The sequence below is a fragment of the Nicotiana sylvestris genome, chromosome 6 (genome assembly GCF_000393655.2).
Source record: "Nicotiana sylvestris chromosome 6, ASM39365v2, whole genome shotgun sequence".
NCBI classification, from domain to species: Eukaryota; Viridiplantae; Streptophyta; class Magnoliopsida; order Solanales; family Solanaceae; genus Nicotiana; species Nicotiana sylvestris.
The window spans coordinates 121,494,027-121,566,115 of NC_091062.1; the positions used below are offsets into that span (position 1 = coordinate 121,494,027).

Here is a 72,089-nt window from a genome sequence, read left to right on the forward strand (position 1 = left end):
TAGAAGAAGAATAAAGAATTTGACTCATGTGACGACCCGGTCAGTCGTCCCATGAGTTATCGCTCCGTTTCCCTCATTTCTGCTTCTTTATTCTTCGTTATCCGCGTTTTGTGGTATCGGGTTGGTCGGATCGAATCAGGAATGATTTTGGTAAGGTTTGAGACACTTAGTCTCTTTTAAGGAAGTTTGAGTTGGAAAAGTCAATCGGATGTTGACTTATGTGTTAGAGGGCTCGGATGCGAGTTCCGATGGTTCGGTTAGCTTCGAAAAGTGATTTGGGACTTAGGAGCGTGATCGAAATGGGTTTTGAAGTTTCGGAATAGAATTAGGCTTGAATTGGTGAAGTTGATATTTTTGGCGATTTTCGGTCGATAGGCGAGATTTTGATATAGGGGTCAGAATAGAATTCTGAGAGTTGCAGTAGTTTAGTTGTGCCATTTGGGATGTTTGTGTAAAAGTTGAAGTCATTCGGACGTGGTTTGGTTGGGTTTTTTATCAAAAGCGTAATTCGGAGGATTTTAAAAAGTTTAGCTTGAATCCGATGTGTTTTGGGTGATTTGATGTTGTTTGAGGTGTTTTGATGATTGGAACAAGTTTGAATAAGGTTTTAGGATATGTTAGTGCCTTTGGTTAAAGTCCCAAGGGTCTCGTGTGAGTTTCGGGTGGTCTATCGGATCATTTTTGGAGTTAGGAAATTGCAGAAAATTTGTTCAGCTGTTGCAGAGATTTTACCCTTCGCGTTCGCTAGTGAAGCCTCGCGTTCGCGAAGAGGCAGTTGAGGATGGCAAGGATTAAGCCTTCACATTCACGATAAGGGCTTCGCGTTCGCGGAGGGCTGGGAAGTGGTGCATCGCGTTCGCGAGAAGGTCTTTGCGATCGCGTAGAGGAATTTGGGCCAGATGAGTTCGAGGTCAAGTGTTCATCGCGTTCGCGATAGTCATGTCACGTTCGCATAGAGGAAAAGTTGGTCAAAGTATGTTTGTGCTTCGCGAACGCGAGGGTTTGATCGCGTTCGCGAAAAAGGAAATTAAGGCCTGGGCAGAATGTTTTTAACTCGTCTTGTCCGCAATTTTGGGGCTCATTTCCTCCATAGTTGGCCATTTTGGGAGATTTTTGAAGGAGATTGAAGAGGGATTCAAGGGGAATCGTTGGGAGGTAACTTTCTTGGACTTAAAACTCGATTATTATGTGAATTTCACCTAGAAAATCATAGAATCTAAGCCTAAAATTGAAGAACTATGGCTTGAAATTGGAGACCAAACATTTGGGATTTGAAGGGCCATTTCTGGATGGAATTTGATGTTCTTGGTATGTATGAACTCGTGGGGAGATAAGGAATCCGTTGATGTAAAAATTTTCGAATTTTGAGACGTGGGCCCGGGGGTTCAGGTTTTGGTAATTTCGGGATTTGTGCCCTTTGTTGATTGTTTTCGCTTGGGCTTTGTTCCCTTAGAATATGTTGACGTACTAATTCTGATTTTGGATAGATTCGACACGCGTGGAGGCCGATTCGAGGGGCAAAGGCATCGTGAGCTAGAGATTTAGCTGGTTCGAGGTAAGTAATGATTGTAAATGATGTCCTGAGGGTTTGAAACCCCGGATTTGTACATCGTAGTGCTATATTGAGGTAAGACACACGCTTGATGACGAGCGTGGGGTCCTGCACTATTGGGGATTGTGACTTGGTCCATCCCGATTGATGATTTTACCGCGTATTTGATTGAAAACAATTTGCTATCATCATTACTTGGGCTGAATGCCATATTTGGGCTTAGTGCCAACTATTTGAACCCTTCAGGGATTTTTATTGATATTTTTTCACTGTTTTGACTTTATACTTGAACTCAGTCATGTTATTTTCTACTGTTTTACTACTCAGCCATGTTTACTCAATTTTAATACTTAAATGATATTTTAAATGATGTTTGGGCTGAGAAATACCGTTTTTCTATTGCCCGAGAGGCTTGTGATGATTTTTGATTGAGTAAGGCCGAGGACCTATGTTGTGTGAAAACACTATACTGATATGAGGCCGAGGGCCTGAGATATGTACGCCATGAGGTAGCTTGGTTGATATGAGGCCAAGGGCCTAGTTTGATGCCACGAGATGGCTTGTTATTGCGCTTGGGCCGTAAGGGGCCCCTCCAGGAGTCTGCACACCCCCAGTGAGCGCGAGTACCCATTCTGATATGAGATTGAGCCCGAGGGGTTGGTATTGTTCTGAGATATTGCCCGAGGGGCGGATTTGTTGATACTATGCCCGAGGGGTGAACTTCTATTTGTTTACTTTACCTTAATTACTTGTCAATTACGTGTTTACTTGTTGAAGGAGGATTTACCGACTTTCCACTGTTGTACTGCTTTCAAATTGTTTTACTGCTTCATTATAGAATGCCTTGTGCCTTACGTGTTTTATTACTTTCAGTAGTTATTTACATTTGTTACTCACTGAGTTGGACTACTCACTTTACTCCCTGCACCCCTGTGTGCAGATTCAGGCATAGCTGGTACCGCTCCCGAGTGCTGATCCCTCTAGTTACAGGCGAGCGAGCGTAGACTACGAGGTAGTTGTTGACGTCTTCAGCCTCATGTTTGTACTCTTTTATCATTTCTATTTCCCTATAAACATTTGTACTAGTTTATGGATTTAGCAAACTTCTATTATGGACTATAGACGCTCATGACTTATGACACCTTGGTTAGGGCTGTGTTGGGTTGTATTTCCATACTTTATTGACATTATCCGCTACTTAGTATTGCTATATCATGTTTTAGAATGCTTTTATGTTATTTAATTGTTTAAAAAGTGAATTGAGTTTGATTGACTGGTCTTGTCTTCACGAGAGGCGTCATCACGACCGGGTTCGGGTTTGGGGTCGTAACAAGTTGGTATCAGAGCCTAGGTTACATAGGTCTCACGAGTCATGAGCAGGTTTAGTAGAGTCTCGCGGATCGGTACGGAGATGTTTGTATTTATCCTCGAGAGGCTGCAGAACCTTTAGGAAAAACTTCATATTCTTGAAATTCTTGTCATGCGAACTTGTTAATCCGAGTACTAAACTTCTGTTAATGTATTCTCTCACAGATGGTGAGGAAACACGCGACTGGTCGGTTTGGCCGACCCCCAGTACCACCAACTGTGGCCACTAGAGGTCGAGGACGCGGTCGTGGTCGTGGTAGAGGCAGAGCAGCGAGGGCAGCACCTCTAGATCCACTAGCTGCTCGAGTTCAGGTTAAGGTCCTAGTTATGGACGCTCCTGTAGCACCAGCTCAGGCACCAACTGTGCCCATCGTGATTCCGGATCTTCAGGAGGCCTTGGCTCAGATCTTATCAGTTTGCATTGGCCTAGCTCAGGCAGTTTCAGCCACTACAGCCGTAGCTACTTCTCAGGCCGGGGGAGGCAATCAGACTCCCGCCGCTCGCACACCTGAGCAGGTCGTGCAGGGACTTCAGACGCCGGGGGCGCATCCAGCCCAGTCGGTCGCAGCTGCTCAGGACTATGTGGTTCCTGTCATGTCAGAGGATGAGCAATGTAGGTTGGAGAGATTTGGTAGATTGCAGCCTCCAACCTTCAGTGGTGCAGAGGGCGAGGATGCCTAGGGCTTTTTGGATAAGTGTCAGAGGATGCTTTGTACAATAGGTATTCTAGAAACCAGCGGGGTCGCTCTCACTACTTATCAGTTTTTAGGATCTACTTTCACTTGGTGGGAGGATTTTGAGAGGCGTAGGACTGTTAGTGCAGTACCCCTTACCTAGCAGCAGTTCTCTGTTCTCTTTCTGGAAAAGTATGTGCTGCAGTCTCGCAGAGAGGAACTGCGCAGGAAGTTTGAGTGGTTGTATCAAGGGGAGATGACCGTGTCGCAGTATGAGTTGAGGTTCTCTGAGTTGGCTCGTAATTCCATCTGGTTGGTCCCGACAGATAGAACGAGGATTATAAGGTTTGTTGATGGTCTTACTTATCAGCTCTGTATTCTCATGACCAAGGAGAGGGTGACTGGTTCTACGTTCGAGGAGGTTGTTGATATCGCTCGTGAGATTGAGTTTGTTCGTCGTCAGGAGCGAGAGGAGAGGGAGGCCAAGAGGCCTCGAAGATCTGGCAGCTATAGTGGTACTCCTTCGAGGGGTCAGTTTCAGCACGATAGAGGCCGTTCATTCAGGCCTGCTCAGTCAACTCGCCCAGGTTCTTGTGGGGAATCTTCGGGTCATTGTTATCATGGTACTCAGCAGGGCCAGTCATCACTTAGTGCCCTTCCAGCTCAGAGTTCATCCCGTGCTCCATCAGTTGAGGGCTCTTCTATGCCGAGTGCATCTGCTTGTCACTCCGGTGCGAGGGGTTCCCTTCAGTTCCCTTCTCTAGCACCTGGGAGTTTTTATGAGTGTGGTGAGATGGGCCACATGTGGAGGCAGTGTCCTCGTCGTGTTGCTAGTTCGTCCCAGCAGAGGGGTCAGTCGTCGGCTTCAGTGCCAGTTTCTTCACCACTACCCGCTCAGCCAGCTAGGGTGGAGGTCAGTTAGCCAGGGGTCGCCCTAGAGGGGGAGGTTGATCAGGGGGCAGTCAGGCCCATTTTCTATGTACTCCCAAGCAGACCTAATGTTATTGCTTCAGATGCTGTCATTACAGGTATTGTTTCAATCTGTCATAGAGATGCCTCTGTATTATTTGATCCGAGTTCCACCTTTTCTTGTTTCATCATACTTTGCTCGTTATTTGGGTATGCCCCGTGAGATTCTTGATTTACTTATTCATATATATATCCCGGTGAGTGATACTATTATTGTAGACCGTGTGTACCGGTCATGTATGGTGACTATTGGGGGTCTCGAGACCCGAGTGGATCTGTTGTTATTGAGTATAGTGGATTTCAATGTTATTTTGGGCACGGATTGGTTATCTCCGTGTCGTGCTATTTTAGACTATCACGCTAAGACAATCACATTGGCTATGCCGGGTGTGCTACGGATTGAGTGGCGAGGTGTGAATGATTATGTTCCCAGTAGAGTGATCTAATTCTTAAAAGCCCAGCGTATGGCTGGGAAGGGTTGTCTTTCATATCTAGCATTTGTGAGGGATGTCGGAGCTGAGGCTCCCAGTATTGATTTTGTCCCAATTGTGAGGGATTTTCCCGATGTATTTCCTGCAGACCTGTCGGGCATTCCCCCAAATAGGGATATTGATTTTGGTATTGACCTTGTGCCGGGCACTCAGCCCATTTCTATTTTGCCGTATCGTATGGCACCAGCGGAGTTGAAAGAATTGAAGGAGCAGCTTTAGGAACTCCTAGATAAGGGGTTCATTCGGCCTAGTGTGTCACCTTGGGGTGCGCCGGTTCTATTTGTGAAAAAAGGATGGCACAATTAGAATGTGCATTGATTATAGGCAATTGAACAAGGTAACAATTAAGAACAAGTATATTTTGCCTCGCATTGATGATTTATTCGACCAGCTTCAGGGAGCGAGGGTGTTCTCTAAGATTGATCTCCATTCAGGTTATCACAAGTTGAAGATCAGGGACTCGAATATTCTTAAGATAGCTTTCAGGACCCGATATGGTCATTATGAGTTATTGGTGATGTCTTTTGGGTTGATCAATGCCCTAGTAGCGTTCATGCATTTGATGAACAGCGTGTTCCAGCCTTATCTCGATTCGTTTGTCATAGTCTTCATTGATGATATTCTGGTGTATTCGTGTAGTTAGGAGGAGCACGCGGGGCATTTGAGAGTTATGTTGCAGAGATTGAGGGAGCAGAAGCTTTATGCAAAATTCTTCAAGTGTGAGTTTTGGCTCGGTTTAGTGGTTTTCTTGGGGCACATGGTGTCCAGCGAGGGTATTCAGGTTGACCCAAAGAAGATCGAGGCGGTTCAGAGTTGGCCCAGATCGTCCTCAGCCACAGAGATTCGCAGCTTTCTTGGTTTGGCGGGTTATTATCGCCGGTTTGTTCAGAGATTCTCATCTATCGCATCGCCCTTGATCAAGTTGACTCAGAAAGGTGCTTCATTTGTATGGTCGGACGAGTGTGAGGAGAGCTTTCAGAAGCTCAAGACAGCTTTAACCACAGGTCTAGTGTTAGTTTTGCCATCAGCTTCAGGTTCATATATCGTGTATTGTGATGCTTCGAGAGTTGGGATTGGTTATGTATTGATGTAAGAGGGTAGAGTTATTGCTTATGCTTCTCGTCAGTTGAAGCCCCATGAGAAGAACTACCCCATTCATGATTTAGAGTTGGCTGCCATAGTTCACGCGTTGAAGATTTGGAGGCATTACTTGTATGGAGTATCTTGTGAGGTGTTCACTGATCATCACAGTATTTAGCATTTGTTCAAGCAAAACGATCTTAATTTGAGGCAGCGGAGATGGTTGGAGTTGCTTAAGGATTATGACATCACAATATTGTACCATCCGGGAAAGGCCAATGTGGTGGCCGATGCTTTGAGCCGAAAGGCAGTGAGTATGGGGAGTTTGGCATATATTCCAGTTGGGGAGAGACCTCTTGCGGTTGATGTTCAGGCCTTGGCCAATCGGTTCGTAAGGTTGGATATTTCGGAGCCTAGTCGGGTATTAGCTTGTGTGGTTTCTCGGTCTTCCTTATTTGAGCACATCAGAGAGCGCCAGTATGATGATCTGCATTTGGTTGTCCTTAAGGACAGAGTTCAGTATGATGATGCTAGAGATGTGACCATTGAAGATGAAGGGGTGTTGAGGATGCAGGGTCGAATTTGTGTGCCCAATATAGATGGGCTTTGGGAGTTGATTCTGGAGGAGGTCCATAGCTCGCGGTATTCCATTCATCTGAGTGCCGCGAAGATGTATCAGGATTTGAGGCAGCACTATTGGTGTAGAAGAATGAAGAAAGATATTGTAGGATTTGTAGCTCGGTGTCTCAATTGTCAGCAGGTGAAATATGAGCATCAGAGACCGGGTGGTTTGCTTCAACAGATGGTTATTCCTGAGTGGAAGTGGGAGAGGATCACTATGGACTTTGTTGTTGGACTTCCACGGACTTTGAAGAAGTTCGATGCTATTTGGGTGATTGTAGATCGGCTGAGCAAGTATGCGCACTTCATTCATGTGTGTACTACCTATTCTTTAGAGAGGTTGGCGGAGATCTATATCCGAAGATTGCTCGTTTGCATGGTGTTCCGATTTCCATCATTTCAGATAGAGGTACTCAGTTTACTTTGCAGTTTTGGAGAGCCGTGCAGAGAGAGTTGGGTACTCAGGTTGAGTTGAGCACAGCTTTTCACCCTCAGATGGACTGGCAGTCCGAGCGCACTATTCAGATATTGGAGGACATGTTGCGCGCTTGTGTCATTGATTTCGGAGGGTCATGGGATCAATTTCTACTGTTTGCAGAGTTTGCTTATAACAATAGCTACCAGTCGAGTATTCAGATGGCTCCATATAAGGCTTTGTATGGGAGGCGGTGTAGATCTTCAGTTGGTTGGTTCGAGCCCGGTAAGGCTAGGCTATTGGGTACAGACTTGGTGCAAGATGCTTTGGAGAAGGTGAAAGTGATTCAGGAGAGGCTTCGTACAGCGCAGTTAAGGCAAAAGAGTTATACTGATAGGAAGGTTCGAGATGTGTCCTACATGGTTGGCGAGAAGTTTATGTTGAAGGTTTCACCCATGAAGGGTGTTATGAGGTTTGGAAAGAAAGGAAAATTGAGTTCTCGGTTCATTGGGCCTTTTAAGGTGTTTCGGAGGATTGGGGAGGTGGCTTAGGAGCTTGCTTTGCCACCCAGCTTGTCGAGTGTGCATCCGGTATTTCATGTTTCTATGCTCCAGAAGTATATTGGGGATCCGTCTCATGTTCTGGATTTCAACACGATTCAGTTGGATGATGATTTGACTTATGATGTGGAGCCAGTAGCTATTTTGGGTCGGCAGGTTCGAAAGTTGAGGTCAAAGGATATAGCTTCAGTGAAAGTGCAGTGGAGAGGTCGGCCCGTGGAGGAGGCTACCTGGGAGACCGAGAGGGAGATGCGGAGCAGATATCCTCACTTATTTGAGGCTTCAGGTATATTTCTTGACTCGTTCAAGGACGAACGTTTGTTTAAGTTAGGGAGGATGTGGCGACCAAGCCAGTCGTCTCATGAGTTACCACTCTGTTTTCCCCATTTCTGCTTCTTTATGCTTCGTTATTCATGTTTTGTGGTATCGGGTTGGTCGGATCGAATCCGGAATGATTTTGGTAAGGTTTGAGACACTTAGTCTCTTTTAAGGAAGTTTGAGTTAGAAAAGTCAACCGGATGTTGACTTATGTGTTAGAGGGCTCGGATGCAGGTTCTGATGGTTCAGTTAGCTTCGGGAGGTGATTTGGGACTTAGGAGCGTGATCGGAATGGGTTTTGAAGGTTCGAAGTAGAATTAGGCTTGAATTGGCGAAGTTTATATTTTGGCGATTTCTGGTCGATAGGCGAGATTTTAATATAGGGGTCGGAATGGAATTCCGAGAGTTGCAGTAGTTCCGTTGTGTCATTTGGGATGTGTGTGTAAAATTCCAGGTCATTTGGATGTGGTTTGGTTGGGTTTTTTATCAAAAGCGTAATTCGGAAGATTTTAGAAAGTTTGGCTTGAATCCGATGTGTTTTGGGTGATTTGATGTTGTTTGAGGTGTTTTGATGATTGGAACAAGTTTGAATAAGGTTTTAGGATATGTTGGTGCCTTTGATTGAGGTCCCGGGGGCCTCGGGTGAGTTTCGGGTGGTCTATCGGATTCTTTTTTGAGTTAGGAAATTGCAGAAAATCTGTTCAGCTGTTGCAGAGATTTTACCCTTCGCGTTCGCGAGTGGAGCCTCACGTTCGCGAAGAGGCAGTTGAGGATGGAAAGGATTAAGCCTTCGCGTTTGCGATAAGGGCTTCGCGTTCGCGGAGGGCTGTGAAGTGGTGCATCGCATTCGCAAGAAGGTCTTCACGATCGCGTAGAGCAATTTGGGTCAGATGAGTTCGAGGTCAAGCGTTCATCGCGTTTGCGGAAGGGTGAGCGTGTTCGCGAAGGGAAAGGTAGACAAAGCATCGCGTTCGCGATGGTCATGTCACGTTTGCATAGAGGAAAAGTTGGTCAAAGTAAGTTTTTGCTTCGCGAACGCGAGGGTTTGACCGCGTTCGCGAAGAAGGAAATTAAGGTCTGGGCAGAATGTTTTTACCTCGTCTTGTCCACGATTTTGGGGCTCATTTCCTCCATAGTTGGCCATTTTGGGAGATTTTTGAAGGAGATTGAAGAGGGATTCAAGGGGAATCATAGGGAGGTAATTTTCTTGGACTTAAAACTCGATTATTATGTGAATTACACCTAGAAAATCATAGAATCTAAGCCTAAAATTGAAGAACTAGGGCTTGAAATTGGAGACCAAACATTTGGGATTTGTAGGGCCATTTGTGGATGGAATTTGATGTTCTTGGTATGTATGAACTCGTGGGGAGATAAGGGATCCATTGATGTAAAAATTTTAGAATTTCGAGACGTGGGCCAGGGGGTCGGGTTTTGATAATTTCGGGATTTGTGCCTTTTGTTGATTGTTTTCACTTGGTCTTTGTTCCCTTAGCATATGTTGACGTACTCGTTCTGATTTTGGATAGATTCGACGCGCGTGGAGGCCGATTCGAGGGGCAAAGGCGTCGTGAGCTAGAGATCTAGCCGGTTCGAGGTGAGTAATGATTGTAAATGATGTCCTGAGGGTTTGAAACCCCGGATTTGCACATCTTAGTGCTATATTGAGGTGAGGCACACGCTTGATGACGAGCGTGGAGTCCTTCACTATTGGGGATTGTGACTTGGTCCATCCTGATTTATGATTTTACCGCGTATTTGATTGAAAACTATTTGCTATTATCATTACTTGGGCTGAATGTCATATTTGGGCTTAGTGCCAATTGTTTGAACCCTTGTGGATTTTTATTGATATTTCCTCATTGTTTTGACTTTATACTTGAACTCAGACATGTTATTTTCCACTGTTTTACTACTCAGCCATCTTTACTCAGTTTTAATACTTAAATGAATTTTTATATTATGTTTGGGCTGAGAAACACCGTTTTACTATTTCCCGAGAGGTTTGTGATGATTTTTGACTAAGTAAGGCCGAGGGACTACGTTGTGTGGAAACACTGATACTGATATGAGGCCGAGGGCCTGAGATATATATGCCACGAGGTTGATTGATTGATATGAGGCCGAGGGCCTAGTTTGATGCCACGAGATGGCTTGTTAATACGCTTGGGCCGTAAGGGGCCCCTCCAGTAGTCTGCACACCCCCAGTGAGCGCGGGTACCCATTGTGATGTGAGATTGAGCCCGAGAGGCTGGTATTATTTTGAGATATTGCCCGAGGGGCGGATTTGTTGATACTGTGTTCGAGGGGCGAACTTCTATTTGTTTACTTTACCTTAATTACTTGTCAATTACTTGTTTACTTGTTGAAGGAGGATTTACTGACTTTCTACTGTTGTACTGCTTTCAAATGGTTTTACTGCTTCGTTATAGAATGCCTTGTGCCTTACGTGTTTTCTTACTTTCAGTCATTATTTACATTTGTTACTCACTGAGTTGGAGTATTCACTTTACTCCATGCATCCCTGTGTGCAGATTCAGGCGTAGCTGGTACTGCTCCCGAGTGCTGATCCCTCCAGTTTCAGGCAAGCGTTCGGAGACTAAGAGGTAGTTGTTGACGTCCGCAGCCCCGTGTCTCTACTTTTTTATCATTTATATTTCCCTTCAAACATTTGTACCAGTTTATGAATTTAGCAGACTTGTATTATGGCCTATAGACGCTCATGATTTGTGACACCCCGGTTAGGGCTGTGTTGGGTTGTATTTCCGTACTTTATTAACATTTTAGACTACTTTTATGTTATTTAACTATTTAAAAAGTGAATTGGGTTTGATTGGCTGGCCTTGTCTTCACGAGAGGCGCCATCAAGACCGAGTTCGGGTTTGGGGTCGTGACAACTCAAAGGCGACTTTTTTTAATCGACTTTGTAAGTATAGTTTAAATGGGGGGAAAAATCCAGTCTTAGGTGATTTACGATTATATCCTTAAATTATATAAATATTCAAGGTCATAAAAGTCGATCAACGTTTCAAGGATATTTTTATTGTTCAATATTTATCATAAATTATTCGTGTTTTTATAATAATATAAATAGATAGATAGATAGATATAGATTCTCTTTTGATACTCGGCCTTCTTAAGCACTTCAAGTCACAATCTTGGTCAAAGATCTAAGTTTGGGGGAGAAATGGAAAACTTGTGATGAGGAAGCTACATTGAAGAAGAAACAACAACGCTACAATTAAGAAGAAAAATCAATGAAAATAATGGTGATGAAAAAAAAATGAATGGTTTGAAAAGGGAAAAAATAAGGCACTGCCAAAAAGAACCCTCAAAGAGATGAAGAATTCCAATGATATAAGTCTTAAAGAAAGGAGTTCGCATGAAATTGATATCAAAGGAGTATTTAAATCCAAACAATATGAATTCAAAGTTCCCTTTATCAGTGTAATATGCCTTGTGAAAGAGAAAAAATAATGGAAGAATTTGAAAAAATAAAAAAAATAATGGGAATTATGTTATTGAATTGATTGTGCGCAGTGCTTCGGGAAGGTGATAGCCACCTTTATCCATAATTATGTCCTACTCCTAATCAAAAGCCTTCATTACAACTCAAGCAAGTCCTAATCGATTTTTAACTAAGGATATGGTTAAATTAGTGGAGTCGTACATAAGGGCAAGCCTATGGTACTTGAAACCTAACTTGTTCATATTTCTTGTGAGAAAAGAGAGATATCTTTGTATGCCAGAAAAATGATTGTGAGTGCCAATAAATTGATACGAGAGTTTGATTCTTTGAATGAGCAATGCAAATGGAATGTAGAGGGAGAATAGTTTAGACTTACTTTGACATACATGAATGAGCAAGAGATCATGCTGAATGAAGCTAACCCTTGAGGCTCAAAATGTTATACTTGGATTGCATGAATATTTTTAAACTTGTAAGACTGGTTAGGAGTACATGTGTGTGGTAGGTAATTGTTGGTAACAACTGCATCATTAATGATTTATGCTTAGGGTTATTTTTGGGCTAAGGAAGATATGAGAGTGGATGTTAATTTAGTTGCTTGCGGATAAGTAATGAGTTAGGTTTGGGAGAGTTGATAAGTGAGGATTTTAACCACTTATTATTGTCCTTTGCAATAGTTTTAAATCCGAAAGTAAGTTTTTAATGCCCAATTCTAATAAAAATTATGAATTTAAGGCTTAGTATGATGGATTCCGAGACCTAGAGGAAGATACAAATGTAGGCAATTTAGTTAAAGTTAAAAAGACATGAAGAAGTGACGTCCGTAAAAGTATAAGTGCGCTCTTGCGACCACAAATTGAACAAACTGAAGGCTGAAGCCTTTGCATCTCACATGAAAGTGCTGCAAAGCACTATTAACCGTAAATATCTACTAACCGTAACCTGCACTGATAAATCCAAAAGATCGAAGAATGAACAAACAGCTGATGTCAAGTGCAACCACAAGACCTGAAGTGCGACCACAAATCTCTACTTAAAACCTCCAAAGTGCGGACTACATTCTCTTTGTGCTGCCGCAAAGCATACCAATGGTCTGTTTCGACAGAAGTTTTTGAGACATTATAAATAGGATTTTTACGCCGTTTTAGAACATGTTTAGCCATGGGAGTTAAAGTATAAAAACTTTTGTATATTTTGGGTCTTTCAAGAAAGGAGATCATTATTAACAATAAAATTTGATTTAATTTTGCAATTAGTTGTCTAATTATGCTTATTTCTTCTAGTATTTGTGTTTTCCTTCCTTAGTTATGAGTAGCTAGGCTCTATTCTAACCCTAGTGCATTAGGCTTTATGGTATTTAATATTAAGCTTGTTTATGATTGGGTTAATTATTATTTAGCTAATTTTATATTTTATTTATGAATTAATGATTACAAACATTGCTTCAAGTCTTGATTCTTGCTTGAGAAAAAGGAATTAGGATAGGGTATCTTAGCTTACAAGGAATTAAGCTAGTTGAATTTGACTAAATTTAATTAAAGAGAGTGAACTGGTGATAGGAATCTCTTGACTTAGGATTTTAACACTTAATCCTAATGCAACCCTATTACTTGGGAAAGTAATTGAGGTTAGACCTATTTATAGTTGAGAAACATTGAGTGGTTATATTAGAGTGCGTGCCATAACAATTCTCAATCGCCTAGTCAAGCTTGATAGATTATACACTATTTGGTTAAACACCCAGTTGAAGAATACATCCCTAGAATTTTTATTCATATAAGTATATCTTTTAGTCATTTCTTTCTTTCATAGTGTTTGATAAATTGCCTTAGTGTTAAAATTCTCGTATAATCATTAGTGTTAACTATTCCATTAATTAGTGTTAACTATTCCGGCCTATATTTTAAAGATAATTTAAGACATTTCGCAACCTTAACACGCCTACAATACTCACAATCCTGACATGTTTGTGTCCCTCTCCTCATTCGAGAGTTTATAAAAGTATGTCTACCATCTACATCTAATGCGTGCCGCTTCCAACAACACTCTTCTACTCTTGTCTTTGATGTACTTCTCTTGATCTAGATCTCGGGCCCTCATCTCCCTCGCCTTGATCGACTAGTCTGTACAGCTTTGTATCTCCGCCTTTGTCTCTAAGTTCTTTATACAAGCATTCAAACTCTATCGTGTTCGCCGACACGACTGCTAACCTCTCCTCCTTGTTCGCCGCCTTATACCTCTCCATATGCGTCCGCTTATCCTCTTTGTCTTTGCTCTCCACTAACTTCGTGTAAGCGACCTTCTTGGCTTCCACTTTTCCTTGGACATCTTCGTTCCACCGGCAATCCCCTCGATGATCACCTATTGCTATTACACAGAATAATATTTTCATGGAACCCCATCAATTACATCATTTAAGTAAATATGTAATAAAAAAAACATGAAAACTTTATTGAAATTTTTAAAAAGGACCTCATTAGAACTTTCGATAAATTGAAAAAGGACCCACTTATAACAAATAATTTGGATAACTGTCAAACTTCAAAGAATAGAGGAGCAACTCATATGAAGCAAAAGATGTTGCATTTGTTAACTTAGGCAGCATAATGGGGCTAGGTCTAGGACCAACTATATTAACATATTTGGGCCAAACAGGAAGTACGTACGCGTAAAAATTACATGGGGCGCCCTATTTGGTCGCCCCCATTTAATCTATACCCATTTTTTTAAAACTGTTAACTTGTACCCATTTTTTAAACAACTTCAGCACCCTTTCTCCTCCTGAAAGTTTTATTTTTTCTTTTTCCAGAAGTAAGGTTCATTCCTATCTGCTTCTTCTTATTTCTCCGGTGAGTTCTATAAATTTTCACGCTAACTTATACATCTGAAACAACCAATTTACTTTCTTTGTCACTTCCTATCAGGTGACATGCATATATATATATAACTGACTTGGTGATTTGTTTGATTAATTACTAATGTTGGACCACATTTCAAGGAAGCTAACAACTAATGTTTGTTTTTGGTGTTTGAACTGTTTGTAATATGGAACTAGTCAGAATTCAGGTCTTGTTCGCAAGGTTAAATTTAGTCTTTGGATCTACTGGTTGCCTCTTGTTTTTTGCCTTTCTCCTATTTTTGGATACTTGCCTGCAGGACTTTTTTCGCAATGTTTTAACTTTAAAGTGGAAGTGCTTGTTCAGCTTTACGTATTCTTTCAGTTTGGTCAAGATGATGTGGCAAATGAAATTATAAACAAACAAAAACTTCAGCTCTAGAGCTGAATTTTTCCAGTTACAAAGACAAAAACTTCAGCTCTAGAGCTGAAGTTCCCCAATTACAAAACAAAAACTTCAGCTCTAGAGCTGAAGTTCGCCAGTTACAAACAAAAACTCACCAGTTACAAAACAAAAATTTCAGCTCTAGAGCTGAATTTCCCCAGTTACAAAGACAAAAACTTCAGCTCTAGAGCTGAAGTTCCCCAATTACAAAACAAAAACTTCAGCTTTAGAGCTGAAGTTCGTTAGTTACAAACAAAAACTCACCAGTTACAAAACAAAAACTTCAGCTCTAGAGCTGAAATTTAGGTTCGGCTACTAGAATGCTGAAGTTTTGCGTGATTGCCTTTGCTACTTCAGCCCCGTATGCTGAAGTTATGCAAAAAAACGGGTACACTTGTAATTGCTTTTGTAAAGCGGACACAAGTTAAAACATGACACAAAAAATGGGTATAGATGCAAATACTCCCACGTACACAGAAAGGACCTTTAGAATATTTGCAGGTTATATCAGGACCATCTCACATATTGGACCCGAAAGCTACATTAGTCTAAGATTTGTGAATGCATTTGATGAGAAGAATAACAAAGAATAACGAGATACCCTAAAGCCCCTTTCAATGTTATAAGTAAGATTTTTGAAATTTTTATTACTAAATACTCGTACATAATTAAACTTTAGGACAAAGTACGTACTCAATTGTCTAGGAAACAAATTACTTTACTATTTTGGCTCAAGCTTCTTGTAAGCAGGGGTGCCTGTGAAGTCCATCTTCATAGCGTAGGAAGAGAGAAGAAATATTTTATACTAGGTGTACAAGGTTGTCAGTTGTGGGCACTTTACTAAATATTTGGGTTAAGCTTATGGAAATGTAAGCTAACTACTTATATAATAAGGTTTATATCATCCACTTAATTGACTTGGAGTTTAGTTTTTGGGTAAGAAAAATCCACATCTGACAAGTTAGGTTTTAGATTTGGGAATTTTCGTTCCTATACAATATAGGAAACTATATTACCAAATATGTTCATAGTTTGCATATTACCCTTCATGTTAATAGTATTTCTACATAATATATACAATGCATTAAATAAGGAATCATTATAGTTGTAGGATTCCTTATTTGGGCGCGCTAAAAAGGAGGAATTAAATATTTTCCAGATCTTCCAACGCAAATCACACACAGTAATCATTATCGTCGACTTCGTTACAAAATTTCCGTACTCTGTTTTTTGCGCTAAACTTTGTTTCAACATTTTCTCTGATTCACAAATCAAAATCGACAAAATCTTCTACAATTCTTCTGCAACAAAAGCAATTATGGCGAAAATACAAAGCAAAGGAAAAGAGAGCAGCAATTCCACCATTAACAGCCATTAAAAAGCTTTGAAGCTTTGAATTCAAATTTGGGTTTTCAAAAATCATTATTTGTTTGGATTGGGTGTTGTTGAAAATAATTGGGAATATGGTTTGGAGTTTATATCTCAATTTTGAGGGGTTTTGGTGAAGATTAGACTTGATTTTGACTGAATTTCAGATTGAAACTCGAAGAAGAAGAAGAAGAAGAAGGAGGAGGAGGAGGAGGAGGAGGAGGAGGAGGAGAAGAAGAAGAAGAAGAAGAAGAAGAAGAAGAAGAAGACATGACATACATTATATTGCAGAAATTGTAGAAAAATTGTAGAAAATTTGTAGACAATTGTTTACTTATTTTTCTTTTATTCATTTACCTATTGTATGAAAGTTGAACAACATTGTATAAAAATTATATTTAAGTGGATGATTTAGTACTGTTTTGGACAAAAATATGTATCAAAAATGTGAAACATACATTTCAGGGGAAGCATGTCGAGTCCAAATATGTACCCAGTTTGTAGATATTTGTAGATAAATTGTAGATTATTTGTATTCTGATTGTAGATGCTTTATTTTCTGTTCTCACAAATAAAAAACGACTAAAACTTCTACAAATCTTCTTAAAAAACGCAATTATGTCAAAAATCTCAATTATACTACAATTGAATTGGAATTGGGATATTAAAATTCAATGTACCCAGTTTATAGATATTTTGTAGATAAATTGTAGATTATTTGTATTCTGATTGTATATGCTTTGTTTTCTGTTTTCGCAAATCAAAAACGACTAAAACTTCTACAAATCTTCTGCAAAAAATGCAATTATGTCGAAAATCCCAATTATGCTACAATTGAATAGGAATTGGGATATTAAAATTCAATGTACCCAGTTTGTAGATATTTTGTAGATAAATTGTAGAGTATTTGTATTCTGATTGAAGATGCTTTGTTTTCTGTTTTCACAAATCAAAAACGACTAAAACTTCTACAAATCTTCTGCAAAAAATACAATTATGTCGAAAATCCCGATTATGCTACAATTCTGTGATTCTCCTATATGCTCTTGTTACTCCTTATGAAACTGCTATGCTAAATATGGAATCCAAAAAAACATGATGAAGGGATAGATCCTCCTAAGAAATTTTGTAGATAATTTATAGAAACATTGAAAATCTATATTTTTATATTAATTTTTCAAATGATATGTAGTTTTGTTTTATATTATATGTAGAAAACAAGCCATTGTGAGTGTTATTTGACTCATTCCTCATATTCAATATATTCTACAAATTGACGCCTCTTTAAATACAATACAACCATACTTTCTTGAATTTAAAGGTATAGCAATATGTATAACTTAAAAAACATCTTCTCTTTTCCTTTCCTCTTATATTATTGAAATTTGGGATTGCGAGATAGAGAGAGACGTAGAGAGAATTCTCAATTCTTTGCAACAACATCCAATCCAAACAAACAATGTCTTTTGAAAACCCAAATTCGAATTCAAAGCCTTGGCTATGGAAGAAATAATGGGATTTTGATACAGAAATCGTGGGTGTGGGAGGAAAACGTGGGTGAAGGTGTGGGAATTGGAGAGAGAAACGTGGGGGGGAGTGGTATTAGAAGGAATATATGGTACCATTAAATTAGGAGTGTAATTAATACCCTTAAAAACCACTAATGGTATATAATTGGTAATTAGGTATACTAAATGTAATTATATCAAACCTTAAACATTGAGGGTAATATAGTTTCCTATATGGCATAGGAATGTAAAAATTCCTTTAGATTTTGATTAAATGAGAAGAATACCTAATTGGATGATTTAGGACAAAATCCAAGAAATATCCAAACTTAACGACTAGACTCGTTCGTCAGATACCCACTTATTCGGAGCTATCAATATGGGCGGGCCAAGCGTAGCCCACACGGGTTTTGGCATTTGACGGTCTGGACTGGGCTAGCCCACTCTTTTGATGGGCCTTAAAATAGTCAGTACAATCCAGCTCTACATGGCCCATTATATGTGTGTGTGGGGCCAAAAACATATTTGTTGGATAAAAATCTTCTGCAAAATTTAATAATTTTGATATTTTTCCAATAGATTATAATATAACACAAAAAAGGAGAACAATATTTCATTCATTAAAAGTCAATAGTCAAAACAAAATATTCAAAAATATTTTCAAGGTGTTCATGGCATATCCAACACCAACTGACATCAAGCACATTTGAATCTTCTTATGAAACAAAGATGTCTTAACACTTTTATTTTCATCTAAATAGATAACTATATGCAATGTTAATTATTTAACCATTAAGAAATACCTAAAATTTTAAAAACAAAAAATATTATCAATTTGAGATTAGATTACTCTTCTTGTTATTTTTTGTTTCTATATTTTTTTTAATATTTTCAATTAAGTACGTTATTAAGCCCACATGCCGGCCTAGCCCAACATCGATCAAGCCTCATGGACCACGAGCTTATTTGGGTCGGGCTTAAAAGCTCATTTTTTAATAAGCTACAAAAATCTTAGTACAACTTTATTAAATCACGGGCTGGGTTGGGCCAGCCCAATCCATATTGACTGCTCTACACTTATTAGTTTGAGGAGAGGGGATATAAGTTGAAATCAATCCCGCTAAAGTGCGAAGTTATAGAGGCAAAATCAGAATTTGAGGTTTATAGGTTCCTAGAGCGATTTCAACTTAATATATTATTATAACTGAACCAATGGGTTGTGTTCCAAGTTAATATTTGTATACATTTAGTAAATGTGTTAATATAAATACAAGATTTAGGTAAAAATAATTGAGTTCACATGAAATCGTAACTGATACCATAAATTTGGCCCTGCAAAGTTATAGCATCAAGGACTACGTAATTGAGCATGAGTTACTAGAGTATAAGAGTAAGAGCCTGTTTGGCTAAGCTTTTCGAAGGCCAAAAGTACTTTTTTCCCTTCAAAAAAGTACTTTTTAAAAAATTTAAGCTGTTTGGCCAATGCAGGAAAGTACTTTTGGCCAGCAGCAGAAGCAGTTTTTTTTTTACTTTTGGGAAGAAGTAGAAAATTCTAGCTTCTTCCAAGAAGCAGAAGCAGAAGCAGAAGTGAAAAATTAATTTATTCAAGAAAAAACTATCCTCACCAAAAAATTATATTTTTCAAATTATCCCTTACTAATTTAAGTTTTTTCTTTTTATTTTTGTTTCTTGTTTTTATCATTCTTTTAAAATTAAAGATATCATATACATGAATCATATTGTAACTTTCCAAATTCTTTATTGAATTTTCTTATTTTTGATTTGTTCTTTGTGTAATGTCTTGTAACTTTCTAAATTATCTTCTTCTTTTTTCACGCTAAAGCAAATTATCTACATCCTTCTTTGGATTATTAAATCTCTTCCTACAAATAATTATTTATAATTTTTCTATTATATGTTATTAGTTCCCGAATCTTTAAAACAGTTATCAAATTTAATTTATGAAAATCACCTACAAATAGGTAATAAATTTACAATTCCATCGCATAATCTATCTATATATTATTAAAAGAAGAGGAAAAAATCCAACACATTAAGCCAAGTGATAGCCTGAAAATAGGTCACTTGGCAATTTAGGACAAAGTTAGTAAGATTAGGTAATACTCCACTATTTAGTTTTTTTTTTTAAATTTAAATTTTAAAAAATTAAATTATATATTATATGTGATGTTAATAATTTGTTACTCTTTTTGAATTTGAATTTAAACATACGTAACTATTTTTTTACAAAAAAATTATTTTTATATCTTTAAAATTATTTCTATTTTATGTTCAATACCATCTTTCAAGTTTGTCACTCAGAATCATCTAATTACAATTATGGCTATACATAATTTCATCCGACGACATTCTTCTACCGATAAGGAATTAATTATTATGCTAATGAAGATATTATTACAGAGATTAAGGAGCGAGATGGACCTTCTGATATTACTTTAGAAATGTAAGGCAAGTCTTCTATTAATATGGAGGCATTGTGTGATAGATGTAGAGATAAAATTGTTGAGAAATATTATCATCTGTGAGTGACTTTACTTATTATTTCATGGTAGATTATCAATATATAGTAATTTGTGGAATAGACTTCTAATTCATACTGCATGATATATTTTGATGATTCAAATCATCATGTAACAATAAGTAATTATACTAGATAATAATATATGCTTTGGTATAACTATATATGTAAAATTGATTTAAATCTTTAATATGTTTGTTTACTTTATGTTCTATATTTTAATTAAATTAAAATAAAAAATAATAAAAGTCTCTTACGAGTTACGATAAATATTTGAGTTCATTTTTCTCTTCAAAAGAATTATAAGACCTTGGTACTATCCTTTTTGATAATTGAACACTCAAAAGTACTTTTTAGAAAGATTGACCAAACACAGTTTGTTTACCAAATGTTACAAAAAGGACTTCTTAAATGATTGGTCAAACACAAATTATTATTTTTTTTCAAAAGTACTTATGAAAAAAAGTACTTTTTAAAATAAACAAATTTTGGCATCTTGGCCAAACGGGCTCTAAGGCTTTTGCCTTAAGCATCAACGTAACTAGCTTAGACAAATCGAGGGCTTTAATCCAATAGATATAAAGTATTACTGCACATATTACTTGTTTGTAATAATGCTGCAAAATTAATATAAATGTAGATAATATGAAATTTTTAACTACATATAACTTGAAAAAGAAATAGTGGTTGGTTGGACACATATCCGATGGCACAAACGCGTACCCGCCTCGACTTTAAGAACCCGACAGTGGTGTGCCCAAGAATGAAATCAAACAGAAGCCCAAATTGGATTTAGAGATTTATTTAGTAAAACATGACGGGATTCAAAGTGATCGAACAAACACCAAAGAATTTATATAATTTCATGCGTGGGGTCCGGAGACGATAGTGTGTATGAATACCTTATCTCAAACTTGTAAAGGTAGAAAGGTTTTTTTCCCATAAGCCATGGGCTCAAGAAAAGCACAATTACAACATTATTGAAGAATTTCAAATTCTTCAAATTCTATTAATAATAAATATTATCTAATTTCGAATTATTAATTAGTAATTAGAATTCAAATTTTTAATTTAATTATAATTATTACAAGATATCTTTATTTATATAATAACACAATAACAGATACAAATTGTAAATCGAGGTACCCTTCTATGATAAATTTGAACCTTCCATCTATTTTTGTGCCGTTAGTAGGCCTAGTTTTTTCGGCAATTGCAATGGCTTCTTTATTTCTTCATGTTCAAAAAAATAAGAACTCTCCGGCATGAAAACAAAAAAGTTTGTGACGCTGAACGGAACTCCCAATAGATAAGAGAAAATCAGAAATACCCCTTATCTCATACTACTCTCTCGATACAGAATCTAATATTTTAAAAAAGATTTAAAAAAAATACAAAAATTTCTCATATCAAATTCTAAGTGCCATGCTATTATTATTTTGTATTCATATGCGAAGAAATAAACCCAATCGGCTATTTGGGTAAAACTGCCAACTGAATAATCAGATTGCCAATGGTCCATATACTTTGGCAATGATAAGACACTATTCAGCCCCCGGGAAAAGATGAAGAGCCAGCACAAAGGGACGCTAATGTCCATATCAAACTAACAGTGACCCTGAAAAATATCCAAGGGCAAGAATCTGCAAGGATATATAAACTTTTGGAATTAACCAATGGACCAAAGAACCATTTTTCATTACTTTCGCAACTAACCACCTAAAAAGTATGCCATTTATATATTTTATTATATAACCAAAGCGGATTCTTTACTAACTCTCTATTATATTATGAACTAAATATTCCCTTCTTAAAAAACCAAGAAAAAGATCCACAAAATGACCTAATGGTAAGGGTGTTAAACGGGCTGGGTTGGACCGGTTCCGGACCGGCCTAGACCGGTATAACCTGGAACCGGCCCGGACTGGTAATAGGGGGCTGGGCTGGGCTGGGTAGGGGGGTTTGGGGGGTTTGCACGGTTCATCTGGCCCAAACGGGTAACCGAAACCGGTTGAACCCGGTAGAGTGAACAGTAATTCTTACCGGGTTAACCGGACCGGACCGACCCAGTTCAAACGACTATTTTTTTTTTCTTTTTTTCTGACTTGTGGGCCCCATAGACCGTTGGCAACGGTCAGAACATGTTTTGGTCTGTTGGCCAACGGAAAAATTGAACAAATAGCCTCTTTTTTTTAATTTTTAACCTTCTTTCAATTTACAAAACTAACTTTCTCTAAAACTATAAATACTCCCCCCCCCTCTTCTTCATTTCTTCACTCATTACTCATTTCTCAATCTCAATTTCTCTCATTCTCTCATTCTCCAATTTGCAAGAATTCAAGTTTTCAATCTAATTTTATTTGGCTCTCTTTTCTTGAATTTAATTTATCGTGTTTTGTCCTTCGGAATTTGAAGTTTGAACTTTGAACAATTGAAGTTCAAAATTGAAATACTTGCTTGACATTTGTTCGTGGTAACCTCAGAATTGCCTAATCAAGCGCTCAATTTATTGGCGAATTCGGTGCACTCCCTCCAACTCTTTCTCTTATTTACTATTTTAATTGCATATTTAATTTTAGCTTATACTTTAATTTTTGCAATATGTTTAATGCTGCTAAAAGAGCGTGTAAAAGAGTTACTGGTAGGGGAAATAAAAAAGAGATAGTCCTTCAGCATCTGGTAGTAATAGTAATAACCCATTATCATTTACACATGTTTCCGAATCATCGCCTAATGATAATTTAGATATAGATTATGAACAATTACAAGAAGATTTTGGAATAGAAGATAATGAAATAGGAATGGAAGATGAGATACCAGCTACACCTACTAGTGTTGGAGTTGGTAGTATTGGGGTTGCTACAAGGGGTGGTGGTCGTGACACTAGAAGTAGACCACCTGTGGCTCCGACTACTAATCGTAGAAAAATAAGTAAGGTTTGAAATTTTTTTGAAATAATAGAAGGTACTGATAGAGTTAAATGCAAACTTTGTAAAGGTGATTTTAAACATTTGACTGGAGGAAATTTAGGGGGACTGGGACGCTTAGTAGACATATCAGAACTGAGCATCCCATAGAATGAGGCGCTGATGGTGATAGAAATCAAACAACTCTTAACCCTACTACTGGAGGTCTAGTGAAATATGATAAAATGAAGGATCGTGAGGAGTTAGCAAAAATGATTGCTTTGGGTTGTCTACCTTTTTCTTTTGCTTCTTCATCATATCTTATTATGTATATTCAAAGGATTTACAATCCTTTATTTAAAGGTATCCCTAGAAGTACTTGTAGAGCTGATATATTTAGACTTCATGGACAATATCAAACATACATACGTTATTTGTTTAGCCACCTTCCTTGTAGAGTTTCTCTATGGACAATATCAAACATACATACTTCATGGACTTCATGGACAATATCAAACATACATACTTGTACGTTATTTTTCCCATCTTCCTTGTATTCTTTATGTTAGTACTTTGTAATGCACTTATTATTACAATATTTATTACAATACTTTGTAATGGCTTCTTTGCTGAGTTCAAGTGAATACTGAACACTTGGATGGTAACAGCCAAGTACATTTTCTATAAAAATTTCCTATTAGAACTTCAGTACACTCAAACACCGTCAAAAGGGATGTTCTTTTTTCCTTTTTGGGGTTTTCGGTTCACTGAGTTATCCAATTGAAAATCTAGCATTTTCTGTTAAAGATCCAATATTTCAGCAAAGACTGGAAAATCTTCTCTCACTGTAACATTTAGCTTTTCGGAATATGTTTGATTCGACACAAAGTTTAAGAGAATTTTTTTTTTTTGAAACTTATATTCTTAAAAGTTTAAGGTGTAAAAGGTTTGTGGGGCCATAACATTTATATGACTATAAAAGCTTCTCATTAAAGGTAAATGGGTAAAATAAAGAGTTTAAAGTTGAATTATTTCCAAATTTAAAAATGCGTAATTTATTTTGAAACATACTCTCGTCTAATATGAAACGGAGGGAGTAACATATTTACCAGAAAATCTGAAAAGGGGTCTGTGGCTTGATGACACATTTTTTTCTGCAATTAATGGCACTGTAAATTAAAATTAATGCAAAGCTAATCCGGAAAACCTATCTATACATAAATTAATTATAAATATACTCATCAATTCATTGTAGTAAAAAAAATTGGAGCTTTACAGATTACAACAGCAGAAATGGATATTCAAGAAAAATCAAAATGGAAAATAAGCAAAAATTTGGTACTGCCTAACCTAAAAATCACTAACATATTCGCATGAATCCCAATTCCCAGTTGAAAAATGGCAGCTTTCTTTCTGGTAGCATCCAATTTCAATATGCCGTGTAAAAAGGGTGAAATAATGGCACGAAAAAAATAAAAATAAATTATTATAGTTCCAGAAATTAATTAATGACCAGTAGTAGGTAAAAGAACCCTATGCACCATAAAAAGATTCCTCCTTTTTTCCTATTCGCCGCCGATGATACTTCTGTCCCTAACCCCGGCGGCGAAGATAAATGACTCGGCGGACCGTAAATTCCCGGCGAATTTTCCGGTGGCAGAGCAATCTCCGGCGGTGAAGCAACCCCAGTAATTGGCTTATTCACTTCAATTGGATTTTTCCCAAAGAATTCCCTAGGCAATAACACTTTCGACACCCCAAATATCGCCACTGGATTCTGATCAAACACAGTTTGAGTCACCGACGCTTGAACAATTCCAGTATTTATCCCAACAGAATCATTAACTCTTGAAATATTCAGCGTAAAACTCCCCGCACCATTTTGCTCTGTAGCCAATGTGGGTTGAACTGGATTTACTATAGATTCTAACGAACCTAAAGGGTAATAAGAGTGCAAAACATGAAACCTTAAAACAACAGCTTTTTTCTCCGCTGGTAAAGATTGGAAGTTATTTGATGCTGACATTTCCGAAAATGCTTCATCTGTTGGCACAAACAGTGTTAATCCAGCACCACCTTCATCCCTCTCAAATTCCTCTTCTACCCCTGAAGCAGTAAGCATTGAAGCTGCAACGTTAAAGTTGTGACCATCAATAAGAGTCTTTGTAATGTTGAGTCCTAAAGGGGGTCGAGTTTCAGAAGCCATAAGATCAAACCCATTAGGGACTAAAAGGGAATCAACGGTGAAAACGGAGATATTATAAGGGAGGGTCTTTAGAAGTGTAATAATTGTAGCATTCGAGGTTGGTGAATGAACTGTGACGGAATTGGAGTTACTGTTACGGGTAATGTTAACCGACCCGAAGTTATTCGGGGCACGTCCAGTGGTTTGAAAGAGAGTGGTGACGAGTTTTCCGGTGGGTGGTATAAGGCGGAGGTCAGGCCAAGAAAGGTATTCAAGGAGGACGTGGTAACGGAGGATATCGCCGAGGTTGGTGGATGACGACGGAGGACGGTGGTTTAACAGATCGGAGGAGCGGAGGAAGGCGTTGGGAACGGCGAGGAGGGTGAGGGAAGAGCGTTGGGTTAGATCGGCGGCGACGGAGGTGGTGGCGAAGAGATTAGTGAAGTCGGAGAGATCAGGGTAAGAGGATAAAATATGGGTGATGTTAATGGCTAAAATGGGAAGGTTGCAAGTGGATAAAAGAAGAAAATAGAGGAATGTGATAGGGGTAAAATGGGATATGGAAATTGTGAAAGCCATTTTTTTTCTTTGGTGGGAAGATTGAAGAAGAGAGTGATGGCAGCTCTCTCTCTCTCTCTCTCTCTCTGTAACACTGGTAAGAGAGAGTGATGGCCCTTTGGCTTGGGCTTCCGAACAGACACAGACACAGACACAGACGCAGCTACACTTGCTTTGGCCTCGGCCTCGGTGGCCCCCTCGGGGTTGATGTGATGATTATGGTGCATCATGGTCCATGATAGTGATGCAAATTCATTATTATATTCATATTCTCTCACACTATACTATTCATTTAACAAAAGTATGTGACAGGTGTATTTAAGTGTACCAAAAGAAATTCTTTATGTATTTTCTGTTCTATAGTTTAAAGGAAATTCCTTAAGAGTTTATGTTAAAAAAAATGACATTTCACATAACTCTTCCACTTTCACCACTAACCACCACCATCATTGTTATCGTACTTCCCCACCATTATAGACTACCACCACGGCATCACTACCCATTACTAGCAATCATCAACCAGAACCACCGTCGTTGTCAAGCACGAACGTTAGTTGTCACCACCATTAGCCATCATTTACAACCATCACCACCAATCATTATTACCATAATAACCATCGATCACCACTATCAGCCACCACTATATATCACCCATCGCAGTTATCAATCACCACCACCATCAATCATCACCGTTAACTATTACTATCATCCACCATTTACTATCCATAATCACTACCATCAACCAACATCAGTGTTATCAGAGGCGAAAAGCGCAAAAACGCTCAAAGATCTATTGGGGCTTCAAGCGCAAATAAAACAGAGGCTTTAACGAAGAAGGGGCAAATGGAGAAAAACTACACATATGTATATGTAGTCCAAGACTAATATGTATAAGCATGAATACTACATTTGAAGAAAGAAATTGAATACCACATATGGATAAAGAAATTGAAGAAAATTTACGAGAAAGTGAAATATCAATTGTTTAGTATCGCCTCTTCATGCTTACGCTCATTGGCAAAGAAAAGTATGTCTTCGAGCCTTGGTGACAACACTAAAGCGCCCGCTAAGTGAGGCGAAGTGCTCAACATGATTTGAGCCTCGCTTCAGGGCTTAAGCGCTCTTTAAGCTTACCTTTGATAACACTGACCAACACTACCACCAGCTACTACCCAGTCAACACCCACAACCACCATCGATGGTGGTGGTGATCTTAATCACTTAATGGGTCTGAATAGATCTTAATCATCAAGATCTATAACATAGTCTTAATATCATTAAGATGTTATACATTCAAGAATTTATGTAAAAAAATGACATTTCACCATAACTCTTCCACTTTCACCACTAACCACCACCACCATTGCTATCGTAGTTCCCCATCATTATATATTACCACCACCATAAGCCACCACCCATTACTACCAATCCTAAGCCACAACCACCATCGTTGTCAAGCACGAATGTTAGTTGTCACCATCATTAGCCATCATTTACAATCATCACCACCAATCACTATTACCATAATAACCATCGATCACCACTATCAGTCACCACTATATATCACCCATCGCAGTTATCAGTCACCACCACCATCAATCATCACCATTAACTACTACTATCATCCACCATTTAATACCCATAATCACTACCATCAACCAATATCAGTGTTATCAGAGGCGAAAAGCGCAAAAAAGCTCAAAGGTCTATTGGGGCTTTAAGCGCAAATAAAACATGGGCTTTAATGAAGAAAGGGGCAAATGGAGAAAAATTACTGTATGTGTAGTCCAAGCCTAATATGTATAACTATGAATACCACATTTGAAGAAAGAAATTGAATACCACATATGGACAAAGATATTGAAGAAAATTTACGAGAAAGTGAAATATCAATTGTTTAGTATCGCCTCTTTATGATTACGCTCATTTGCAAAGAAAAGTATATTTTAGAGCCTTGATGACAATACTGAAGCGCCCACTAAGTGAGGAGAAGTGCTCAACATGCTTTGAGCCTCGCTTCGGGCTTAAGTGCTCTTTAAGCTCACCTTTGATAACACTGACCAACACTACCACCAGCTACTACTCAGTCAACACCCACAATCACCATCGATCATAATATAATTTTAGGAAATATTTTACTAATATAATAATAAATTAATTATTATTATTTGATTGAATTTATATTTATTAATGTTTAAATAAGAGAAAATAAATAGTCTTAATTATTCAGTATTCAGATCTTAATATAATATCTTAATATTCAGATGTGAATTCAGATTCAGACATTTTAATCTTAATACACATATTAATATTCAGATGTGTATTTAGATTCAGACGTCTTAATATTAATAAAAACAAATGAGGCTTAAGTGTACCAAAAGAAATTCTTTATGTATTTTTTTATTCTATAGTTTAAAGGAAATTCATTAGGGAGTATTAGGCCTAATTTGTTTGCACTTAATGGAGGTGTGAATCTTGATCAATCAGATCTTAGTCATTAAGCGCATTTGATTGTTAGATCTGAATCTTGATAATTCAGATCTTAACCATTAAGTCTGTTTATTTTTTTGGTTTTACAATCACTTGATGGGTCTGAATAGATCTTAATGATTAAGATCTATAATATAGTCTTAATATCATTAAGATGTTATACATTCAAGAATTTATGTAATATATATATATTTCACCATAACTCTTACACTTTCACCACTACCCACTACCACCATTACTATCGTAGTTCCCCACCATTATAGATTACCACCACACCACCCATTACTACCAATTCTCAGCCACAACCATCATCATTGTCAAGAACGAATGTTAGTTGTCACCACCATTAGCCATCATTTACAACCATCACCACCAATCATTATTACCATAATAACCATCAATCACCACTATCAGCCATCACTATATATCACCCATTGCAGTTATCAGTCGCAACCACCATCAATCATCACTGTTAACTACTACTATCATCCACCATTTACTACCCATAATCACTACCACCATCAGTGTTATCAGAGGCAAAAAGCTCAAAAAAGCTCAAAAGTCTATTGGGGCTTTAAGCGCAAATAGAACAGGAGCTTTAATGAAGAAAGGGGAAAATGGAGAAAAACTACACATATGCATGTGTAGTCCAAGACTAATACGTATAAGCATGAATACCAAATATATGGACAAAGAAATTGAATAAAAATTTACGAGAAAGTGAAATATAAATTATTTAGTATCGCCTCTTTATGATTATGCTCATTTGCAAAGAAAATTATGTCTTAGAGCCTTGATGACAACACTGAAGCGCCCGTTAAGTAAAGCGAAGCACTCAACATGTTTTGAGCCCCGCTTAAGGGCTTAACCACTCTTTAAGCTCACATTTGATAATACTGATCAACACTACCACCAATTACTACCCAGTCAACAGCCACAACCAACACCGATCATAATATAATTTTAGGAAATATTTTACTAATATAATAATAAATTAATTTTTATTATTTGATTGAATTTATATTTATTAATGCTTAAATAAGAGAAAACAAATAGTATTAATTATTCAGTATTCAAATTTTAATATAATATCTTAATATTCAGATGTGAATTCAGCTTCATACGTTTTAATCTTAATACACATATTAATATTTAGATGCGTATTTAGATTCAGTCGTCTTAATCTAATAAAAATAAATGAGGCCTTAGTATAGTTTGTAGAAAGGTCATGATCTATTCATTCTTAATGTATAGGGTAAAATATGATATGACACGTGGTCATCTAAAGGAAAGACATGTGGAATCTATGACGAGGATAGCCGAAGACCAAATACAGATATTCCGCTTATCACCGAAAGGGATAACGTTCAAAGAAATGTGTTAAATGTCTTGCGCGCAGTAGCATTTAATAAGGAATATTCTGCATCACTAAGAGCAATGGCCCATTACTAGGAATTTGATATTTATGTCTACCATTACATCTTCATCAATGACCCTCATAATTGACATTAAAGGAGGGCACGATTCTAGGACCTTCTTCCCTAGACACAGCTATAAATAGTGATCTTAGTTATCATTGTAAAGGACATGAATTTTCTAGCAAACTTGTACTACTTTCTATACAAAACTTAATACAATCTTATTTTCTTGTTTTTTGATTTCATCATCGCTGTGCCCGGAAACCTTGTTCCTGGAATTGTCATCTCTACTATTTTATATACATTTTAAGGCTAAGTATTGCTAATTCTTTATTTATTCTATTTTTTCATGATCAAATTAATTCACTTATCTAGAAACCACATATAAATTCAACTGTACCGTTTACGGATAAACAGTTTGGCGCCCATCATGGGGCCTAGATAGTCATGCAATTAAATTGATCCTTGCCTTTTTATTAAGGTGTTTTGAGTATTTTTGTCTTAGAAAAAATCATAAGAAATGGAAGATAACGATGTTAACAACATTCATAACCCCGAGGTTAAAGGAGAGCAGCATCACTTCGAGGACTCAATTAGTGACACCAACAACAAGGGGAATGACGCCACACCGGTGTATGACAGGCAGCATGCTCGGCATGTTCGGGTGATGACTCTCGATGATGCTGATGAAGAGCTTGTCGTCGACGCGGTAAAGGTCCTACAAGAGCAACAAGCGATCATTCTGGGCCATCTTACGCGGTAAGACAAGGTTATGATGGAGTTGAAGCAGACGTTGGGGGCTTTGAATAAGGCAAACAGGCAAGATCCAATTCCTCCCGATGTTCACACAAACCAAATAACACAGAGGGTCGACATCAACACTCCCAGGGGTGAAGTTGGCTCCGACGGTACTGGGGGGAGCGAATCCGATCTCAATAACGAGACGGATCCTTTCAAGAATGAACTTTTACAGTTTATGAGAGAAGTAAACTCCCGCATGGACCAAATCCCGGGTACGCCACCAGTACTAAAGGCCCGGACTCCAAGAAGTATACTCAATTGTTGCACAAGCCGAGAGCTACACCAGAATTAATCCTGAAGTGGTTTAAAATGCCCGATGTGCCAAAGTATGACGGCACTTCAGACCCTCAAGAGCATATTACCACCTACACAATGGCGGTAAAGGAAATGATCTAGCTCCTCACAAAATTGAATATGTGTTGTTAAAGAAATTTGGAGAAACCCTCACAAGGGGAGCTTTGACGTGGTATTCGTTGTTACCCAAGCATTTCATAGATTCCTTTGAAATACTCGTGGATTCTTTCATCAAGGCCCATGCCGGTGCTAGAAAAGTCCAGGCCCGAAAGGACGATATATTCAGAATTGCGCAAGGAGAGTCCGAGTTATTAAGGGAGTTCGTTACCCAATTCCAGAAGGAAAGAATGTTGCTCCCGGCTGTCGTGAATGAATGGGCAGCTGAAGCATTCACCAAAGGATTGAATCCGAAAAGTTCAGACACTTCTCAAAAATTGAAGGAAAGCCTGCTTGAGTTTCAAGCAACAACTTGGGAGGATATACACAACCGATACGAATGAAAAATAAGAATCGAAGATGATCAGGTCAATTTTCCATCATCGACCAAAGGACGAGAAAATAACAGAGAAAACACAAAGGATGATTATGACATAGACAACCGAACTTCGATGGGTCGGTTTTTGCCCTATGAGCGGACTAAAGGCTGTAGTAGAAGCTTCTGGACAATAGACAAGTTCACCATTGACATAAGGACCGATCACGATCGGAATAACAGATCACTACAGAATAAAGAAATGTTAAGGTCACAGGATCCTTCTTAACCTAGGTTATCGGAATACAACTTCAATGTTAGTATAGTTTAATTAGTGTTAGCCATGAGAAACATCAAAGAGGCACGGTTCCCGAGAACAATGAGATATTATCCCGGATAGAGGGATCCCAACTTATGGTGTGAATACCATGGGATGAACGGCCACCGAATAGGGGACTGCCAATACCTCCGAAAAGAAGTGGCAACACGGTTGAAGAATGGTCACCTCAGAGAATTCTTGTGTGACAGAGCTAAGAGCAATTATGGGCAGAATAGAGACAACGCTAAACCCTCGAAAGTATGAGATGAACCCTCACGCCAAACGATCAATATGATCTTTGGAGGGAATGAGATTATTGGGGTCAGCTTTTTGGCAGCAAAGAAGATGAAAGTATCAATAACTCATAATAAAAGGCTTCGGGAAGACGATGTCACTTTTACGGAGGAAGATGCAGACGGATTGTTACTACCACACGATGATGCGCTAGTAATTTCTTTAAATATATAAGATTTTCAGATTAAACGTGTTCTAGTGGATCCATCAAGTTATTCTAATATCATACAATAGATAGTACTAAAGCAAGCTAAACTCACCGGAAGCATTATGCCAGCAATAAAGCTCCTCGCCAGATTCAACCTCGCGAGAATGACAACCCGATGAGAGATTTTGCTGCTCAAGAATATTATAGGAGTAATGAAAACAACTCTCTTCGAAGTTGTAGACGGAGAAATGGGATACAATATCATCCTGGGAAGGCCATGGTTACAAGAGATGAAAGTTGTGCCTTCAACGTATCACCAATTGTTGAAATTTCCGACATCCGAGGGGATCAAGCAGATAAGGGGTGATCAACCAGCACCAAGGAAGATGAATGCAATTTCAGTCTCCAGTAGCAAAATAAAGGAGCGCGGCATAGCAATTACAAGAACCGGCACCTACCCCCGAACCAGAGGAAGTTATCCCAGGGAAAGCGGAATCAGAATGGTATTAGGTGCCAAGGTATTTCCAAGTTCCAGAAGAGACAGACACAACGAAATCTATGGCGGAAGAACTAGAGCAAGTTGCGTTGTTTGAAGAATTCCTAGAAAGAAAATTTTATTTGGGAATAGGACTGCACCCAGAGCTCAGGTATGATTTTATTGAATTTCTTAAAATTAACGCCGATTGTTTTACATGGTCGCACGAGGATATGACAGGTATCCCGACGGAGGTAATCGTGCACAAGTTAAGTTTAGATCCCAACATACCTCCAGTAAGACAAAAAAGCGCCCTATTGCGGAAGTTAGAAACAAATTCGTCAAAGAAGAGGTAACTCATTTACATAATACCAGCTCGATCTGAGAGGTAAAGTATCCGGACTGGCTAACTAATGTGATAGTAGTTCCTAAGCAGAATAATAAATTTCGCGTGTGTGTAGATTATAAGGATCTTAATAAGGTGTGTCTGAAAGACTCATTCCCACTGCCAAATATCGATCACATGATTGATTCCACGACCAGGCACGAGTTGATGAGTTTCTTCGATGCTTATTCCGAGTACAACCAAATCAAGATAAACCCAGAAGATTAGGAAAAAACTTCGTTTATAACAAATTTCGACACATATTGTTACAATGTGATGCCATTTGGGTTGAAAAATGCCGGAGCCACTTATCAATGGCTCGTGAACAGGATGTTTGAAAAGACAATAGGAAAGATTATGGAAGTTTATATAAACGATATGCTCGTTAAGTCTTTAAATGCAGGTGACCACCTTAAACATATGCAAGAAGCTTTCGACATCCTGAGGAAGCATAATGTGAAACTTAATCTTGAGAAGTGCGCGTTCGGGGTAAGTTCTAGTAAGTTCCTGGGATTTCTGGTCTCACAAAGGGGAAATTAGGTAAACCTCGATAAAATCAAGGCCATAGAAGACATCCCAGATTATTTGTCAAACGTAAAGGAAGTCCAAAGGCTTATTGGAAGATTGGAAGCTTTGAGCAAGTTCATTTCCCGGTCGTCAAAAAAATGTCATCGCTTCTTCGCACTGCTCAAAAAGAAAAATAATTTCGAATGGACACTGAAATTACACCAGGCATTGAGGGATTTAAAGAAGTACTTATCAAGCCCTCCAATGATTTCAAAATTAAAAGAAGGTGAAATGTTGCTAGTCTACCTCGCGGTCTTGGAAGTTGCGGTGAGTGCAGTTTTTGTCTGAGAGGATAAAGGTACGCAATCTCCCATTTATTATGTTAGCATAATTTTAACGGGGGCAGAAACTCGCTACCAATATTTGGAAAAACTGGCCTTAGCCCTTGTAGTTGCTGCTCGGAAGCTGAGGCCCTACTTCTAATGTCACTCGATAGCTGTGGTGACTCCCTTTGCAGAACTTCCTTTATAAGCCTGAACACTCGGGTAGATTGGCTAAATGGGCCATCATAATGAGTGAGTTTGACATAGTATATAAATCAAGGACTGCAATTAAGTCACAAGTCTTTGCTGACTTCGTGGCCTATTTTAGTCCGGAACTGCAACCAAGGAGGCAATAATGGTGTCAGAGTCGACATTGGGGGGTTTGGACCTTATACACGGACGAAGCTTCCAATGTGAAAGGGTCCAGGCTCGGAATAGTTTTAATCACTTCTTCGGGGGAAACCCTAAGGCAAACCACTAGAATGGTCCCTTTAACTAACAATGAAACAGAGTATGAAACTTTGATTGCACGACTCGAATTGGCATGGGGACTTGACTCCAAGGTCATCAAAATCAAATGTTACTCACAGTTGGTGGTAAATCAGGTCTACGGGATCTTTGACACCAAAGAAGAAGCAACAATATGTGGTAAAGATCCAGGCTCTATTGGCACGATTTCGGGAATGGTCAATTGCTCATATCCCGAAAAAGGATAACGCAGAAGCTGATGCATTAGCAAACTTAGGATCATCGACGGAAACAAAGGGATCAGAGTCTGGGACGGTAGTACAACTAATGAACTTAGTCCTAGATACAGATGGTTATTATGAGGTAAATTCAACTAGTTTGGTCTGGTATTGGAGAAATGAAATAATCGACTATCTTGAGCACGAGAAGTTACCTGAAGAGCCTAAAGCGTCCCGGGCGTTTTGCACCAAAACGGCGCGATACAGCTTCAAGAAAGGATAATTATATAGAAACCTTTCCAAGGCCCGCTGGCCCGATGCTTAGGGGTATCTGAAGCTAACTACATGAGAGAGGTCCACGAAGGAATACGCGGAAACCACTCGGGCGCAGACTCCTTGGTGCTGAAGTTGGTGCGGGCAGGATGTTACTGGCTTCGCATGGAACAAGATGCCAAAGACTTCGTACAAAAATGTGATAAGTGCCAATGCTATGAACCACTAGTACATCAACCGGCAGAACCCTTACATTCGGTTCTATCCCCATGGCCGTATATGAAATGAGGGATGGACATCGTCGGACCACTGCCACCGACTCCTGGAAAGGTAATGTTTGTTTTAATTTTGACTAACTATTTTTCTAAATGGATGGAAGTAGGTCTTTATCAGAATATCGGAGAACGTGAAATGGTCAACTTCCTGTGGGAAAACATAATTTGTAGGTTTGGAATACCGAAAGAGATAGCATGCAACAATGGGTCGCAGTTTATTGGCGCAAAAATTACAAAATTCCTTGAATATTTAAAGATAAAGAGGATCACCTCTTCACCTTATCATCCGAGCACAAACGGTCAAGCGGAGTCAACAAACAAAGTGATTATCTAGAACCTCAATAAAATGTTGGAAGCGGCAAAAGGCAATTGGCCCGAAGAGTTACCCGAAGTTCTATAGGCCTACAGAACAACAGCCAAGTCGAGCACAGGAGAAACTCCTTTTTCCCTGGTGTATGGTACAAAAGCTTTAATCCCGGTGGAAGTAGGAGAACCCACCTTAAGGTATTTACAGGCAGATGAAGAATCAAACAATGAAGCAATATTAATCAACTTGGAGCTGCTCGAGGAACGTAGGGACTTGGAGCACGTAAGAATGGCAGCTCAAAAGTAGTAAATGGAGTGGTATTATAATAGAAGAGCCAACCTCCATTATTTCAAAGTAGGAGATTTGGTTCTAAGGAAAGTAACTCAAAATACCCGGGAGCTCAATGCGGGGAAGCTGGGTCCAAGGTGGAAGGCCCCTACCAAATTTCGGCTATCATCTGGAAAGTTTCATACGAGTTGGAGAACCAAAATGGAAACAAGTTGCCCAACAATTGGAACATGTCACACCTCAAAAGATATTATTCCTAATGAACAATATCCAATCTGAAAGTATGTGCTGCACTCTTTTTCCCTTCGTTCAGTTTTTGTCCCAATTGGGTTTTTCTGGCAAGGTTTTTAACAAGGCATCGATAGAAAACATACTACGAAGACAATAACAGTAAGACCTTTGATAACAAGGCAAACAAAGCTTCCACTTGGGTACGGTTAGATAATCTTAGGCTCGATAGCAAATTCTCACTAGAAAGTTAAGCTTGCTACCGAATAGAGGTTACCCAACCATTCACGAGCATAACCACTAGAGGATTGTTAGATAATCTTTCGCTCGATAGCATATATTCCTGAGGGAAAGTAAGGTGTGTTACCGAGTTAAGGATTATCTAGCAATTCATTGGTGGAATCTTTGAAGGTATAAGACTTCCAGTGTTCCAATTTGCATTCGAACACTATAAGGAATGATATAAAGATACGGCATCAATAACTTCCACGTCGACTAGGAAACAAAAATCTGGAAACATAAATGTGTCATCGGACCAGGGACACTGTGCAGCCAATCCCGTATAAACAAGTTGTACAAGATAGCCACAAGTAATTGCAATTTCTTTTTAGCATAACAAATGCCTCTATACCTTTAAAGATAGAAGGACTTAAATGAAATGAAATCCTTTTATTTTTATCTTGTTTTTGGTCTGAATGATGAACTAACTTTTTCATCTGGAAGTTAAACAAGTACTTCAAATTCTAGTGCCGTAATGAACATGTGATGCCCTCTTCAAGAGCACCGTAAATATAAGAGGGCCCTCTCTTATAAAAATCCTCCCGTTAAAGGGTTGGTTTCGGGAGAATTTATGCCCAGAATCAAAATGCCTTCGGGGAAAAATGCACCCGAAGACTTACACGAAAGGACGCAAAAAGTAAACTTTCGCAAAAGCAATGATTAAAGACTTGCATGGATATTCAAACGAAAATAAGACTCAAACAATACTGGAGAAAAAATATGTCTTTATTTACAGGAACATGCAAAAACGACAAAAGTACAAGAATGGGAAAAGAAAAGAAAAGCTAAACTGTGGTATCTCCGAAACCAGGAGGAAGAGAAGTGTCCGCATCCTCGTGAGAAGTAGGTGGATCCACTGATGGCTCGACATTTTCCCCAGTTTGATCCTCAGCATCATTGCCTTCTAATTCCTCTTTAATTCCCGAAAACTCGGAACCGGAACCGGAAGAACCAGGAGCATCAGACTGTGCTGGGAGTCCATTTTTAGTAGCCAACTCAAGCTCTTGGGCCTTGGAAATTTCGACATCAAAATCAATGATACCAGCTTTTAGGGGTGTTAATGGTTCGGTTCAGCTAGTTATTTTGTAAAAATTATACCATACCAATTTTTTGGTTATTCTGTTATGCATAACCAAAATTAGACTTTCCAAAATCGTCCCAATCATGTCGGTTTCTCTTCGGTATCGATACAGTTCGGTTAATTTTCGGTAATTGTTTTAAATGCCATGTAAAATCACTAGTAGAAGTAGAATACAATAACATACGTACTTTTATAGAACTTAGCAAAACTCTCTAGACATTTTACAGTTTAAAAGATGATGAATTAAAAAAATATGAAAGATGGCTAGAGTATAGATCCATTAACTATTCTATAAATATTGTAAAAAAACTCAGCAAATACAAAAAAAAATAGTAATCACACGAGTGGAAAGATATTAACCAAGTTGGGATTCAACAGTAAAGTTTATAGAAGATTAAACATTCAAAAAGATAAATCTAAATCATATGAAAAGAAACATATTCAATATATTGTAGTTTGCTACACACAATCGCTATAATTCCTTGTGTCTTACTAGTGAATATGCTGGAAATAATTTAGTTTTAATAGAAATAACATAATAAGTTTAAGAATTAAGATTTTGAGTTTAATTACAAGTTGACTTGTAACTGTTTTATAATCCCAAGGCCCAAGAAAAAATTGAATGCTTTATTATTTTTAAACTTAATATATAAATATATTTTGCACATTGTACATTTATTCGGTATGGTTCAGTATTTTTTAAGTTTATTTTTTTAAATTAAAAATCTATCCTAATTATCGGTACGATTATAGATTTATATAAAAACCTACAGTTTTATTAAAAGAAACCCAAAAATCGGTTCGGTACGGTTAAGTCAGTTTATTCAGTTTTTAAATATCCATTGACACCCCTGCAGCTTTGGCCTCTTCCAAGGTCTTTCTCCTCATGCTATACCTAGCGTAAGTTTTCTCAACAATGAGGGAACCGCTGGGGCTTAAGTTCTTCTATGAGTTGAGCTATTTTGGCAGAAAGGCTTTCCTGGGCGGACTAACAGATCTAAGGCTAACATCAAGGTCGCAGACACTTGAACTATAAAGCCTATTATGCTCAATAGTTTTCTTGTACTTCTCTTCCAAATGGGCATGCTTCGCCCCCACACCAGAAAGCTCTTTGATTTTGGAGTTCAAGGCTGCCTCTAAGTCAGTCACTTTTTCAGTAGTGGCAGCCTCGCGTTCGGTTGCAGCAAGAGTGACGTCATGGACTTTAGCCCATTTGGCCTTGGCTTTGTCAAATCTAACCCTCAGCGGGCCAATTTCTTGGCTAAGGGTTATTACTTCTTGCTCGCTCTGCTGCAAACGAGCCCCCAACACAACATTCTCAGCAGCTTTGGCTTCCAATTCTGAAAGGCGAGCAACATTTTGCTCCCGCTCTGCCAAAAGCTGATCCCGAATGGAAGTAAGTTCTTCCTTATCACGAATCAACTTCTGAAGGCCCTCGGAAGCAAGAAATTGGCCTATAAAACAAGAAAGATGAAAATCAGGATATGTTCATATAAAAATATAAGAAATAACAAAGGGAGAAAGGAGCGTACCGCTGTGACATTGTGCATGGAGTTATTCAACAGGAACTCTCCCGAGAGTGCCCTAACCTTTTCCCAATTTTTCGTTGAAGCCAAAGGCTTCAGATAATTAGCAAGCTCCACCTGCCATAAAAGCAGGTTGCACCCGGTAGAGACCAAAGGTAACATTCCTCCTCCGATGGGGATCTTCAAAAGGAGCAACATAATTTTGCCCTAAATTCCCATGTACTGGGGATTGGGGAGGAGGTACATCTCCTACATGATCAAGTGCTGACAGTGGAGATGATGTAGCAATTGCTGGTGGAAGAGTGGATGAATATGGAAATCATGTAGCAATTGATGGTGTTGGTGAAGAGGGAAATAAACCCGATGGAGTTGAAGAGTAAGAAGCAGTTGCATCAAATGCAATGCTGGTTGTTGGTTGCTTACCAACCAAAGACGGCAGGGACTCGGTACTTAGCCCTGTGATACCTGCCACGCCAATTGGGGCCCGAAAACGGGAATTGGTATTTTCTACTAAATCAAATTCCCCCAAAGTGCCGAGGTATCATCCTCGATTGGTTTAATTAACCCAACAGATTGAGCATTCTGCTGAGTTGATGATGAATGTCACCTTTTGTATAGAGAAATCCCATCATCACTGGCTTCTCCATCATCGTCAATCATCACGGTGTCTATGACCGGCCCGAGAGGAGAGTTAGTGATCACAACTTCTAGAGATGACACAGAGGTAGTAGTCTTCGCCCTCTTATTGTTTTCCCCGACTATAGAAGAATGCCTTTTTTGGGGGGCTTGTTCTCCGGCCGGAAACTACGTAATACAACACATGTGCCCGAAGCAGGTCCCGAGACACCTACTTGAGTAAGCACCTCCAGCATCCTTGCCGCATCAGCAGGATCGGCCAAGACGTCCTCCTCGGGGACAACAACAGAACCTGCGGGTAGACCTAATTTCATGAACAAATCAGAAGGGTTCAACCAAGTTATTCATATAAAAAATAGAAGTAAGATAAGTTTAAATTACCATGATTTTTGGTCTTCCACCCATATATAAGGGCCAGTACTTTCACAAACGAGTTCCGGGTCGTAAGATTCAAGATTTTTTGAACCCACTGGTCCAAGCCTTCCACCACCGGTGAGTCCCATCAAGTTGCTGAACATATGACGGGATAAAAAGTCAATATGACCACAAAGGAATATTTAGTAAAAGGAAATATTAATTGAAAAAATCTTACGAGTACGATTCCAAGCAACCGGCAAGGATAAAGCCATTGTCGGAATGATTTTATTGGTGGCAACTGCAATGAACCGTTCCGTCCACCCACGGTCATTATCATCATCCATGCTGGTCAACAGAGCATGGCGGCCACATTGCAGAGGTTTATCATTCCCGTACGGAAAATCTTGGGAGAGTAGAGATTTATCATATGAGCTAAGGTTAGCTTCTCTCCAGTCTCTTGGCACAAGCGCCGAAGGCAGGCAACCGTCCTCCACACAGAAGGACTTACTTTTGCCAAACATATTTGGTAGCGGAGGTAAAACTCCGCAATCACGAAATATAGCTCTCCACTCAAATAAAACGCACCCAAAGCAAAGGGATACTTGTAAAAATATGTAAAACCCTCTCTGGGAAGGGTCACTCGCTCCGATAGATCAGGAACAATAATATCTAACTCATGGTAGCGGCATTCTTCCTTCACAGTAAGAATACTGAAAGGATGAATGGAAGAAGGATACTGACTGACAGTCCATGTACGAGGGTTAATAGTAGGGAATTTCTCTTCGAAGTCTTTTATGGTATTAAGATTTGTGGGGATGATGGAACCCACCATTGGAGGAGCAGAGTCTTCGGCCTTGTCTAGTTCTTTGAAGAATCAGCGCGCTTTGAAGAAGAAGGAAAAGGGTTATTTGTTTGAAGAGAGTCAGAGAAAAGATGAAGAACAAAGGTACAAATCAAAAGCTTGAAAATTTGTGCAGTGTAAGGGAAAAGGATGATGCGTATAAGTAAAATTTTGGCAGCTAAATTCATGTCCATGATTACCTCGTTAATCAACAAAAGTTGTGCTGAATCGTGGGATAACGCGTGTTCGGGGCATTAAATGCGGAGAGACGTGCATTTAATCAACCGTCAAAAGCCTATAGAGAGAATATAGAAATTCGCACCAAAAGAGTGTTTCTACCAGCTTCCCGGTAATACAAAGTTATGTCACTGGAAAGCAAGGGGAATATCTATATAGGGTAAAATATGACATGATACGTGGTCATCTAAAGGAAGGACACGTGGAATCCATGATGAGGATATCCGAACACCGAACACAAATATTCTGCTTATCACCGGAAGGGATAACGTTCATAGAAAGGTGTTAAATGCCTTGCGCCCGGTAGCATTTAATAAAGAATATTCTGCAGCATTAAGAGTAACAGCCCGTTACAAGGAATTTGGCATTTATGTCCACCGTTATATCTTCATCAATGACCCTCATAATTGACATTAAAGGAGACCACAATCCTAAGACCTTCTTCCCTAGAAACAACTATAAATAGTGATCTTAGTTATCATTGTAAATGACATGAATTTTCTGGTAAACTTGTACTATATTCTATACAAAGCTCAATACAATCTTATTTTCTTACCTTTTGATTTCATCATCGCCGTTCCCGGAATCGTCATCTCTGTTGTTTCATCTACGTTTTAAGGCTAAGTATTGCTTAATTCTTTATTTATTTTATTATTTTCCAGATCAAATTAATTCACTTGTCTAGAAACTACGTATAAATTCAACTGTACCGTTTTAAGGGCAAACACTTAATTAGAGATTTTAAATGTAAATTCAAGAAATAAAAAACTTCTTGATAAGGAGGTGTTATCTTCATTGAACATGATTCCTATTTTGCACCGCTCTTCATTGAGTCTCTTCACACTACTAGAAATTAGGCAAAAATCGATTGCGATGGACCAAAATTACAAACCAAAGTCGGTCGGTTTCTTAAAAAAAATTAATTTTTTTTACGAAACCGACCAACTTTGGTCGGTTTTCTTTGGCGCAAAAATACGGGAAAATTTTTATTTTTCAAGAAACCAACCAACTTTGGTAGGTTTTTCATTTAAAATAAATTGAAATTAATATTAAAAAAGCCGACCGAAATCGGTCGGTTGATTCGGCTGGTCATTTTTAAAAACCGATCGAATTCAGTTGGTAATTTTAGTATTTTTTAATAAAATCGACTGATATTGGTCGGATATTTTCGTATGAAAATATTATTAAAGAGTATAAATGAAATAAAAGACAGTGTTAAAACAAAATGCACCAATGGTCTAGTTGTAGAATAGTATCCTGCCACAGTACAAACCCCGGTTCGATTCCTAGATGCTGCATTTTTTAATTACATAATTAAAATACCAACCGACTTTGGTCGGAAAAAAACGGACCAATTTTGGTCATATTTTTCGACAATTTCTTTTTGAATTTAATTAACGGACCAAAGTCGGTATGCCTTTTGACCTTCAAAATACTGACCACACATTAATGTTCGCGTTTTGAACGGTTATTGGCCATTACCGGCCTACTTTGATCGATTTTTTTGGACGATTTTTTTCGAATTTCTAGTAATGTCAACGGGTGTTTTATATTACTCTTCAATGAACCAATTCAGCATAATCCGAATTATTTGTTCAGTAAGTTTCAAGAAAAAGTGCTAAGATGACTGGATCAATTAATTAGTAAGTTCGTTGAATCTAAAAAATCACACGTCAATAGCGCAAAAGAAGATATGAGCCCGCAAGTATTTGTCCACTCATTTTCTATTAAAAACCCGTAAAAGTTGGAAATTAGTTATCAGGACCCTTCATTATACTTTTCTTAACTATACACCCCTATTGTTGTCCATTTTAATATTTATGCCCCCACATCTAACAACCCATTAGATGTGGGGGCATAAATATTAAAATGGATAATGGTAGGGGTGGATAGTGAAGGAGAATATAACTAAGGGTGCTTATCGGGCGGATAATTATGCTTAACAGTTCGGCTTATTGGTTATCGGATTATAAATATAGTAATTTCTAGCCATTCAATAAGATAACAAGCAGATTGATATCAAATTAATGATTATCAGGCGGTTATTAGGGGTTTATCAGCTAAACCAAATAGAAAAATTTTAAACAATCCTAGTCTTGTGAATACCAAACAGCCAAACTACAGAGTTCACTGGCTTTTATACCTTTCCATTGTGGGACTCCATATGAGCCCCCTCTTTTAGCGAGTTCAACCAGGTGGTTTGGTGATTAGATTACTCTTAATTGGTCCTTTACATGTGTTACCCCATGCAGCTGGTGTCCAAGATCATCAAGAAAGAGACGAGACTGACGTGTGGCGATTGATGAGCATAGCAGATTCAGATTGAGAGAAATTTTGATTAGGGATTTAGGACTTATGAGAGATGACTGGTCGACTTTTCACTCTTTGCTGCGAACAGAATTCAGTTGAGAATTAGAAATTAGTGATTTAACCATTTAGGGTTTAAATCGTAGTACTTTATATACATAGGAGTAAAAGTGTAAATATAAAAATTCTTAACGGGTTAATACTTTATCCGATAAGAAATTGAGTAATCCACCCCCAAATTGTTAAGCCGTTAAATTATAAAATCTAAATCTGTCCACCAATCATTACCCCGATAACCCGATACCAATTAGCCAATAAGCCATTGATTCGGTTAACGGTTACAGTTCGATTTTGAAAATCCCTAAAGTATAATTGAGGGGGTAATAACTAATTTTCGATAGTATAGGGACACATTTGGCCTTTTTTCGTAAAAAAAAAAAAAGAAAAAAGAAGAAGGATAAATCTGTTATGAAATATTATAACCTTTTTAAAACAATGTTATCCTACATGTGAAATTTTATCAAATTATATTTGATAAAGATATAAAAGGCAGCTAAATCCAACTGAATAATCCTCAGTTTGTGAGGAGAGTGGGCCGAGTGGCACATGACTCACGAGTCATCAGTAATCCAGAAGAAGAGAAGTATGCAAAAATCATTGTTGCTAATTGCTATATAGATAATGAGGCTTGATGAGGAAGCTCTTTGAAAAGAAAGGACAGAGGCAACAAGAAATGAAATATCAATAATGACCAACCAAACAAAAAGGTGAAAAAGAAATAAAAGATGCAAAAGGGGCTAACTTTTATGTTTTTGTTTCTTAAAGGTACAATTGTTAAAAATTATTGTTGTACAAAACAAACCATTATCCCAATTCATACATGAGACGACCCTCTCCCCTATAATCGATCAAATTGGACAAGTGCATTTCTATAGTTTTCAGGGTTAAAGATGTAGATATGTAATTTTTGACCCGTGCAATTTTTAAAAGTAGTATTTTTAAAAATATTTACTTATTTTTATTTTAATAAGATTTAGCCTATTTTTCACTTTTAGTCTAATAGTAGAACATAAAATTCGAAAATACAAAAATATTTTTTTATTTTATCTTTTATCTTTCTATTTAAGTTAAGGCCATTAGTCTTTTGTAGTAATATTAATCTAAGTTTGCTATCATTTTAATTAACTTTTCTCTGCTTTCATTTTAATATATAATTTTTGAAAAATGATGGTTTCATATCAATATAAATTTTATGTTAGTTAAAGTCAATTACTAGTATTCTAGTAGTAATTTGCTATTGATTTTTAGTCTTTGAGCCAAATTTGAAAGCCCAACAAGACCTAGCCAATTACCCCTTCTTCTTTAACTCTTCCAAAACCCTTCTTCAAAGAAGAAAAACCCAAGACAACAAGGACAAAACCCTAGAAAGAACTCAAACCCTAGAGCTCCCTGACCTTTCCAGCCGCCCGCCAGCCCGCCGGAAAACACAGCTCCCCATCCATCGAGCAGCCACCTCCTCACACAACAACTCACAGCCTTGACCTCACAATACAAGCCACCAGCGACAACCTTACTCCAAACGCCTACCACAACACCAGCGACCACCAGCCACTGGACCACCCAAACCGCTGCCAGTTGCTGCTTCTTCGACCACCAAACGACCCTTTTTGCTTCGTCATCTCTAAACTTCAACCTCCATCAGTGACCACCACGCCCTCACCAGCCACATGACCACCCTCCAACAACCAACCCCAACCAGCCGGTGTATCGCCATCCCCAAATGAACGAGCAGCAGTTGAATTACCAAAAAAGAGAAGAAGAAGAAAAATAGCCGTCGTTTAAACTCCGGCGAACTCCGACAGCCTTCGTCATTCGACGCCACTGCTGCTTCATTCATTCGCATGTTGTTTGTTGTCGTGGAAGTAGTGTCGTGCCGATTTACTATTTTTTATCGCCTGAATTTCAGATCTGGCCATTTGGGTTTAATAAATTTGACAAGATCTGTGATTTTTCTGGCCTAGCCATTGTTCTCTCATTTCATATTATTTTGGCAACTTTGGTTATATAAAATCAGATCCGGTTGACTTTTAATTTTCCAGCGAGGTTTTCCGTTTGAAATCTTGATCGCGGTCCTGTGCGTTATTGAGTACTAAAGCCGTCAAACAATCCAGGTTCAAACTCATTCTTTTAAGGCCAGATTCTTGTCTTGTCTTTCTGTTCAGTTTTGCGTAGTAAATTTTGAAGAAATGAAGTTATATGGTACATGGGTGTTTGAAATTAAGAGTGTATTTGTTTAGTTGGATTTCATATTGCTTTCATGTTACAGCCCATATCCACATGTGTTAGTTCATGCCATATATTAGTTAACATAAATCCAAGAAGGAATTATCTTTGGAGATGATAAGAAGTCAATCCTATTGGTCTTAAGTGATACAAAAGTGTATAAGGGTGATTAACAAGTATTAGAAGTTAAATGAATCAAGGATGTTGTAACTCGTATTTTCAAGTAATCTAGCGGTGCTTAATATACTCAAGAGTTCATTTATTAAGGTATTTTAATCATATAATATCCTTATCATAAGTCTTGAAGTCAAACGAGTTATGAAACAAAAGTCGACAAAAGTTGTCGCAACTTAGGTTCAGAATTTTACTTAAACATTAGGTCAAATATTTCTAATCTTTTCTCCTAATTTACAAGGAATTACGGGGTGATCTACCAACCAAATTAAAGATCTATGAGTCTAGTTCCAACACATTAAACCGTTAATCGATACGATCTTGGAGTAGAGAGATATTCGCGTTTTCGCGAGACTGCGCCAAGCACCTCTCTATGGGGCCCACTAAGGCGGTTTAAGATATTTGGACCTATATAGGATGCCTCCAACCCGTTTTAAGTCATTTCTTCTCACTATTTTCAGACCTTAGAACCCTAGGAACATCCTCTCAAGGTTCTCTCAAGATTCAAGACCCAAAAAAGGGGCAAACAACACAAATCAAGTGTCGGGAATTCCGTGGCGCTAGTAAGTCTCTTGTTCTTCTTGTTGTTGCTCATTTTTGTGTCGTTCCAGCTCGTGTGGGAGGTTTTTTTAAAGGGTTTATGTTCTGTAAATACTCCCTCATGTTCTTAATATCAATCCTAGGTGATTTCAAGCCTTCTAAAGTGATTCTAGTGCCGAAAAACACTAATTGATCGCTAGTTTCGCTTTTTTGTTGTTGTGGCAGCATTGGAGGGATATTTCATGGAAATTTAAGGTCAAATTGGAGTTGTTATTTCTGTATAAAGGTAAGGAACCTCTTACTCTATATGTATTTAAGATTATCCAAGTTGCGGCTAAGCCATTGAAGCTAGAACTTGTGAAATATATATCGAAAGGCTTGGTAGTAATGTTATTGTTTTGTGGACTGTTTTGCGTTGTTGTTGGGCTGCGTATTTTACTACTGTTTTGTGGAGTTTTGGAGGATGAAGGGTGTGGAGAAACACCATATATATGTAGGGTTATGGGCTGATAGTTATTCGTAACATTTCCAGGTTGTTTGACACGACTACGGTGGTCGTCGTATGTATGGAGTGATTAGGCTGTGTGTGGACTATTTTGGGAGGCTCAATATGTTTATTATTGATGTTGTTTGGGCTGTTTGGTGACTGTTTTGAATGGTGTGAGGTCATATATATAGGGGAGGTGCTGTCCGTTTCATCGTAAAATAGGTTGTGGTCGATACATAATAGTTATGACGCTTAAATGATAACGATAGTATCGTTTCTCTTATTGTAGACTAAGGAGTTTTGACAATTGCATAGCTTGAGATTGGGGCAGTATATACAAGGTATGTGAGGCTATCCCTTTCCTTCTTTTGCACGACTCCGATTGTACATAATGTAATGAACGAGCTTCCAAGATACTCTACTCTTAGAAGCTAGCAGTACTTACATTGTTTTCCCTCTTATGGAACGATTGATGTTAATGTTGCTTCTCTTATTCTTATGTTATCAATGTTGTTGGTACTTCCTGATTCTTATAAGGTTCATAGTGAAGAGTTAGTCCTAATAACGTGTACAGAGGATACCGACCTTACGTCACTCCGAAAGGTTTAGAATGTGATTCCATGAGTCGAGCATGCATTATATATATGTATCTATTTTACTCTACCGAGCCACGCTATAGTTGGCCGGGTACGGCACCTATTGTGCAACCACTGATCAGTTGGGTTTTACCGAGCTCCACGTGGCCGGGTACGATTCTACCGAGCCTTATGATGGCCGGGTACGTTTTTTTACCGAGCCTATTATGGCCGGGTACGATATGATGATGATGATGCCCACAGAGGCGAATGTTTTAAGGGTTTATGTATTTATACATATGTATCATGCATTTCATGTAAGTAGCCCTCAGAGGTACTAAGATGTTACAGGTTGTATATTCTCTATCCTTGCTTACATTACTGATCGTATTTATGGTTCCCTGCCTTACATACTCAGTACTTTATTCGTACTGACGTCCTTTTATTTGTGGACGCTGCATGTCGCGCTGCAGGTCCTGATAGACAGACAGGTGCAGCTCCCCCACCACAGTAGGCTGTCCAGTTCAGCGGTGATTGGCGAGATCCCTTCTCCGGACTTGCCTTGGTCTTGGTATGCATTTTTGTTATAGACATTATGGGTATGTCGGGGCCCTGTTCCGGCTATGTTGCAACACTTATGTTCTTTTAGAGGCTCATAGACAGGTGTCGGCTCATGTATAGTTTGGTATGCCTTGTCGGCTAGTTTTTGTTGTATAGTCTTTCATAGTAGCGTGGTAGCTCATACCTTATATGTAGTTTCTTGATTGTCTGGTCATCCCCTGCTATGTATGTTCATGCCGTCATATTTTATTGCTGGTTGTCCATGATCCAGGTCTACCATTTATATTGATCTCATCAGCCCTAAAAGATAATAATGAAGGTTAGATGAAATGTACGTTGGTGCTCGACAAGTGTGGTCGGGTGCTAGTCATGGCCCTCCAGTTTGGGTCGTGATATTTCATGTTCTTTTTGTGATTGGCTTTAGAGATTACAGTGGGGTCATTAGCTAATATTAACTAGGCTTGATTAAAAGAACGATAGTTTACTAATAGTTTCAAATTGGTGGTTGTTGGATTTTATCGTTTAATTGTTGAATGGGCTGTGGGGGTTCGTTTGACTTAAAAAGCAAAATGACATTTGGACTCCTTAAGGCTAAAATTGTCATGGTAGAGAATTGGAAAAGTTATAATTTGAGTTTCGGATTATTTTGTTAGTTCTTTATTTTGCTATACCTGTTTGATCGCTAGGAGCATGCTTAGGCCAATTATGTTTGGATAGGCAAGCCTTAGGTTTTATTATTCTTTCGAGGTGAGGGGTCGTTCCTTTAGTTGAATATATCTGGGAATGCTCCGAGAAATTTGTATATATTTTTATCCGGGGTATGTCCCGAAATATTTGTATTTGAAGGCCAGCGATGGAACATTTTGAGGAAGCATAGAATAGTATTTTTATTTTTATTTTATTAGATGGGGACGACCTCGAGCCCTTTGTGTGTTTATTTTTCTTTTTCTGTGTTTTCTACCTCAATTGAATATTTTAAAAGCCAACTTGATCGAGTACGCAATCGTACTAGTTACGGGACTTGGGGAGTGCCTAACACCTTCTCCCCGAGTCAAATGAACCCCTTACCCGAATCTCTGGTGTGGACTTAGTTTTGAAGTCTAAAGTGTTTTAAAGGAAAATTATTTTAAAAATGGTGACCTGGCACACCGAAACAAATGTCAGGTGGCGACTCTTAGTTATCTCCTTTTGAACACATTTTTTGTCACTTTCTAAATCGAAAACCCATTTGAGCTTTACTAAATCTTTTTATTTATAATAAGAGGGTTAAGTGAAGTAGAGGTAAAAAAAGGGGTATGACATCTCTGGCGACTCCGCTGGGGAGTTGTAGGTTCGTGCTAGTACTTGATTTTGTTGGCTTTTTAGAATATTCGGTTTAGGTTTTTATATTTTCTTTATTTGCTTTATTTGATTTATTTTTGTTTATGTCGCTTTATTTGCTAGTTGTTTTATGTGTTACAGTTTTTCATTTATGTGTTACTGCTTTATAACTGTCATCATATGCATTACCCGATCAATTCTTTCTGCAACAAGTCTCAGAGTACGCGTCGCGTACACAAACTCTTCGTTGAGTCACCCTTATTTTAGGTGGGGGGCCGTCGGACGTATGGAGTGGGTGGAAAGCTTGAGCAGCCACCATCGACCATACGCTCCCCCGAATTGCCTTCTTAGTGAACCCCAAACTTAGGTCAGCCTTTAGGTCACTCTTATTTGCATCATGTCATTTAAACCTAGTAGGGATCGGTCCCAGGTACCGTGTCCCGTCTTAGGAGGCCTATCCAAATTATTTCAAAAATGGGCCCGTGGCCCGAAATGACATTTAATCACCCTATGTGCTAAATGTTGCATCTGTGAGGGTAGAAAGGTCATTTGGCGGACCAATATTTTGGAAAGAAAGGTGAAAAATGAAGCAAGTAGGGCCTGGTTATATTTTTCTTTCACAACGTTTTCAAGAAAAACCAAAAAAATGAAAATGAAAAATCCAAAAAGATTTTACACTTTCCCATTATTTTCCAAAAATTCAAAAAAAAAATAAAAAAAAAATTCCAAAAAGATTTTACATTTTACATCATTTTCCAAAAATTCAAAAAAAAAGGAGAAAAAGAAAATCCAAAAAGATTTTACATTTTCCATCATTTCTCAAAAGGGCAAAATGTATGGTTTTTCCAAATTAGTTGCATTTTTTTAAAGGCTTTCTCTGATGTCCAATCTTCCCGAACTACGCATACTTGATTCTCGTCTTTCGGGGAGAGATACGTAGGCAACCCACATAGGGTCCGATCTTTCTAGTGTCTTAGGTTCTTAGCTTCCGGGGTAGTAGCCAAATCTTGCATGTATAGCCATATTTGGCCATATCGGCCGTTTTTGCAAAATAGGATTATTTTCTCAAAATAGTTTATTATCTCCTGTCTTAGAGCTCTGAGTCTACAATAAAGTGTCCTTTCTCTTCAAGGCCCGTTCCTATTGAGTTTGCGTGTCTAGCCATTTTTGGCCGCATCGACCATTCTTGCAAAATGTTGTTATTTTCGCAAAAGTATTTCAGTCACCCATGTCTTAGGATATTGAGGCCACAACTCGGTGTCATATCACTTTAAGGTCCATCCTTGTCGTGTTCGCGTCCCTAGCCACATTTGGCCATATCGGCCATTTTTTTTGCAAAATGGGCCATTTCCGCAAAGTAATTTTTTAAGGCCATGATTGTTGGGAGGTTGGAGTCATGTAAGCTTTAAATGGAGTATTTTTCTTGCATTAGGGGTCAACTTTGTCAAGTTTGTACTAATAGCCACTTCTAGCCACTCTTGGCCACGTAGGTTAATTTTCAAAAATAGCCTTGATCATGCCTTGCATGTGTCCAATAGAAGGTGTCATGGCGTCACATGTGTCTTGAGTCACTAAATCTATTTGATCTTATTTTTCCCATTCAGGTATGGAGCAATTTGCTAGAGTTTGAGAGTGACAAATACCCCAGGACCATTCTAGTTAAGACCATTGCATGCACGAGCTGCTTGACGAAACTTTTTATTTTTTAGTCTACCTTATGTTGTCTTTTAATTTTAGTTTTATACAGTAGTATTGAGTCTGTCAGTCTAGTTAAGATTGTCGAGTCTTTGGTTACAGTACTTCCTGTTTTGTATTTGAAAAACCAAAAAATTATTAAATGAAAAATTCCAAAAAGATTTTTGTTTCTTAGTTTATTTTGTCCATTATTTTTCCAGAACTACGCGTGATCTGATTCATGAGGGGCATGATACGGAGGCAACCTACATAGGATTCGATCAAATCATCTTTTGAAAACAAACAAAAAAACAAAGAAAAGAAAAAAAAAAACAAAGAAAAGAAAAAGAGATGAAATTGTTCATGTGAGAAATGAGAGAAAAAAAAAGAGCGACAATCAGAAAGAAAAGAGGGGAAAAGAAATGAAAAACCAAGCAGTGTTAGAAAGGAAAATAAAGAAGGAAAAGGGCCAGAAGAGTGAAATTGGGGTGATGTCATATGACCTTCGTACCCGCGAAGTCATTCTAGAACCGTTAATTGTTGCTAGGGGCATTGCATGGAATGTGATATTTCTATTTGATAAATGCTCTAACGCTAACATGTTGGCTTTGTTTTGCTCCTCTTTGTTACTTTCATTGTTATTATAATAGAGGGTGGTTAGATTGTGGCGCTTTTGTGATTCGTCCATACAACACCAGAAAGCATAAGTCAGTCATGGGTAGCAATGAAATAGACTCTAAGGTTGTACACCCACCAAGGGAGATTGTAGAATCAGAATCGGAACTGAAAGAGGAGGTCCGAAGGTTGAAACAACAGATGACAAAAATGTATCAGTCTTGGGTCAGGGGGCATCCTCCACCTTCATTCCCCACTAACTACACTGAAAACCCTGCAACTATCCCGCCACTATCACAAGCCCAGGTTCCCACTACCGTCGACCTTTCCCCTCAACATGTACCGGGCTTAACCACTTACCACAATTACCCTGGCACTTCCTCCCAAATTTTCCATGCTCCACCAACCAAAACAACCTCATACCCTGCTCCGACATCTGCTCCTATGTTTATAGCTCCTCCACCAACTACTCTTCCGCGATCCTCTAGCGAGACTGTGTTCAAAGTCCCCGATGCCCAAGGAAAGAGACCCAAAGAAAGTTTTAGGGAGTTTTGGTTCAGATGGAACGAACAAGTTGCTCGGGTTAGTTCTCCGATTGATAGAAAAGATGTTGCTGAGCCCCGCCAATGACATGATCCAGTGGGCATTCCTGCTAAACGCTTTCAGCCTCAATACCGACCCCATGAATATCCTCGTACTCCAGATAATCCTCTCCAATGCTACTTTCCTCCACAGAATCCCCAAAGTCATACCTCACCTCCCCAGTACTCTATCCACAATGCACCGTCATATGCTCCATACTCACAAAACCCGCAATGGCTTGCACCGCCTCCACAATTGTCTTACCCACCTCAACAAGCATATAAACCCCCTATCCAAAAGAGGTTCCAACCAAGGTCGGAGTACAAAATGAGAATGCAACAACAAAGAGAAAAGTCTTTCACTCCAATCGGAGAATCCTACAAAAGCTTATTTGAAAAGTTAAAATAGTCTAGCCTGATCGAGCCGCTCATCGGCTATACTCCGGACCCATATGCAAAATGTTTTGATCCTACTGTACGGTGCATTTACCACTCTAATGTCCAAGGGCATAGCATTGAATATTTTCGTGCTTTGAAAAGGGAGATAGAAAGAATGATTCAAGAAGGGATAATTGTGGTCCAGGACAGTGACACCTAGAATATCGCGCAGAATCCTTTACCTACACATGATGATGCACATTTTGTGGGGTATATGCGTGGTGGTAGGGAGTATGAGAATCCTCTTTCTGATTAAAGTTAATGATATTGGAATTAGTGAAGGTCCCAACAATTTTGATGCGCAATCCAGTGGCTAATATGTCGAGTTTGGTAATTGGAAAGGCGCTCCTTTGTTAGCTAGCCAAGGAGGAGTTTTAGTGATTTATTTTGTTGTCATTTCTGTTTGTCCGGGTTATTTCAGGATTGTAATTCGGACATTGTCTTGTGGTTCAAACTCTTCTTCTTTTTGCCTAGTTCATTTTATTGTAGTAGCTTGTCTAGTGTTATCTAGGATTGTTCCAGGGTTGTAACCCATGTCTATTTTTCTTGTTTTGTTCAAATCCAGTTCACCATCTATCTAATGCAATCTCCTATTTTCTGTTAATTCTAGTCAGTTTTTGTTTAGGTCATTTTTCCTTTTATAGTTCTTCTCATGCTGACTCTAGTAACATGACATGCACGCATAATTGTCAGTCTGGTCTTGAAAGTTAGCCTAATCATGAAGCAATGACACAGTTTTGAACATGATAAAAAGAGGCATTTGAGGAAAAAGTAAAAATTCACGCATTCTGAGAAACCTGAAGCTTGAATTGAGTGAAACCGAGACAGTTAGTTTGGAAATCAAGAGGTTGATAAGGGCATACAACAAGGAAATATCTTTCAAGCAGTTTGAGGTAAATCAGTCAATGCTGAAATGCATTCTTCCACATCAAGATAAGGTTGAGTCAAGTCTTCTTCGAATTGGCAAGGGTCATTCATTGAGACAAAAGTATTGCCCATTGGCACTTTTTGTTTATGTTGATGCCATCAATGGATACTGCGTATAATTTCTTTGTTTATCTTCAATTGCATGTGTGTACTTGGCGTTTTTAAAGTTTGGAATGACGGAGGCATTTTATTCTGCTACCCAAACACTTTTATCCTTTGCTACCCATTTTGAGCCATAATTTTTTGTTTCATACCCCTCTTTTGGAATCAGAAATAGAGCCAGGAACAAAGAAGAAAAAGGAAAAGAGAAAAGAAAAAAAGGAAAAAAGGAAAAAAAAAGAAAAAAAAGTAAAGAAAGAAAAGGAAAAAAAATAGTCCAACTTTGTGTTTGAACTACGTTCGACCTGATTCTTGTCACCACAAGATACGTAGGCAGCCTTGCGGTTCGTTCGCACCAAATAAAATATTTCATAATCCCCGAAGTCAAGAGTGGGGCAGTTTTTCTTAGAAATTCCATCAAAGCAAAAATCCAAAAAATTCCCCAAACTCCAAGAAACTGGGGCAGAAGTTTTAATTTTGCCAAAAGGCCTGATTCCAAAAGTTGTAATTTTGAACCCTCTTCATCTTAAATTAGTTTGAGCCTTCATACCACCCTTTCTTTCCAACCCTGTCCAAAAGCCTACATTACGGTCCAAAGAAAGACCTTCTGACCAATATTTGAGGATGCCAAATCAAGTGTGTGGTGAAAGTATGATCTTCCTACATCATGGGTAATACCTTGTTCTCATCGCAAAGAGAGAAAATAATAAACGAGAGTCTTATCGGTGAAAACCCTCATGGGCACCGTAAGGCGATAGTGAGTTGAGAAAAAGAGCAAAATGAGAGAGGCTTGATGATGAAAATCCTTCAGGGCACTACAAGTCGACTGAGGATTGTGGATCAAATGAGACAATTGGAGTGCCAAAGCCTAGTTACGCAGTTTAGAGGCACAACAAAAGTTGAACATTAGACTTGCTTAACAGATCAGGCCACTTTAATCCAAAATGCATGTCACAGTCATTAGAGTTGGTATCTACATCTGACAAGTTTCTACTCGGTGATTTTCTTGTTAGATGTCATCGCGTTATGTTGTTCCCTTAACTCTGTTCTTCTTGCTTTGTTTAAGTCCTCTGGAGTCTGTTTTGTCAGAACAAGTAAGGAAATGACTTCAAAATCTGCTACCAACTTTCCAATTGCATAAAGCGAATTCTGGCTAGCACATTGTTGCGCCCAAAACACTCACGCAAGTGTACACGATCTTCAAGTAATATAGTAATAAGTAGAGTATCGTTCCCCCGAGGACTTGTGAATAACTTAACGACTGATGCAAACTCAAACAATTATCGATTCAAGCTAATTCATCACAAAATACATAAATAACCAATTTACAATTTAACTAGTAGACAAACAATAATACAACGCAAAGTTACTACGCCACTTATGAATTTTTTTTAACAATTAATAAAAGAGATATCCCGAGGTTATGGGCTTGCTAGATATCATGCTATGTTTTTAGCTTAAAAATGATTTATTGAATTATTTGGGTTATTGATTATAGGGTTGATAATACCCATAAGAATCTGTCGATTTCTTATGCGCCTATTCAAGTTAAATTAACACCTATATTTCTATTGTATTAATATTAACTCAAATGCATTTACAAATCCTATTTCTCAACCAAATAAGGCAATTAGGCATAGTTCTATCTTAATCACGAATCTTTCACCCGATGCCCAGGATCCAGATCTTGCTCTATTTGATTCTATATGCAATCAAGAATTTCCTTTTTCAAGTTTAACTCAAGATTCGTAAATAGTATTTCACTGTTAGCTACGCAGTAAAATAATTAACAGCAGAATCAAATAAACAACCCTTAACGATAATTTCAAGATCATCAATCTAAGCTTCAAACAATATAATCATCTAACACCCATAACCCCAGAATATTTGGGTTTTTTAACCACTCATAATGATACAAACATCAACAATAAAAATCTTAAACATTATATGAGTAAATACTAGGAGAAGGTTTAGAAAAACTCTTTTAATCCTTGCTCCAAGTTGATGTTCCTCTTTGATTTTCTTCTTCAAGATGAATCTCCTTCTTCTTTTTTTTTCCTCCAAAAACAGGTCTCTCCCAATAATGACACTGCTTTTTCCTTTTTAATCATGTAGGAAGGGGTTTTGACAAGTATGCCCTTTTTAGTCCGAAATAGAATAATTTTGTAATTTTTACACACCCGCGGCGCCCCGTGCGACGCGTACATGGATTGGACAGAGTCAGAATGCATTTTAACGGAGCAAAACAATGCAGCAAAAATATTTGCACTGCCGCGACGCCCCACGCGGCGCAGCAGTGCACTTTTTTGTGCTGTTGCATTTTTTCATTTGTTTTGCTATCCGGGCTTGCTTTGCGACCCCCGAACACGATCTCGACTTGATTTATTTAGCTTTTACTCAGACTTCAAAGCCCCAAATCAGTCAAATTCATCCCAAATTTATTTCTTAAGTCGGATTAGCTTCCTGCAAGGCATAAAACATGAAATTAGTAGAATTCATTATCATGTAAGCTCAAACTTTTGTAAAATGCAATAATTAAAGTGTTGTTACAACGATCAAAATACGAGTTTTTATCCTATGATCAACACCCCACACTTAAACCATTGCTCGTCCTCGAGCAATTGACCTACATTTCACATAAGGACGACCTTTTTATCAAACAATTTCTCTAACAACACATGCCAACACTTAAGTACCAATTCATAATAGTTCAATCCTCAAGATATGACTCACAAGTGCCACGCATTTTCATAACTTGCTCACTTACTCTAACACAAAGGTTAAAACGTTTCCTTGCTTTCACAAATCATGTGCCCTCCCAAAACTAATATAGACTAGTTCCTCTCAACATAGTATTCACAAATATTTAGGAACTCAAAATAGGAAGAATTAACTCACTCTCAGAATTGCAATTCATGTGCAACAGATGACATACTATATGCTTGCCGCTAGTGTAATACTCTACTAATTGAGCTTATTCAATCAAGGATCAAATAGGACTTTAATTGGTTGTAATGCAGGCTGAGGAAGGGTGTGATAAATATAGAAAGTAGTAGCTACATCTCTTTGAGCACTTCATATATACACCATTTTATTTCACAATTTCAGCATTACTCTTATGTTAAACCATCTCCAACCTTTTTGAGATTTTTCATACTAACAACAAATCCCTTTTTCTTTAAGCACCATAAGTTAGGGACTGTTACGCACAGAAAATTCACCCCCTATATATATACATATATACACATATATGAATTATTCTTCACTCTTTTTTTTAAACTCCTTCAATAAACCAACAAATCTCTTCTCAACTTTAACAATATTAAAACAAGACTAAGTGCTCGTACGAGATAGAGGTTCAAACAATTGATATATTTACATAAATTGGTAAGGTTTATAATGCGGATGCCAAAGAAATATGATTAACAGCTCAAAAAGTTTGACTAAGATATATACAATTAGGTGGAGATAATTATCAAACTGGTTCAACAAAGAAATGCCTATATCATCTCCTAAACTGAATAATGCTACTATTTCGCTTTGCAAAACACTTGAGGGCAAGTTCTAGATATCAACTGTTACGCACAGAATATTTCAACAACCTCACTCACACATTAGCACACAACTCATTCAAGCTTGGATCTTTCTTGACTCTCTAGTCAAAGCAGTTAAGCATAGTTATAAATACACAATTTAAGGCACTTACTTTAGAATCAAGATCTGAGATTTGAACATCACAAATAAGGTACATATACCTTCTAAAGCATGTGAATTTGAGGAGATCAACTCTGTAAGTTAGGATCTTTTTATTCAATTGAAATAAAAAATTACACTATACCCGGTTCAAATACACCCTTGAAAAAGAACCGTGGTGTAAAGAAAAACCAAGGGGAAAGTTTTAATTTAAACCAAAACTAGCATACACTAAACTAAAAATAAAACAAAATTGCAAACTCAATAATTTCGAATTTTTCTGATGGATTTTTTTTGAATTTCGACTTTATTTTTCAACAAGAAAATCCAGGAGGGATCTATACCGAAATTAGGACTACTTACTATCTATCAACACTATATTCTAACAAAACAAACTAAAAGAAATTTTAAAAAACTAAACAAAATCAAACAAAATAACTAAACTCAATCAAACAAAATACAAAAAATATAAAAGTAAGTACATTACAATAGGGGCCAACCACCTCACACTTAAAAAAATTTGCATTGTCCCTAATGCGAAAAGATCAAAAATAGATCAGAAAAGACTCCCTGAGGCCATTGGCCTAAGCATCGTCATCCTCAAAGGTGCGCAAATATTCTTCATCATCTGAGGGAATAGAGTTCACATCTTCATCCGGTGGGATTTGTCCATGCTGAGCCATTCCTAACCACTGTTGTGTGAAAGGAGATAAAGGGTGATTTTATTACAACTCTTCCAAGTTCACTTCCCCTCTAGAAGCGCGAAGGCGCATGTCAGCAAATAATATCTGCAAAGTCTCTTCCACTCGGACAAACCTTTGATCAGGGTTAAGTGCAGCTACATGCGGATCTATCACAGTTGTGACATCAAGCGCCCTGATAGGATATGTTACTTCTATCCTCCGATCATAGTGATACTCTTATTCAATGAAGTGCGTCCGTAATAACCGAGTAATCATACACGGATAGTGTAGGCGGAGTCCTCGAAAAGGTCTCACCTTTGACATGTGTTCCAACATAATTTTCCCAAGATCCACCTGCATTCCTGTTAAAAATGCATAAATCAAGCAAACCTTTAGTTTTGATACGTCTGTATCACTTTGTGTTGGCATAATGTTGGCATTTATTATCTTCAAATGACTCGTGCAGGACACTGGAATGTTCCTTTTTTCATTTCCTTGTGACACTCATTTGTATCTCTAGTCCACAAGGCAAAGGAATCTTCACCACATAGCTGTCTGCGGATGTTTGGGTAATCTGGTCTACGCACGAACCTCTGGAACAGCTTATGTGAATGTTCAGTGAAACCCATTATTTGATTTATGACCTTTGACGAAAATGGGATCACTCTATTTCTGACCCTGACTTGATAGCTGGCATCTGATTCACCGCCTGGTTGCCAATTGGCATAAAATTCTTTTACCAAGTTGATGTTCACACTACCACCTTGGAGAAACAACCCTTCAAAACCCAAAGCTCGAATGTTAGTATATATGGCATTATACTTACGGGCAAGCTTTGCTTCATCTATGGCAACTTCTGGGGTTGGTCGCACAGTAGGAACGAAGGATTGGAACCATTGTATTGTATGGCTGGAATAGCCCTGATGCCATATTTACACTCTGGCACCTCATCTACATCAGGGTCAAAGTGTTCCTCTTCCTCCTCCACTGGTGCCGGAGGTGGTGCCCTTCTACCTCCACGTCGGCTAGTAGATGCAGCCTCAGTTAGGCCAGCGTTTGATCTTTTGCTTGGGCGTCGAGACATTATACCTACACAACATGATATATTAGTTAAAGATACACAAATTTATTTTAAGAGCAAGTGGAGTAAATACCCCACACTTATGTTATATCATGTTGACACTTAGGATGTATAACAGGGATTCAGACTACCCTGTTCTTCAATTAGAATGATATAATGCTTATCGGCCTACCCAATCATTAAAGAGACTTGCAGCAATTAAAAATAAAATAAAATAAAAAACTAAGCTAGATTTTACAAGCTAAATTAATATTAAACATAAACATAAAAAGAAATTTGTCTATTTTACATAATTCAAAATTTATATACAAAATATACTACATAGGCACATTAGCATGTATCTTACATCTCATTTTTACATAAAGAAAGCGAAAAAATCACGGCTTGGCCTAATGTTATAGTTGTTATCAATAATAACATCTCACAATGCAATTTGTTTCTCAATTTGCAACATTACTCAATTTTATGTCACTTAGACATTTTAACAAACACATTGTAAGCATGTCTTTTTTTCTTCTTAAAATTTCAACTTCAAAAGAGGCATAATCACCATATCAACAACACCAATATGCCTCTCATCACAACTATAACATCACCACATCTTCACAATAATATTCAATACACAATTTTTCACTTTTTTATATGCATTTTCGGATTAGTACACTCCTTAACAATCTTCAACAAGAAACTCAACTCATTTCACCTCAACACACCTTCAAATCCTCCATAACCCCCAAAAGAATATACAAGCTAAGTTTTTAATACTATTTTTAACAATATTAACAAAAGAAACTAAAAGAAGATTATGAACACAATTCTTGCTAGGGTTTATACAAATATACTTGAAAATAAGAAAGAAATACAAAATGAAATACTACTAGTTTGAAGGAAAAGAGAGAAGAGAATACTTACCTTGCAAGAAGAAGAAGGATATGTGGATGAATCTTTGAATGAATTTGTTTGGTTGGGGTGCTTGAGTTTAGTGATAGAGAAGAAGAGAGTTTGGGGAGTGAAATAATGAAATAAAGGGAAGGGGTTTCAGATTTAAGCAATATTTTTTTTAATATATAAAACTGGCCTGCCGCGGCACCCCACGCGGTGCACCCCGCGGTGCGGTAGGTCAAAAATCCTAGCTGCTCTGAAAATTTTGTATTCTGCCTCATCTGTGCAATTTTGCCTGGCGCAGCGTGTGGCAAGACGCCCCATGCGACGCGGTAGGCCAATTTTTCACAGAGTTAGCATATTTTTTGATTTTTTAGCTCACCATTCACCCCCTACATCATTGTACACTGATTTTTTGCCAAATTCATGCTTGCACCTGACTAAAAACATTATACATATAAAATCTAATAATTCTAAACTACAATTAAAAGTTAGTGATGTTAGTCATTGGGTTGCCTCCCAACAAGTGCCTAATTTAACGTCGCGGCATGACTCAACACGTCATTATGCATCAACCAAATTTATCGAGGTCTTGTGACGTTTAATATCACCACCCCAATAGTGTTTTACTCGCTGCCCATTCACCAAGAATGTACCACTTGAATTTATGTCCCGCAATTCAACTGTTCCATGTGGAGTCACACTTACCACAACGAAAGGGCCTGCCCAACGGGACTTAAGCTTTCCAGGAAAAAGCTTTAACCTTGAATTAAACAAGAGAACTTCTTGACCTGGCTCAAACTTACGATGTTGGATGTGCTTGTCATGCCACCTCTTGGTCTTTTCTTTATATAACTTGGCATTTTCATAAGCATGCAACCGAAACTCATCAAGTTCATTGAGTTGCAGTCTTTTTTCACCGACTAAGTCCATATCCATATTTAGCTTTTTGATTGCCCAATAAGCTTTGTGTTCTAGCTCAACAGGTAAATGACATGTCTTTCCATAAACCAACCTGTACAAAGAAGTACCTATTGGAATCTTGTATGCAGTTCGGTAAGCCCACAATGCATCTTCTAACTTGCCGGACCAATCTTTCCTATTTGCACTCACTTTTTACTCCAAAATCTGTTTTACCTCCCTGTTTGACACTTCAACTTGGCCACTCGTTTGAGGGTGGTATGCATTAGCAACCTTGTGTCTTACCCCATATTTTGCTAGAACATTTTTCAACAATTTGTTTCAAAAGTGTGTTCCTCCATCACTTATCAACACCCTTGGAGTTCCAAAGCGTGTGAAAATGTGCTTCTTTACGAAACTTATCACTACCTTTGCATCATTAGTAGGGAGAGCAATGGCCTCAACCCACTTAGACATATAATCGACTGCAACCAAATGTATCTGTGCCCATTAAAATATGGAAATGGTCCTATGAAATCAATTCCCCAGACATCAAAGAGCTCTACTGCCAAAATATTTTGCAAAAGCATTTCGTTCCTCTTCATGATTGTACCTGTTCTTTGACACCTGTCACAATTTTTAACAAAAGCATGTGCATCTTTAAACAATTTTGGCCAGTAAAAACCTAATTGCAAAACCATTTGTGAAGTTCTGCCTCCACCATGATGACCTCCATATTGAGAAGAATGACAGTCATGCAATATTGCATTCATATCTTCCTCAGGGACACACCTTCTTACCAATTGATCTGCGCATTGTTTGTACAGAAAAAGCTCGTCCCACATGTAGAACCTCACGTCATGTAAGAATCTTCTTCTATGATCAGTTGTGAATTCTGGTGGAGTCACCCCACTTGCAATGAAATTCACATAATCAGCATACCACGGGGTTTCATCTGAAGTGATGGCTAGCAAATGTTCATCAGGAAATGTTTCTTTGATTGATTCTCCTTCAGTGACATGGCCTCGATTTTCCAGCCTGGATAAGTTATCTGCAACCTGATTCTTTGTCCCTTTTCGATCTCGAATCTCCAAATCAAATTCATGCAAAAGAAGAACCCATCGGATTAACTTTGGCTTGGCGTCTTTCTTTGCAAATAAATACCTGATAGCTGAGTGATCTGTGTAAACTATGACTTTGGTTCCCACTAGATAAGACCTGAACTTATCAAATGCCCATACTACTGCGAGCAACTCTTTTTTAGTAATAGTGTAATTCATTTGAGCTGGATTAAGAGTTCTGCTCGCATAATGAATGGAGTAAAAGATTTTCTCCTTCCGCTGCCCCAAAACAGCTCCAATGGCTATATCACTTGCATCACACATCAACTCAAATGGAAGTTTCCAATCTGGAGCAATGATAATTGGTACAGTAACTAATCTTATTTTCAGCTCATCAAATGCGTTCAGACAAGCATTATCAAACTTGAAGGATATATCTTTCTCAAGAAGCCTGCACAAAGGAGATGAAAATTTTGAAAAATCTTTAATGAAACGACGATAAAAACCTGCATGGCCCAAGAAACTGCGAATGCCTCTAACTGATGTCGGTGGAGGTAATTTTTCAATTGCTTCCACCTTTGCTGTATCTACCTGCAATCCATTCTTGGACACTTTATGCCATAGGACTATGCCTTTTCTTACCATGAAATGACATTTTCCCCAATTTAGTACCAAATTTGTTTCTTCGCACCTAGCAAGTACCTTGTCAAGATTCATTAAACATTCATCAAAAGAACATCCAAATACATAAAAATCATCCATAAATACTTCCACAAATCTTTCAACTATATCAGTAAAAATAGCCATCATACATCTCTGAAAAGTCGCAGGTGCATTGCAAAGACCAAATGACATTCTTTTAAATGCATATGTCCCATAGGGACATGTAAATATGGTCTTCTCTTGGTCCTTTGGGGCTATAACAATCTGATTATATCCCGAGTAACCATCCAAAAAATAGTAGTATTCTTGTCCAGCTAATCTATCAAGCATTTGGTCAATAAAGGGGAGAGGAAAATGGTCTTTTCGGGTGGCATTATTCAATTTTCTATAATCTATTCAAATCCTCCACCCGGTAATAGTTCGAATGGGCATCAGATCATTGTTTTCATTTGTAACTACGGTCATTCCTCCTTTCTTTAGAACACATTGGACTGGACTTACCCATTGGTTATCAGAGATTGGAAATACAATACCTGCATCAAGCCATTTAATCACTTCTTTTCTTACCACCTCTTTCATGTTGGGATTTAGGCGGCGTTGTTGTTCTATGCTCGGCTTGTGTCCTTCCTCCTTGAGAATTTTATGCATGCAAAAATCTGGACTAATACCTCTTATGTCAGACATTGTCCACCCAATTACTCTTTTATGCTCACGTAGTACTCTCAACAATTTTTCCTCCTGCAATTCAGACAAATCAGAAGAAATAATAACAGGTAACGTATCAGAACTACCCAAATAAGCATAATGAAGGTGAGAAGGTAAAGGCTTTAGTTCCAATTTTGGAGCTTCTTCAATTGATGGCTTCGGAGGAGGACCATTTGCTCTGTTCAAAGGTTCAAAGGGATTTAAACCTTTCATATATTCACATGATGCATTCAAAATATGCTTTATCTCTTCAACCTCATCATTAATCTCCAGACTCTTGAATAACACAATTTCTTTCTCTAAAGAATCCTTCAAACATACACTTGGGGCAATAAGTTTTTCATCCATCTCCATGACAGATATCATAGACAATTCTTCATAATGGCGAGGAAGTTGAATTGCTTTGTATACATTAAAAATAGCTTCCTCGTTGTCAACTCTCGTGATCATTTTTCCCTCTCTTACTTTAATTATAGCATCACCTGTAGCCAAGAGAGGTCTTCCCAATATAATAGGAACTTTTTCATCTGCTTCAAAATCTAAGATAATAAAATCAGCCGGGAAAATGAATTTCCCAATTTTCAGCAGCACATCTTCAATCACCCCTTCCGGGTAAGCTATGGACCTGTCTGCTAGTTGCAACATCACAGTGGTGGGTTTTGGAGCTCCCAAACCCAATTTTTTGTACAAGGACAATGGCATCAAATTTATGCTTGCTCCCAAATCACAAAGTGCATGGCCTACATCAACATTGCCTATTCTCACAGGGATAGTAAAGCTTCCAGGATCCTTAAGCTTTTGAGGAAGCTTATTTTGGACCCTTGAAGTGCACTCCTTAGTAAGTGCAACTGTTTCAAATTCAGTCAATCTCCTCTTGTTAGCCACAATATCTTTTATGTACTTGCCATACTTTGGAATATCACGAATCGCATCTACCAACGGAATATTCAATTGAATCTGACTCAACATAGAGAGAAATTTGTTGAACATGGGATCATCATTCTTTTTCTGCAATCTTTGTGGAAAAGGTAGTGGTGGCCTTGGAACATTCACAGGCGCTGAAACTGTATCATCTTTTTTTGCTTCCTGTGTTGCTTTGGGAATCAATTCACCCTCAAGTATAGGTTTGTCTTTTCTCTTCTTTGGAACTTCTTCTAATTCTCTTCCAGTTCTAAGTGTAATTGCACTAACTTGTGGATTTTTTTCTGTATCACTTGGAAGAGCACTTGCAGGTCTAGTGTTTTGATTTGCAGCTAGCTGTCCCATTTGCCTTTCAAGATTTCTGAAATCAGTTCTGAGTTGTTGATTGTCGTGCAAAAATTTCTTCAACAAATCATTTGTACTTTCTTCTACCTGCTGGGGTGACCTTTGAGGTTGATTAAAATTTCCTTGGGGTCTATATTGATTATGATTTGATTGATTTCCACCCCAAGAGAAATTAGGATGATTTCTCCAATTTGCATTGTAAGTGTTCCCATATTGTGCCTGTTGGTTCATCGGACCTCTGCTTTGTTGTCCCACATAATAAATAGATTCAGAATTCGTTGGGCACATGTCACTTGTGTGATTGTCACCACACATTTCACAACAAATCGACATTTGTTGAACATGTTGCAATTGTTGTGTCTGGTTCATTGTCATTCTATTCATTTGATTTGCCAATTTTGCTATATCTGCTCTCATGGCTGAAAAATCATCAAGTTCAAGTACCCATGCTGCTTTCTGTTTCATTGCTCTCCTTGGTTCTCCCTCACCTTGCCAATTATGATCATTAGCAGTGAAGTTGTTTAGCAGAAGTTGTATTTCACTATATGGTCTCTCCATGCAACTACCTCCACAAGCTGAATCAAGATTCTTCTTTGAAGTCTCATCTAATCCATCAATAAAAGTATGGCCCAATACCTCATCAGTTTGACAATGATGTGGACAGTCTCAGAGTAGTTTCTTGTAACTTTCCCAAGCTTGGCGAAGAGTCTCACCATCCCGTTGTTGAAACGCAAGAATCTGGCTCCGCAAAGACTTTGTCTTTTTAGTGGGGAAAAACTTGATTAAGAATTTCTTTGCTAAATCATCCCAAGTATGGATTGAATTAGCAGACTCCTTCTGCAACCATTCTTTAGCTTCCCCCAACAATGAAAAAGGAAACAAGGTTAGCCTGACATAGTCCTTGGAAACATTTGGATAGTTGTAAGTATCCATGATTTCCAAAAAATTCTGAATGTGCCTCTGTGGGTCTTCATGAGATAGACATACATATTGCCCAGTGGACTGAATCAACTGTACCATGTACTGTTTAAGCTCAAAGTGACTAGTGATATCAGGCTTGACAATAGCCTGGGTCATATTAGCAAGATTTGGCCTTGCAGCTTCTATCACCGGATGCCCTCCATTACCTGCCATCACTGTTGGCTGTGGTTGAACTAAAATATCCAACTCTCTTTCTGTTTTGTATCTAGCTTCCAACTCCGTCCTCACTCTATGAAGTGTTCTTTCAATTTCAGGATCAAGAGGGAAGAGATTGCTTGTGCTTCTACTCCTCCGCATTCAAGAGAAGAGCCTGCGTGACACAAACAAAGTGAACTGAAAATTAATACTTAAACCAATAGCTGATAAAAGCTTAACTTAGTCAAGTAGCTAATTTCCAAGTCCCCGGCAACGGCGCCAAAAACTTGTTGCGCCCAAAACACTCACGCAAGTGTACGCGATCTTCAAGTAATATAGTAATAAGTAGAGTATCGTTCCCACTTGTGATTAACTTAACGACTGATGAAAACTCAAACAATTATCGATTCAAGCCAATTCATCACAAAATACATAAATAACCAATTTACAATTTAACTAGTAGACAAACAATAATACAACGCAAAGTTACTACGCCACTTATGAATTTTTCTTTTAACAATTAATAAAAGAGATATCCCGGGGTTATGGGCTTGCTAGAGATCATGCTACGTTTTTTAGCTTAAAATGATTTATTGAATTATCTGGGTTATTGATTATAGGGTTGATAATACCCATAAGAATCTGTCGATTTCTTATGCGCCTATTCAAGTTAAATTAACACCTATATTTTTATGGTATTAATATTAACTCAAATGCATTTACAAATCCTATTTATCAACCAAACAAGGCAATTAAGTATAGTTCTATCTTAATCGCGAATCTTTCACTCGATGCCCAAGATCCAGATCTTGCTCTATTTGATTCTATATGCAATCAAGAATTTCCTTTTTCAAGTTTAACTCAAGATTCGTAAATAGTATTTCGCTGCTAGCTACGCAGTAAAATAATTAACATTAGAATCAAATAAACAACCCTTAACGATAATTTCAAGATCATCATTCTAAGCTTCAAACAACATAATCATCTAACACCCATAACCCCAGAATATTTGGGGGTTTTAGCCACTCATAATGATACAAACATCAACAATAAAAATCTTAAACATAATATGAGTAAATACTAGGAGAAGGTTTAGAAAAACTCTTTTAATCCTTGCTCCAGGTTGATGTTCCTCCTTGATTCTCTTCTTCAGGATGAATCTCCTTCTTCTTTTTTTTTCTCCAAAAACAGGTCTCTCTCAATAATGGCACTGCTTTTTCCTTTTTAATCGTGTAGGAAGGGGTTTTGACAAGTATGCCCTTTTTAGTCTGAAATAGAATAATTTTGTGATTTTTACACACCCACGGCGCGCCCCGCGGTGCCCCGTGCGATGCGTACATGGATTGGACAGAGGCAGAATGCATTTTAACGGAGCAAATGCAGCAAAAATATTTGCACTGCCGCGGCGCCCCATGCGGCGTGGCAGTGCACTTTTTTGTGCTGTTGCATTTTTTCATTTGTTTTGCTATCCGGGCTTGCTTTGCGACCCCCGAACACGATCTCGACTTGATTTATTTAGCTTTTACTCAGACTTCAAAGCCCAAAATCAGTCAAATTCATCCCAAATTTATTTCTTAAGTCGGATTAGCTTCCTGCAAGGCATAAAACATGAATTTAGTACAATTCATTATCATTTAAGCTCAAACTTTTGTAAAATTCAATAATTAAAGTGTTGTTACAACGACTAAAATACGAGTTTTTAGCCTATGATCATACATCAAAATGGCATAAGTTAGGAAAGAACAATATGCGCACTGAGTTGATAACAATTAACATGCTTTGGGATTCATGTGAAATGCAAAGGTTTGGTAAATGTAAATTCATGAGCAAAATGCAATAGATAGAGGATATTGGGATCGAATGGAGTGGAGGTGTTTTCTGTGATAAGGGTTGTAAGAAAATGGGTAGCCGATAACAGGCAAGGTCTTCCAAGTTGAAATTAAAGTTATCTTGGCAAGTGCAGAAGCAGCCGCCTTCAAAGTCAAGGCCACAAATTAACCACCACGTTTTCCAACTAACAAGATTTTATTTGTCTGAAACAGGGGCAAGAAATTCTGTTCAGAATCCTCCAAGACGAGAGCATGGCTTAGGTAAGTTCATACTCAGTTTTCAAGACCCTCCTGGAAAATGGGATTTAATTTAAAATTTTCAGGACCCTCCTGGATAATGAGATTTAATTATTAAAAGTTCTCAGGACCCTCCTGGATAATGGGATTTAGTTTTTAAGTTTTCAAGACCTCCCTAGATAATGGAATTTATTTTTTAAAAAAAAAAAAAAATTCAGGGACCTCCTGGATAATGGGATTCAACTTTTAAATTCTTAGAGCTCTTTTAGGTAACATGATTTGATTAACACTCACATATGTGCCCAGATACCAAACTGGGAAAGCAAAGTTTCTTTTATTTTGTCTGTTTTATTGTAATGACAGGCTCCCACCTGGATAACGAGGGAATACAATTCAAGTTTTGGTAATCAGGCACCCACCTGGATAACGAGGGAATACAATTCAAGTTCTGGTAATCAGACGCCCACCTGGATAACGAGGGAATACAATTTAAATTTTGGTAATCAGGCACCCACCTGGATAATGAGGGAATACAATTCAAGTTCTGGTAATCAGGCGCCCACCTGGATAACGAGAGAATACAATTCAAGTTTTGGTAATCAGGCGCCACCTGGATAACGAGGGAATACAATTCAAGTTTTAGCAGTCAGGTGCCCACCTAGATAACGAGGGAATACAATTCAAGTTTTAGCAATCAGGCGCCCACCTGGATAATAAGGGAATACAATTCAAGTTTTAGCAGTCAGGCGCCCACCTGGATAACGAGGGAATAAAATTCAAGTTTTAGCAGTTAGGTGCCCACCTGGATAACGAGGGAATACAATTCAAGTTTTAGCAATCAGGTGCCCACCTGGATAACGAGGGAATACAATTCAAGTTTTAACAATCAGGCACCCACCTGGATAAGGAGGGAATACAATTCAAGTTTTAGCAGTCAGGCGCCCACCTGGATAATGAGGGAATACAAATCAAGTTTTGCAATCAGGCGCCCACCTGGATAACGAGGGAATACAGTTCAAGTTTTAGCAATCAGGCGCCCACCTGGATAACAAGGGAATACAATTCAAGTTTTAGCAATCAGGCACCCAACTGGATAACGAGGGAATTACATTTCAAGTTTTTGGTAATCAGGCACCCACCTGGATAACGAGGGAATACAATTCAAGTTTTAGTAATCAGGCACCCACTTGGATAACGAGGGAATACAATTCAAGTTTTAGCAATTAGGCACCTGCCTGGATAACGAGGGAATACAATTCAAGTTTTTGGTAATCAAGGGCCCACCTGGATAACGAGAGAATACATTTCAAGTTTTAGCAATCATGCACCCACCTGGATAACAAGGGAATACAATTCAAGTTTTGGCAATCAGGCGCCTACCTGGAGAACAAGGGAATGCAGTTCAAGTTCTTAACGGCAGGCGCCCACCTGGAGAACGAGGGAATTCGTTTCTGAATTTGTTTTCAAGTTCATGTCGTTGGCAGGCACCCACCTGAAAAATGAGGGAATTCATTTCAAGTTTCAAGTTGGCCGCAGGCACCCACCTGGAGAACGAGGGAATTCATTTTAGAATCCATATCAAAGTTAAGCTATTGGCAGGTGCCCACCTGGAGAACGAGGGAATTCATTTCAGAGTTACTTCAATTCGCAAATTTAAGAAGTATCAGGAGCCTGCCTGAAGAACAAGGTCCATTTTTTAGTTTCATATTTAAGATCAAGTAGAGATTCAAGACAAGAAGTAGATAGGATCTTGTATTTTCCTTTTACTTCAGCTGTAATTTTTTCCTTTTATTTCCGATGTAATGGCAGGAATCGCGGACCGTAACCTCGACGACACTTCACTCGGCTCTCCACCTCGGTATACTCCATCGCTCTTCTCACTCCGAACTACACGTGGCCTGATTCCTTTATAGCCAAGGATATGTAGGCAGCTCAAATACCAGGGCTCGGTCACATTCTCCTCTCTTTAGTTTTTGTCTCTCTAAATAAGGGTCGGGCCAAAAACATGTCTTGTTGTTTTTTGACTGAAAACACTTTGTGTTTCCCGTCAAAGAGGGGCAACTGTAGACATGTAATTTTTGACCCGCGCAACTTTTAAAAATAGTATTTTTAAAAATATTTACTTATTTTTATTTTAATAGGATTTAGCCTATTTTTCACTTTTAGTCTAATAGTAGAACATAAAATTCGAAAATACAAAAATATTTTTTTATTTTATCTTTTATCTTTCTATTTAAGTTAAGGCCATTAGTCTTTTGTAGTAATATTAATCTAAGTTTGCTATCATTCTAATTAAATTTTCTCTTCTTTCATTTTAATATATAATTTTTGAAAAATGATGGTTTCATATCAATATAAATTTTATGTTAGTTAAAGTCAATTGCTAGTATTCTAGCAGTAATTTGCTATTGATTTTTAGTCTTTGAGCCTAATTTGGAAGCCCAACAAGACCTAGCCCATTACCCCTTCTTCTTTAACTCTTCCAAAACCCTTCTTCAAAGACCTTGGAAGAAAAACCCAAGACAACAAGGACAAAACCTTAGAAAGAACTCAAACCCTAGAGCTCCCTGACCTTTCCAGCCGCCCGCCGGAAAATACAGCTCCCCATCCATCGAGCAGCCACCCCCTCACACAACAACTCACAGCTTTGATCTCACAACACAAGCCACCAGCGATAACCTCACTCCAAACGCCTACCACAACACCAGCGACCACCAGCCACTAGACCACCCAAACCGCCGCCAGTTGCTGCTTCTTCAACTACCAAACGACCCCTTTTGCTTCGTTATCTCTAAACTTCAACCTCCATCAGTGACCACCACGCCCTCACCAGCCACACGACCACCCTCCAATAACCAACCCCAACTAGCCGGTGTTTCGCCATCCCCAAACGAACGAGCAGCAGCTGAATTACAAAAAAAGAGAAGAAGAAGAAAAATTGCCGTCGTTTAAACTCCGGCGAACTCCGACAGCCTTCGCATTCGACGCCACTGTTGCTTCTTTCATTCACACGTTGTTTGTTGTCGTGGAAGTAGTGTCATGCCGATTTATTATTTTTATCGCCTAAATTTCAGATCTGGCCGTTTGGGTTTAATAAATTTGACAAGATCTGTGATTTTTCCGGCCTAGCCATTGTTCTCTCATTTCATATTATTTTGGCGACTTTGGTTATATAAAATCAGATCCGGTTGACTTTCAATTTTCCGGCGAGGTTTTCCGTTTGAAATCTTGTTCGCGGTCCTATGCGTTATTGAGTACTAAAGCTGTCAAACAATCCAGGTTCAAACTCATTCTTTTAAGGTCAGGTTCTTGTCTTGTCTTTCTGTTCAGATTTGCGTAGTAGATTTTGAAGAAATGAAGTTATATGGTACATGGGTGTTTGAAATTAAGAGTGTATTTGTTTAGTTGGATTTCATATTGCTTTCATGTTCTTTGTGATTGGCTTTAGAGATTACAGTGGGGTCATTAGCTAATATTAACTACGCTTGATTAAAAGAACGATAGTTTACTAATAGTTTCAAATTGGTGGTTGTTAGATTTTATTGTTTAATTGCTGAATGGGCTGTGAGGGTTCGTTTGACTTAAAAAGCAAAATGACATTTGGACTCCTTAAGGCAAAAATTGTCATGGTAGAGAATTGGAAAAGTTATAAGAATTTGAACTTCGAATTATTTTGTTAGTTCTTTATTTCGCTATACCCGCTTGATCGCTAGGAGCATGCTTATGCCAATTATGTTTGGATAGGCAAGCCTTAGGTTTTATTATTTCTTTCGAGGCGAGGAGTCGTTCCTTTAGTTGAATATATCCAGGAATACCCCGAGAAATTTGTATATATTTTTATCCGGGGTATGCCCTGAAGTATATGTATTTGAAGGCCAGTGATGGAACATTTTGAGGAAGCATAGAATAGTATTTTTATTTTTACTTTATTTTTATTTTATTAGGTGGGACAACCTCGAGCCTCTTGTGTGTTTATTTTCCTTTTTCTGTGTTTTCTACCTCAATTGAATATTTTAAAAGTCAACTTGATCGAGGACGCAACCGTACTAGTTACGGGACTTGGGGAGTGCCTAACACCTTCTCCCCGAGTCAAATAAACCCCTTTACCCGAATCTTTGGTGTGGACTTAGTTTTGGAGTCTAAAGTATTTTAAAGGAAAATCATTTTAAAAATGGTGACCTGGCACACCGAAACAAATGTCAGGTGGCGACTCCTAGTTATCTCCTTTTGAACACATCTTTTGTCACTTTCTAAATTGAAAACCCGTTTGAGCTTTACTAATCTTTTTATTTATAATAAGAGGGTTAAGTGAAGTTTGTTAAAAAAAAAGGGGTGTGACAAAAGAAATGGATTATCATCTAGGGTTGTGGTGAGATGAATAAGATCTCTCCATCCTTAATCACATATTTCAAATTCGAGCTCTCAGAATAAAAAAAAAATTTCTAATAAGAAACGTTTTTCAATTTAATAGGCCTTACACCACACAAATCAAAATTAATCGGGGCTGCAAAGTGAGTATTGGACAACGAGTGAGAGAAAAATAAAATAAAATAAAGCAATGAATGTATTAATACTTGCGACAAGTTAGCT

The 72,089-nt window shown here is 38.2% G+C and overlaps 2 protein-coding genes across 2 annotated transcripts; both read right to left on the reverse strand.

Moving 5' to 3' along the window:
- Positions 1 to 24,341: 24,341 nt before the first annotated feature.
- Positions 24,342 to 26,075, reverse strand: LOC104248897 (fasciclin-like arabinogalactan protein 4). Its single transcript, XM_009805247.2, has one exon. It carries the CDS (start codon positions 25,881 to 25,883, stop codon positions 24,621 to 24,623), a length of 1,263 nt encoding a protein of 420 aa, XP_009803549.1. The 5' UTR covers positions 25,884 to 26,075; the 3' UTR covers positions 24,342 to 24,620.
- A 31,585-nt stretch (positions 26,076 to 57,660) lies between these two features.
- Positions 57,661 to 64,782, reverse strand: LOC138871210 (uncharacterized). The gene is made up of 9 exons (XM_070149078.1): positions 64,014 to 64,782; positions 63,534 to 63,791; positions 62,848 to 63,425; positions 61,052 to 62,274; positions 60,379 to 60,737; positions 58,654 to 58,848; positions 58,351 to 58,537; positions 58,025 to 58,121; positions 57,661 to 57,768 (listed from the first exon to the last, which is right to left on the reverse strand). The coding sequence occupies exons 1-9, from the start codon at positions 64,780 to 64,782 to the stop codon at positions 57,661 to 57,663; spliced, it is 3,774 nt and encodes a 1,257-aa protein (XP_070005179.1).
- Between the last annotated feature and the right edge of the window lie 7,307 nt (positions 64,783 to 72,089).

Excerpts from the sequence above, each read along its gene's own strand:
- LOC138871210 (XM_070149078.1), bottom strand. The coding sequence starts at position 64,782 with ATGAAACAGAAAGCAGCATGGGTACTTGAACTTGATGATTTTTCAGCC. Across the intron at positions 63,426-63,533 it reads AAGACCTCTCTTGGCTACAG|AATTGTCTATGATATCTGTC; the intron begins GTGATGCTATAA and ends GCCATTATGAAG. Across the intron at positions 62,275-62,847 it reads CAATCTCTGATAACCAATGG|GTAGATACAGCAAAGGTGGA; the intron begins GTAAGTCCAGTC and ends AATGGATTGCAG.
- LOC104248897 (XM_009805247.2), bottom strand. The coding sequence starts at position 25,883 with ATGGCTTTCACAATTTCCATATCCCATTTTACCCCTATCACATTCCTC.